At 46.3% G+C, this 72,089-nt stretch overlaps 1 long non-coding RNA gene and 1 pseudogene across 1 annotated transcript; one reads left to right on the top strand and one right to left on the bottom strand.

Annotated features, from left to right (window-relative positions):
- Positions 1-42,978: 42,978 nt before the first annotated feature.
- On the bottom strand, positions 42,979-56,371 carry LOC123102605 (2-alkenal reductase (NADP(+)-dependent)-like; annotated as a pseudogene).
- Positions 56,372-56,855: 484 nt separating this feature from the next.
- On the top strand, positions 56,856-57,278 carry LOC123106699 (uncharacterized). The gene is made up of 2 exons (XR_006451440.1): positions 56,856-56,987; positions 57,072-57,278. It is a non-coding gene; the product is annotated as an uncharacterized lncRNA (long non-coding RNA).
- The last annotated feature ends 14,811 nt before the right edge of the window (positions 57,279-72,089 follow it).

Genomic DNA, 72,089 nt, shown 5'->3' with positions numbered 1-72,089 from the left:
TTCTACTCGTTCCCATGAGGAGTAGGCGAAGCAGCAGGGTCGTCGTTGAGGTCTGGTGGTGCAGAAGAACTTGGTGTAGTGTCGACATGCGTTGAAGGTGAAGGTGGTGAAGTGGCATCATCTTGATCATCGATGACTCTGGCATTCACCGTTGTAGCTGAGGAAGAATAGTCAGAGTCTTCAAGTGAGGGAGTCCGACGGAAGTGAGCATTCCTTGGAGGAGTGGAGTCAAACTTGAATCTTTCTGTGAAGCCATCATCTTGAAGATCTGCTTCAGCAGTGAGCAATGTCAAACTCTTCCAGGACCTCCGACAGGTTTCATGTGTAACAAAGGCATTCTTGGTGGCAAGATTGCGAATGCGATTGACGTCCACCAAGAGGCTTTGCATCTGACGCTTAAGCCAGTCATGATGCTTATCCTGTTTCTGATGTAGAGCGACGAGAAGCTCTCGGTCATTGAGAACACGAGATCGCTTCCGAGGCCTTTGGGCAATGGTGCTTCCAGTGGCTTCAGTTTGGGCGCGAGGGGCACGTGTGTTTCCAGCCAAGGGATAAACATGAGAGACGGCCTGAACTCCTTCAATAGGCTGGGTGAAGCTTTGACGATCAACATTGTGAAGATAAATTGGATCCTTTGCAGGCTATGGGTAAATGGCTTTAACAGACAGATCAACCTCTGGCAAGAATACGAGATGATTGCGCGCAAACGGCTGATAGTTGAAGGCAGAGTGAAGCTTGATAAGGCGCATTACCCGTGGAGCATAGAACTTCAGACCAAAGATGTCGGAACCAGATGCAGCCAACTGCCCGATGAAGAAGTCTTGAGCATTGAAGCTGATGCCATTGAAGATATAGAAAACCAAAGTCTTCATTGCTCCTTCAAGCTTCGCTGTAGATGAATGTCCTTTGACAGGCCATAGAGTTTTTCTGATGATATGGTAAATGGTGCGGGGCAGATACTCTAGGTCTTCGACAAAGAATTCCGTTGGGTATTCAGCGTCGCGTGGCAGAGGCTTCATCATGCTCAACATTTGGCTCATGTTAGGCTCTGGCTTCTGGAAAATGATCTCCAAAGCATTCTGGTGTTGTTGACAACCTGGTTCATAATATTCGCCAGGAGTGGGCAGGGTTGTAAGCTCAATGATGTCTTGGGCTTTAGCTTCATGATGGACATTGCCCGTCATCCACTCAAGGATCCAAGTCTTCAGATCCCTGTTGTATCCACGAATGTGGAGGGTAGCATAGAATTGAAGCAGAAGTTCTTCATTCCAGTGTTTTCATCCCAGTGTTCCTTGGCAGTCACAAAGTTGAGCAGACCCGCATCACGGAAGCAGTCAAGGGCTTCTTCAAGGCATGGCAGTCCAGCAATGGCTTCACAATCAAGACGCATATGTGGGAAGATGCGCCCCTGATTGTACAGGATGCAAGAATAGTAGCTTCGCTGCTGATAACTCCAGAATCGATCTGAGGAGATTCTTGGCCTTGTGTAGAGGTTCTTGTCACTGTCAAAGAATGTGTTATGTGCCTTGAATCCATTCAGATTAAACAATCCTGGTGACATTGCAGTACCTGGAAATCGTGGTAGCCTTGGCTTTGGCTTCTGGACCTGAGGCCTGTGCTCCACATGATAGGCAAATTGAGGTCCGGGAGCAGGCGGAGGAACCAGAATTGGCCAGCGGACTGTAACAAGCTGACCATGATCATATGCTTGCTCGATGGTGTGTGGCCTGGGAGGTGGTACAGGAACAGAGGCATTGGCTTCAAGCTATTTGCATCAAGTGCAGCATTAGCTTCAGGTGCAGCGACATCTGGCACCACATTAGCTTCAGGCGCCACATTAGCTTCAGCCATGACAACGTCATTGGCTTCAGTGTTGGTGGCAGCCTCAGTACTGGTAACCTCCACTTCAGGAGCTGGAGGGTCAGACACGTTCTCCTCGAGAACAACTTCAGGATTGGACGGGGGTGCAGCAACTATTTCTTCATCTCTTGGTTCTTCTTCTTGGTCATCGGCTGATGCAGCCGAAATATCTTCAGCCGTTTTGGCTTCAGATGCAGGGATGTTCGCAATAGGAGAGGCTTTAGGAAAGACTTCGCGTGAAACGGATTGACGCTCTTCTTCTTCTGAAACACTTGACAATGTGACCTGTGGCCTTGGTCCTTTGCGAAGCCTGCGAAACGCTGGCGACGCCTATGGAGATGGAGTTGGTTGGGCCTCAAGGTCTTCATTGTCAATCACCGGAGTGGTGACCTGTGGTGGGGGAGTAACTGGTGTTTCTTCATCATGAGGGGATTCTTGAGGGTGATCAGCCCATGAGTCATCCTGAGCAATTGGCGTCAATGGACGACCAATGCTGATGAGTTTGCTGTTCGTGAGAACAGGCGATGATACCAAATTGTGCTCCATCTGAGGAAGGACTTCATCATCTTCAACATTGTCTTGATGACCAATGTCTTCAGCCGCGGTGGGGTCAGCAGTTGGATTTTCTTCAGCTTCAGGAGCCTCCGTGGAAGCAGGCTCATGAACTACCAAACGACGTTCTTGATGTGCAGAGGAAGGACAAGCAACAGAAATTGGCTCGACAACAAGGGGCTCTGTGGAAGCAGCCTGGTCTCTCTTCTTTGTTTTTCTTTTCTTGGTTGGTGGAGCATCATCAGTGGTGGTTTTGGTCTTGCGCTTTCTGGCTTCGGCTTCAGCTGCTCTAGTTTTCTTGAACTCCGAAGCCACTGTGGGGACCTTAGGCTTCGAGCCTGTCTTACTGGCCGGGAAGACAATGCGAGGTTCTTCCTGCCTTGATGCTTCTGATTCGGCCACAGCTGGCTTCTTCTTCTTCTTGGCAGCCATTCTAGGGTCGATGCCTGGTCGCCCCAAAGCCTTGCGCTTTTCAGCTTCATTGTAGCCTTGAACACATTTGGCAGCAAGATTCTTCATGCGCTCACGAGAACATTTTGCTTCTTCTCGTTTCTTGTGGAATGCCTCCTTGAGCTCATGCATCATGACCTTAAAGTTTTGAATGTCTTCAACATTGAGCTTGACCATGTGCTTATTGAACTGAGCCTTTTCATAATCAATCTTGTGCTTCAGCTCAACAATCTTCTGTGCAAGAGCCAGCTCAAGAGCAATGGCTCCATGGAAGGAGATGCTGAGGCCAATTGGGAGCTGAAGATCATCAAAACTGAGGTATGGACTGTCAAACCACTCATCAATAAATTTGTACAAGATTTCCACATCAAAGAGGGGAAGATCATTGAAGATTTCCGCCTCTTGCTTGCTCTTTATCAATTGCTCAAGAGCATCATCGCCAAGATCGTCGTCGCTAGACAAATCAATGGCGTCATTCTCATTTCTCAAAACAACAGCAGGGGTCAATGCTTGACCAGTTGGTTGCATGGGCTTTTTCAACTTGTCAGACTTGGAGATGCGAGAGAGATCTTCAGACTGCACACTGGCTTCAGGAGGTGCAGTGGCCAGAGGCTTCGCCCGTGAGACCTTTGGTGCAGAAGAGGGCTTTGAAGCCTTTGGTTTCTTTTGCTTCACAGGCTTTGGTGGTGCAGGCGCTTCATCAGAATCAGCGTCATCTGCAGGTTGATCCATGTCTGCCCCTTGAACCATTATATGAGTGATGAGACCTTCTAAGTTGTAGAAGGGCCCAACAAGATTGGGTTCAGCTTCGCGTGTGCCGTCAGCATGTGGCGCAGAGGGGCCTGGGTTGAAGTCTAATCTCAAAGACTTCTTGTTTTCCTTGGCCGAGTTCTTTGCAAACTGATAGTTGCGCTTGAAGAGATTATCTTCACGACACCATAATAGAGAGGATGGGTCGGCATTAGCAAGCCGAGGTCCACGAATCATGCAGGGGTAGAAGCCTTGAGTAATAGCTTTGGACTTCGACTTGGGCTGAAGACCTTTCTATATAATATCTCCCCAGGGGCCCTTGATGGCATTCTTTTCAGCATATTGATACGTCTCCAACATATCTATAATTTTTGATTGCTCCATGCTATATTATCTACTGTTTTGGACTATATTGGGCTTTATTTTCCACTTTTATATTATTTTGGGACTAACCTATTAGCCGAGGGCCCAACCCAGAATTGCTGTTTTTTGCCTATTTCAGTGTTTCGGATAAACGGAATATCAAATGGAGTCCAAATGAAATAAAATCTTCGGGAACGTGATTTTTGTTGGGGAACGTAGCAGAATTTTAAAATTTTCTACGCATCACCAAGATCAATCTATGGAGTCATCTAGCAACGAGGGAGAGGGGAGTGCATCTACATACCCTTGTAGATCGCGTGCGGAAGCATTCAAGAGAACAGGGTTGATGGAGTCGTACTCGTCGTGATCCAAATCATCGATGACCTAGCGCCGAACGGACGTCACCTCCGCGTTCAACACACGTACGGTTGGGAAGACGTCTCCTCCAACTTGATCCAGCAAGGGGGAAGGAGAGGTTGATGAAGATCCAGCAGCACGACGGCGTGGTGGTGGAAGCAACGGTTATCTCGGCAGGGCTTCGCCAAGCACAGGGAGAGGGAGGAGTGTCACGGGAGGGAGAGGGAGAGGCCAGGGGCTAGGGTGCGGCTGCCCTCCCTCCCCCCACTATATATAGGGTCCCTAGGGGGGGGGGGCGGCCCTAGGAGATCCAATCTCCAAGGGGGGCAGCGGCCAAGGGGGTGGCTTGCCCCCCAAGCCAAATGGGGCGCCCCCACCCCTAGGGTTTCCAACCCTAGGCGCAGGGGGAGGCCTAAAGGGGGCACACCAGCCCACTAGGGGCTGGTTCCCCTCCCACTTCAGCCCATGGGGCCCTCCGGGATAGGTGGCCCCACCCGGTGGACCCCCGGGACCCTTCCGGTGGCCCCGGTACAATACCGATTACCCTCGAAACTTTCCCGATGGCCGAAACTTGACTTCATATATATAAATCTTCACCTCCGGACCATTCCGGAACTCCTCGTGACGTCCGGGATCTCACCCGGGACTCCGAACAACTTTCGGGTTACCGTATACTGATATCTCAACAACCCTAGCATCACCGAACCTTAAGTGTGTAGACCCTACGGGTTCGGGAGACACGCATACATGACCGAGACGACTCTCCGGTCAATAACCAACATCGGGATCTGGATACCCATGTTGGCTCCCACATGCTCCTCGATGATCTCATCAGATGAACCACGATGTCGAGGATTCAATCAATCCGTATACAATTCCCTTTGTCAATCGATACGTTACTTGCCCGAGACTCGATCGTCGGTATCCCAATACCTCATTCAATCTCGTTACCGGCAAGTCACTTTACTCGTACCGTAATGCATGATCCCGTGATCAACCACTTGGTCACATTGAGCTCATTATGATGATGGATTACCGAGTGGGCCCAGAGATACCTCTCCGTCATACGGAGTGACAAATCCCAGTCTTGATTCATGCCAACCCAACAGACACTTTCGGAGATAACTGTAGTGTACCTTTATAGTCACCCAGTTACGTTGTGACGTTTGGCACACCCAAAGCACTCCTACGGTATCCGGGAGTTGCACAATCTCATGGTCTAAGGAAATGATACTTGCCATTCGGAAAAGCTATAGCAAACGAACTACACGATCTTTGAGCTATGCTTAGGATTGGGTCTTGTCCATCACATCATTCTCCTAATGATGTGATCCCGTTATCAATGACATCCAATGTCCATAGTCAGGAAACCATGACTATCTTTTGATCAACGAGCTAGTCAACTAGAGGCTCACTAGGGACGTGTTGTGGTCTATGTATTCACACATGTATTACGATTTCCGGATAACACAATTATAGCATGAACAATAGACAATTATCATGAACAAAGAAATATAATAATAACCATTTTATTATTGCCTCTAGGGCATATTTTCAACAGTCTCCCACTTGAACTAGAGTCAATAGTCTAGTTACATTGTGATGAATCGAACACCCATGCAGTTCTGGTGTTGATCATGTTTTGCTCTAGGGAGAGGTTTAGTCAACGGATCTGCCACATTCAGGTCCGTATGCACTTTACAAATATCTATGTCTCCATTTTGAACACTTTCACGAATGGAGTTGAAGCGACGCTTGATATGCCTGGTCTTCCTGTGAAACTTGGGCTCCTTGGAAAGGGCAATAACTCTAGTGTTGTCACAGAAGAGAGTCATCAGGCCTGACGCATTGGGTATGACTCCTAGGTCGGTAATGAACTCCTTCACCCAGATTGCCTCTTGTGCTGCCTCCGAGGCTGCCATGTACTCCGCTTCACATGTAGATCCCACCACAATGCTTTGCTTGCAACTGCACCAGCTTACTGCCCCACCATTCAAAATATACACGTATCCGGTTTGTGACTTAGAGTCATCCAGATCTGTGTCGAAGCTAGCATCGACGTAACCCTTTACGACGAGCTCTTCGTCACCTCCATAAACGAGAAACATATCCTTAGTCCTTTTCAGGTACTTCAGGATATTCTTGACCGCTGTCCAGTGTTCCATGCCGGGATTACTTTGGTACCTTCCTACCAAACTTACGGCAAGGTTTACATCAGGTCTGGTACACAGCATAGCATACATGATAGACCCTATGGCCGAGGCATAGGGGACGACACTCATCTTTTCTCTATCTTCTGCCGTGGTCGGGCATTGAGCCGTGCTCAATCTCGTACCTTGCAATACAGGCAAGAACCCCTTCTTTGACTGATCCATATTGAACTTCTTCAATATCTTGTCAAGGTACGTACTCTGTGAAAGACCAATGAGGCGTCTCGATCTATCTCTATAGATATCGATGCCTAATATGTAAGCAGCTTCTCCAAGATCCTTCATTGAAAAACACTTGTTCAAATAGGACTTTATGCTTTCCAAGAATTCTATATCATTTCCGATCAACAGTATGTCATCCACATACAATATGAGAAATGCTACAGAGCTCCCACTCACTTTCTTGTAAATGCAGGCTTCTCCATAAGTCTGCGTAAATCCAAACACTTTGATCATCTCATCAAAACGAATGTTCCAACTCCGAGATGCTTGCACCAGCCCATAGATCGAGCGTTGGAGCTTGCACACCTTGTCAGCATTCTTAGGATCGACAAAACCTTCCGACTGCATCATATACAATTCTTCCTTAAGGAAACCATTAGGGAATGCCGTTTTGACGTCCATTTGCCATATCTCATAATCATAGAATGCGGCAATTGCTAACATGATTCGGACGGACTTCAGCTTCACTACGGGTGAGAAAGTCTCATTGTAGTCAACCCCTTGAACTTGTCGATAACCCTTAGCGACAAGCCGAGCTTTATAGATGGTCACGTTACCATCCGCGTCTGTCTTCTTCTTAAAGATCCATTTATTTTCTATGGCTCGCCGATCATCGGGCAAGTCAGTCAAAGTCCATACTTCGTTTTCATACATGGATCCTATCTCGGATTTCACGGCTTCCAGCCATTTGTCGGAATCTGGGCCCGCCATCGCTTCTTCATAGTTCGAAGGTTCACCGTGTTGGAAATATGCCCTAGAGGCAATAATAAAAGGATTATTATTATATTTCCTTGTTCATGATAATTGTCTTTTATTCATGCTATAATTGTGTTATCTGGAAATCATAATACATGTGTGAATACACAGGCACCAACATGTCCCTAGTAAGCCTCTAGTTGACTAGCTCGTTGATCAACAGATAGTCATGGTTTCCTGACTATGGACATGGGGATGTCATTGATAACGGGATCACATCATTAGGAGAATGATGTGATGGATAAGACCCAATCCTAAACATAGCACAAGATCGTATAGTTCGTTTGCTAGAGTTTTTCCAATGTCAAGTATCTTTTCCTTGGACCATGAGATCGTGTAACTCCCGGATACTGTAGGAGTGCTCTGGTTATACCAAACGTCACAACGTAACTGGGTGACTATAAAGGTATACTACAGGTATCTCTGAAAGTGTCTGTTGGGTTGACACGGATCAAGATTGGGATTTGTCACTCCGTATGACGGAGAGGTATCTCTGGGCCCACTCGGTAATGCATCATCATAATGAGCTCAAAGTGACCAAGTGTCTGGTCACGGGATCATGCATTACGGTACGAGTAAAGTGACTTGCCGGTAATGAGATTGAACGAGGTATTGGGATACCGACGATCGAATCTCGGGCAAGTAACGTACCGATTGACAAAGGGAATTGTATACGGGGTTGCTTGAATCCTCGACATCGTGGTTCATCCGATGAGATCATCGAGGAGCATGTGGGAGCCAACATGGGTATCCATATCCCTCTGTTGGTTATTCACCGGAGAGCCGTCTCGGTCATGTCTACATGTCTCCCGAACCCGTAGGGTCTACACACTTAAGGTTCGATGACGCTAGGGTTGTAGAGATATGAATATGCAGTAACCCAAAAGTTGTTCGGAGTCTCGGATGAGATCCTGGACGTCACGAGGAGTTCCGGAATGGTCCGGAGGTGAAGAATTATATATAGGAAGTGCAGTTTCGGCCATCGGGAGAGTTTCGGGGTCACCGGTATTGTACCGGGACCACCGGAAGGGTCCCGGGGGTCCACCGGGTGGGGCCACCCATCCCGGAGGGCCCCATGGGCCAAAGTGGGGAGGGGAACCAGCCCATAGTGGGCTGGTGCGTCCCCTAGGCCCACCCCATGCGCCTAGGGTTGGAACCCTAGGGGTGGGGGGGGGGGGCGCCCCACCTTGCCTTGGGGGCTACTCCACCCTTGGCCGCCGCCCCCCTAGGGGAGCCTATATAAAGGGGGGGAGGGAGGGGGCAGAGACACCTTGAGTCTTGGCGCCTCCCTCTCCCCTGCTACACCTCTCTCTCTCGCAGTATACGGCGAAGCCCTGCTACTGTGACGCCCTGCATCCACCACCACGCCGTCCTGCTGCTGGATCTTCATCAACCTCTCCTCCCCCCTTGCTGGATCAAGAAGGAGGAGACGTCACGCTGACCGTACGTGTGTTGAACATGGAGGTGCCGTCTGTTCGGCGCTAGGATCTCCGGTGATTTGGATCACGTCGAGTATGTCTTCGTCATCCCCGTTCTTTGAACGCTTCCGCGCGTGATCTACAAAGGTATGTAGATGCAATCCAATCACTCGTTGCTAGATGAACTCATAGATGGATCTTGGTGAAACCGTAGGAACTTTTTTGTTTTCTGCAACGTTCCCCAACACACCATTGTCTAACAACATGATTTCCAAGACTGGGTTGCCATACCACTCTGGTGCGGAACGTGTCCTTGTGGACCTACGAAGTTCAGTAGCAACTTGATCTGAAGTTTCATGATCATCATCATTAACTTCCTCTCTAGTCGGCGCAGGCACCTCAGGAACATTTTCTTGAGCTGCGCCACTTACCGATTCAAGAGCTAATACTTCATCAAGTTCTACTTTCCTCCCACTTATTTCTTTCGAGAGAAACTCTTTCTCTAGAAAGGACCCATTCTTGGCAACAAAGATCTTGCCTTCGGATATGAGGTAGAAGGTATACCCAATAGTTTCTTTAGGGTATCCTATGAAGACGCATATTCCGATTTGGGTTCGAGCTTTTCAGGTTGAAGTTTCTTGACATAAGAATCGCATCCCCAAACTTTTAGAAATGACAGCTTAGGTTTCTTCCCAAACCATAATTCATACGGTGTCGTCTCAATGGATTTCGACGGAGCCCTATTTAAAGTGAATGCGGCAGTCTCTAAAGCATAGCCCCAAAATGACAGCGGTAGATCGGTAAGAGACATCATAGATCGCACCATATCCAATAGAGTGCGATTACGACGTTCGGACACACCATTACGCTGAGGTGTTCCAGGCGGCGTGAGTTGTGAAACTATTCCACATTTTCTTAAGTGTGTGCCAAATTCATGACTCAAGTATTCTCCCCCACGATCTGATCGCAAGAACTTGATTTTCCTATCACGTTGATTCTCAACCTCACTCTGAAATTCCTTGAACTTTTCAAAGGTCTCAGACTTGTGTTTCATTAAGTAGACATACCCATATCTACTCAAGTCATCAGTGAGGGTGAGAACATAACGATAGCCACCGCGAGCCTCAACACTCATTGGACCGCACACATCATTATGTATGATTTCCAATAAGTTGGTTGCTCACTCCATTGTTCCTGAGAACGGAGTCTTGGTCATTTTACCCATGAGGCATGGTTCGCACGTGTAAAATGATTCGTAATCAAGAGACTCCAAAAATCCATCGGCATGGAGCTTCTTCATGCGTTTGACACCTATGTGACCAAGGCGGCAGTGCCACAAGTATATGGGACTATCATTATCAACCTTACATCTTTTGGTATTCACACTAGGAATATGTCTAACATTACGCTCGAGATTCATTAAGAATAAACCATTCACCAGCGGAGCGTGACCATAAAACATATCTCTCATATAAATAGAACAACCATTATTCTCGGATTTAAATGAGTAGCCATCTCGAATTAAACGAGATCCTGATACAATGTTCATGCTCAAAGCTGGCACTATATAACAATTATTGAGGTTTAAAACTAATCCCGTAGGTAAATGTAGAGGCAGCGTGCCGACAGCGATCACATCGACCTTGGAACCATTCCCGACGCGCATCGTCACCTCGTCCTTCGCTAGTCTCCGCTTATTCAGCAGCTCCTGCTTTGAGTTACAGAAGTGAGCAACCGCACTGGTATCAAATACCCAAGAGCTACTATGAGTACTGGTAAGGTACACATCAATTACATGTATATCACATATACCTTTAGTGTTGCCGGCCTTCTTGTCCGCTAAGAATTTGAGGCAGTTCCGCTTCCAGTGACCACTTCCCTTGCAATAAAAACACTCAGTCTCGGGCTTGGGTCCATTCTTTGGCTTCTTCCCGGCAGCTTGCTTACCGGGCGCGGCAACTCCCTTGCCGTCCTTCTTGAAGTTCTTCTTACCCTTGCCTTTCTTGAACTTAGTGGTTTTATTCACCATCAACACTTGATGTTCCTTTTTGATTTCCACCTCCGCTGATTTCAGCATTGAATATACCTCAGGAATGGTCTTTTCCATCCCCTGCATATTGAAGTTCATCACAAAGCTCTTGTTGCTTGGTGGAAGCGACTGAAGGATTCTGTCAATGACCGTGTCATCCGGGAGATTAACTCCCAGCTGAGTCAAGCGGTTATGCAACCCAGACATTTTGAGTATGTGCTCACTGGCAGAACTATTTTCCTCCATCTTACAGCTGAAGAACTTGTCGGAGACTTCATATCTCTCGACTCGGGCATGAGCTTGGAAAATCATTTTCAGCTCTTCGAACATCTCATATGCTCCGTGTCTCTCAAAACGCTTTTGGAGCCCCGGTTCTAAGCTGTAAAGCATGCCGCACTGAACGAGGGAGTAATCATCAGCACGTGACTGCCAAGCGTTCATAACATCTTGGTTCTCTGGGATGGGTGCGTCACCTAGCGGTTCTTCTAGGACATAATCTTTCTTAGCAGCTATGAGGATAATCCTCAGGTTCCGGACCCAGTCCGTATAGTTGCTGCCATCGTCTTTCAGCTTGGTTTTCTCTAGGAACGCGTTGAAGTTGAGGGCAACATTAGCGTGGGCCATTTGATCTACAAGACATAGTGTAAAGATTTTAGACTAAGTTCATGATAATTAAGTTCATCTAATCAAATTATTCAATGAACTCCCACTCAGATAGACATCCCTCTAGTCATCTAAGTGAAACATGATCTGAGTCAACTAGGCCGTGTCCGATCATCACGTGAGATGGACTAGTCAACATCGGTGAACATCTTCATGTTGATCGTATCTTCTATACGACTCATGCTCGACCTTTCGGTCTTCTGTGTTCCGAGGCCATGTCTGTACATGCTAGGCTCGTCAAGTCAACCTAAGTGTATTGCGTGTATAAATCTGGCTTACACCCGTTGTATTCGAACGTTAGAATCTATCACACCCGATCATCATGTGGTGCTTCGAAACAATGAACCTTCGCAACGGTGCACAGTTAGGGGGAACACTTTCTTGAAATTATTACGAGGGATCATCTTATTTAAGCTACCGTCGTTCTAAGCAAATAAGATGTAAAACATGATAAACATCACATGCAATCAAATAGTGACATGATATGGCCAATATCATTTGCTCCTTTTGATCTCCATCTTCGGGGCTTCATGATCATTGTTGTCACCGGCATGACACCATGATCTCCATCATCGTGTCTTCTTGAAGTTGTCTCGTCATCTATTACTTCTACTACTATGGCTAACGCTTTAGCAATAAAGTAAAGTAATTACATGACGTTTATGTTGACACGCAAGTCATAAATAAATAAAGACAACTCCTATGGCTCCTACCGGTTGTCATACTCATCGAAATGCAAGTCGTGATTCCTATTACAAGAACATGATCAATCTCATACATCACATCCTTTTGGCCATATCACATTACACAGCACATGCTGCAAAAACAAGTTAGACGTCCTCTAATTGTTGTTGCAAGTTTTTACGTGGCTGCTATAGGTTTCTAGCAAGAACGTTTCTTACCTACGCCAAAACCACAACGTGATATGCCAATTTCTATTTACCCTTCATAAGGACCCTTTTCATCGAATCCGATCCGACTAAAGTGGGGGAGACAAACACCTGCCAGCCACCTTATGCAACTAGTGCATGCCAATCGGTGGAACTAGTCTCACGTAAGCGTACGTGTAAGGTTGGTCCGGGCCGCTTCATCCCACGATGCCGCCGAATCAAGATAAGACTAGTAACGGCAAGCAAATTGACAATATCCACACCCACAACTGCTTTGTGTTGTACTCGTGCATAGAAACTATGCATAGACCTAGCTCATGATGCCACTGTTGGGGAACGTAGCAGAATTTTAAAATTTTCTACGCATCACCAAGATCAATCTATGGAGTCATCTAGCAACGAGGGAGAGGGGAGTGCATCTACATACCCTTGTAGATCGTGCGCTGAAGCGTTCCAGAGAACGGGGTTGATGGAGTCGTACTCGTCGTGATCCAATCACCGATGACCTAGCGCCGAACGGACGGCACCTCCGCGTTCAACACACGTACGGTTGGGAAGACGTCTCCTCCAACTTGATCCAGCAATGGGGAAGGAGAGGTTGATGAAGATCCATCAGCACGATGGCGTGGTGGTGGAAGCAACGGTGATCTCGGCAGGGCTTCGCCAAGCATAGGGAGAGGGAGGAGTGTCACGGGAGGGAGAGGGAGAGGCCAGGGGCTAGGGTGCGGCTTCCCTCCCTCCCCCCACTATATATAGGGTCCCTAGGGGGTGGCGCCGGCCCTAGGAGATCCAATCTCTAAGGGGGGGCGGCCAAGGGGGTGGCTTGCCCCCCAAGCCAAGTGGGGCGCCCCCACCCCTAGGGTTTCCAACCCTAGGCACAGGGGGAGGCCCAAAGGGGGCGCACCAGCCCACTAGGGGCTGGTTCCCCTCCCACTTCAGCCCATGGGGCCCTCCGGGATAGGTGACCCCACGCGGTGGACCCCCGGGACCCTTCCGGTGGTCCCTGTATTGATTACCCCCGAAACTTTCCCGATGGCCAAAACTTGACTTCATATATATAAATCTTCACCTCCGGACCATTCCAGAACTCCTCGTGACGTCCGGGATCTCATCCGGGACTCCGAACAACTTTCGGGTTACCGTATACTAATATCTCAACAACCCTAGCGTCATCGAACCTTAAGTGTGTAGACCCTACGGGTTCGGGAGACACGCAGACATGACCGAGACGACTCTCCGGTAAATAACCAACAGCAGGATCTGGATACCCATGTTGTCTCCCACATGCTCCTCGATGATCTCATCGGATGAACAACGATGTCGAGGATTCAATCAATCCGTATATAATTCCCTTTGTCAATCGATACGTTACTTGCCCAAGACTCGATCGTCGGTATCCCAATACCTCGTTCAATCTCGTTACCGGCAAGTCACTTTACTCGTACCGTAATGCATGATCCCGTGATCAACCACTTGGTCACATTGAGCTCATTATGATGATGGATTACCGAGTGGGCCCAGAGATACCTTTCTGTCATACGGAGTGATAAATCCCAGTCTCGATTCGTGCCAACCCAACAGACACTTTTGGAGATACCTGTAGTGTACCTTTATAGTCACCCAGTTACGTTGTGACGTTTGGCACACCCAAAGCACTCATACGGTATCCGGGAGTTGCACAATCTCATGGTCTAAGGAAATGATACTTGACATTCGGAAAAGCTATAGCAAACGAACTACACGATCTTTGAGCTATGCTTAGGATTGGGTCTTGTCCATCACATCATTCTCTTAAGGATGTGATCCCGTTATCAATGACATCCAATGTCCATAGTCAGGAAACCATGACTATCTTTTGATCAACGAGCTAGTCAACTAGAGGCTCACTAGGGACGTGTTGTGGTCTATGTATTCACACATGTATTACGATTTCCGGATAACACAATTATAGCATGAACAATAGACAATTATCATGAACAAAGAAATATAATAATAACCATTTTATTATTGCCTCTAGGGCATATTTCCAACGATTTTCTCACCGAACGTGATCCAGGAGACTTGGACCCTGCTCCAAGGAACAAAAGAGGTGGTCACGAGGGTGGGGGCGCCCCCCATAGGGCGCGCCCCCTGCCTCGTCGGCCCCTCATTGCTCCTCCGGCGTACTTCTTCCTCCTATATATACACACGTACCCCGAAACGATCAGAACAGGAGCCAAAAACCTAATTCCACCGCCGCAACTCTCTGTATCCACGAGATCCCATCTTGAGGCCTGTTCCGGAGCTCCGCCGGAAGAGGGCCGTCATCACGGAGGGCTTCTACATCATCCTAGCCTCTCCGATGAAGTGTGAGTAGTTTACCTCAGACCTTCGGGTCCATAGTTAGTAGCTAGATGGCTTCTTCTCTCTCTTTGAATCTCAATACAAAGTTCTCCCCCTCTCTTGTGGAGATCTATTCGATGTAATCTTCTTTTTGCGGTGTGTTTGTTGAGATCGATGAATTGTGGGTTTATGATCAAGTCTATCTATGAATAATATTTGAATCTTCTCTGAATTCTTTTATGTATGATTGGTTATCTTTGCAAGTCTCTTTGAATTATCCGTTTGGTTTGGCCAACTAGATTGGTAGTTCTTGCCATGGGAGAAGTGCTTAGCTTTGGGTTCGATCTTGCGGTGTCCTTACCCAGTGACAAAAGGGGCAGCAAGGCACGTATTGTATCGTTGCCATCGAGGATAACAAGATGGGGTTTATTTCATATTGCATGAATTTATCTCTCTACATCATGTCATCTTGCTTAAGGCGTTACTCTGTTTTTAACTTAATACTCTAGATGCATGCTGGATAACGGTCAATGAGTGGAGTAATAGTAGTAGATGCAGAATCTTTTCGATCTACTTGTCACGGACGTGATGCCTATATACATGATCATGCCTAGATATTCTCATAACTATGCTCAATTCTGTCAATTGCTCAACAGTAATTTTTTCACCCACCGTAGAATACTTATGCTCTTGAGAGAAGCCACTAGTGAAACCTATGGCCCCTGGGTCTATTCTCATCATATCAATCTCCATTACTTTAATCTTGCTATGCCTTTTACTTTGCCTTTACTTTTTACTTTGCATCATTATACCAAAATACCAAAAATATTATATCTATCAGATCTCACTCTCGTAAGTGATCGTGAAGGGCTTGACAACCCCTAATCGCGTTGGTTGCGAGTAGCTATCGCTTTGTGCAGGTATGAGGGACTTGAGCGTGGGCTCCTACTGGATTGATACCTTGGTTCTCAAAAATTGAGGGAAATACTTACACTACTCTGCTGCATCATCCCGTCCTCTTCGGGGAAAACCAACACAAGCTCAAGACGTAGCACATATTCATCGGTGACAAATCTGTACTTGAACCATTCCTTTGTCCAATGTCTTCGAATCCATTGGATTCGGTTCTTGCATTCTCCATATGTCTCTTCTAGATCTGACTTGTATAACTCATAGAGATCAGGTGGCAGGTCCTTAGCAGTGTTTTCATGGCGCCGTCTGCCGCCCTTCCTGACTGATTTTTCTGTTGCCATGAAGTTTAGACTGAAGGGCTTCAACACCGTCAAAGTCTTCCGTCTACTGGCTAGACAGGAACTGGCTTCAGGAGAATTTATGTGATGCTGTAAGAACTCTGCAAATGAATGCAGACTATGAGAACCAAGGGATTCTTCCACGGACATGTACCCGTGACAGCATTAGAGATGCGAGGGAAGGGGAAGAGGTCATATGCATTCTTAGAAGATTTTGAAGATAAATCACTTTAGAAGACATTGACCTCATAGTGCAAAGACATTCACTTATATGTAGAGAGTTGGTTCCAGATTTGTACGAATCCACGAATAAGTACAAGTGAGGAATCTAACTACTTTGTGAAGCATAAGTGAACATACTAGGCATGCTATGAGATGCAGAACAGGATAGATCCAACTTTGTAGGAACACAAACCACTTGTGGTTGAAAAGGATGAATCTATTGGATCAAAAAGACTGTAAAAAGAGTTTTTATTTACCACTCGAGGAACTGCTAGACAGAGTAGGAGATGAGGCCGAGCAGTTCGATCTTCCGTGCCCTAACTTGGCGACGGAGGACACCTACGGCGACGGCGGAGAAGACGATGTCCGCGGCCGGCGTGAGGACGGCGTCGGTGAGGTCGCGGCAGCTAAGCGCTTCGTCGCCGGCGTCGTCGAGGGCTAGTGGTGGCGCTAGGGTTTGTGTGAGAGAGAGAAGTGGAAGAAGAGATAATGACTGCGGTGAGGCATGTATTTATAGGGACAGGGACGGCACAACGTTATTACGTAGGTGCCCCTGGCGGTTCACATCTGAAGGACACGTGGCGATCATGCAACACATCGGAGGTTGTTCCACGTTCCCACGTACGCATGTATTGTCGGGCGGTCGTTCCCGCTTCTCCGGGTTTCAGGTAAAAAGGATTGAGCATTGAAAACAGATTAATGTTTGTCTCTGTATCTTCTGCTGACAAGGACGCAGAGAAGACATTCGACAGTTTCAATAGAATGCATATGATTTGGATAGATAGATTTGAGACGGGAGCATAGAAAGGTTAGGGTCCGATCACATTCACTTAGTTCAAAAGATTCAACTAGAAGACATAGCTATAAGTGAATGTTGTAGAGGACAGAAACCAAATCAATATATTGAAGATAAACATGAAGCCATGTTAACATTGAAGACAAACCAAATGCGAAGACTTTGCAAATGTAATGCCAACAGAAAGTATTCTAAACAAAAGTTTGGTGGTGGCGTTACCCACCATATAGGAAGTATTAGACCCAGACATGACGAACAATTATCGTGGCGCTCCGAATCAAATTCCGCGTTAATGTATTCACACTTAGAGTGTAAGTCTTCATTAGTTGAAGATATACGTTACTTCGTGTGTTTGCACATCTAAGTCATCAACATGCATAAGTGTTAGGATGTGTGCATGATCACATGACATTTGAGGATTCCAAGATATTTAGCTCACACCGCAACTTGCAAAACCTTTTCTCATCCAAGGGCTTTGTGAAGATATCTGCCAGTTGCTCTTCAGTGTTGACGTGAATGATATCAATGTCTTCCTTCATGACATGATTTCTGAAAAAGTGATGACGGATCTGAATGTGCTTTGTCTTCGAGTGCTGAACTGGGTTGTTGGCGATCTTGATGGCGCTTTCATTGTTGCAGTAGAGTGGCACTTGCTTCAGATGAATGCCATAGTCTTTGAGTGTTTGCTTCATCCATAGAAGCTGAGCGCAGCAAGATCCAGCAGCAATGTATTCAGATTCAGCAGTGGAGAGAGATATACAATTCTGCTTCTTTGAAGACCAACACACAAGTGATCGTCCTAGAAAGTGACATGTGCCTGATGTAGACTTGCGATCCACCTTGTCACCTGCATAATCAACATCCGCGAATCCAACTAGATCAAACTTTGAGCCCTTTGGATACCATAATACTAGTGTTGGGGTGTAAGCTAAATATCGAAGAATTCGCTTCATAGCTAAGTGATGCGATTCCTTTGGTGCCGCTTGGAATCGGGCAGACATGCAAACACTAAGCATGATATCTGGCCTAGATGCACATAAATAAAACAAAGAACCAATCATGGAGCGGTATACCTTTTGATCAAACTCTTTACCATTGGCGTCAGAATCCAGATGACTCTTGGTAGGCATTGGCGTCGTATAACCCTTGTAGTCTTGCATTCCAAACTTCTTCAGGCAATCTTTGAGATATTTCTCTTGAGATATGAAGATGTCGTTGTGTTGCTGCCGTATTTGAAGACCAAGGAAGAACTTTAGCTCACCCATCACGGACATCTGATATTGCTCTTGAATCATGTATCCAAACTCATCACTGTATTTCTGGTTAGTGCAGCCGAAGATAATGTCATCCACATATATTTGACACACAAACAGTTCACCATCATATGTCTTCGTGAAGAGAGTGGGATCTAGGGAACCAGGTTTGAAGCCTTTGCTCTTCAGGAAGTCTTTGAGTGTGTCATACCAAGCACGAGGGGCTTGTTTGATGCCATACAGTGACTTGTTGAGCTTGTAAACCATGTCAGGATGTTTTGGATCTTCAAAGCCAGGCGGTTGTGCAACATACACTTCTTCAATCTTGCCATTGAGAAAAGCACTCTTCACATCCATTTGATACAGAAGGATGTTATGATGATTTGCATAGGCTAGCACTATGTGTATAGCTTCAAGCCTAGCCACAGGAGCAAATGTTTCATCGAAGTCAATTCCTTCAACCTGAGTGTATCCTTGAGCAACGAGACGAGCCTTGTTTCTGATAACTTGACTATGCTCATCTTGCTTGTTGCGATATATCCATTTAGTGCCTATGATATTGTGTTTACGAGGATCAGGACACTTGACCAATTCCCATACATTATTTAGCTCAAACTATTGAAGCTCGTCTTGCCTAGCTTGAATCCATTCAGGTTCCATGAAGGCATCATCAACTTTCTTGGGTTCAGATATTGAGACGAATGCAAAGTGCCCACAGAAATTTGCTAGTTGTGTTGCCCTTGAGCGAGTGACTGGACCAGGTGCATTGATGCTATCGATTATCTTCTCAATCTGTACTTCATTTGCAACACGAGGATGAACTGGACGAAGATTTTGCTCTTGCTGATCATTGTCATCGTTTGAAGGATTGTCTTCAGGCTGAGCATTGTCTCCTGGTTGTCAGGTGCAGAAATGATAAGTTCCTCTTCAGGCTGTACTTCAGACGGTATGATTTCTCCAGTTCCCATAAGCTTGATGGATTCACTGGGTATAATTTCATCTAGCACATTTGGCAGGTGCTCTCTTTGCGAGTCGTTAGTCTCATCGAACCGCACATCCACAGTTTCAACCACTTTATAGTGAAAGAGGTGGAAGACTCTATAGGAGTGCGAATCCTTTCCGTAACCAAGCATAAAACCTTCATATGCTTTCGGTGCAAATTTTGAAGTGTGATGTGGATCCTTGATCCAGCACCTGACACCAAATACTCTGAAGTAACTGACGTTTGGCTTCTTACCAGCGAGGAGTTCATAGGATGTTTTCTTCAGAAGCTTGTGAAGATAAACACGGTTGATGACATGGCATGCAGTATCAATAGCTTCAGGCCAGAACTTCCTTGGAGTCTTGTGTTCATCGAGCATCGTCCGAGCCATCTCAATGAGTGTTCTGTTCTTGCGTTCCACGATGCCATTCTGCTGCGGCGTGTACGGAGCTGAGAACTCATGAGTGATGCCCAATGTATCAAGATAAGTGTCGAGGCCGGTGTTCTTGAATTCAGTGCCATTGTCACTTTGGATGTGCTTGATCTTGACGCCATAGTTGTTCATGGCTCGATTGGCGAAGCGTCTGAAGACATCCTGCACTTCAGTCTTGTAGATGATTATATGCACCCATGCATATCTTGAATAATCATCAACAATGACGAAGTCATAGAGACAAGCAGTAGTAGTAAGGGTTGAGTAGTGAGTAGGGCCGAAGAGGTCCATGTGTAGCAGTTCGAAGGGTTGAGTCGTTATCATGATTGTCTTCGAGGGATGCTTGGCCCTCGTCATCTTTCCAGCTTCGCAGGCACCGCATAAGTGATCCTTGTTGAACTTGACGCCCTCGATGCCTATGACGTGCTTCTTCTTTGCAAGAGTGTGCAAGTTCCTCATGCCAGCATGCCCTAGCCTCTGATGCCAGAGCCAGCATTCTGAAGCTTTTGCAAGAAGACATACGTCAAGTTGTGGTCCTGCTGAGAAATCTACCATGTACAAATCATCTTTCCGATACCCTTGAAAGACTAGAGACTTGTCAGATTCCATTAGAACTAGGCAACGATATTTTCCAAATATCACAATCACGTTCAAATCGCAAAGCATTTGAGACGGACATTAAGTTGAAACCAAGGGATTCAACAAGCATCACTTTATCCATGTGATGATCCTTTGAGATTGCAACTCTACCTAGACCCAATACCTTTGCTTTTACCAGTATCAGCAAATTGAAGGAAATATGCCCTAGAGGCAATAATAAAGTTATTATTTATTTCCTTATATCATGATAAATGTTTATTATTCATGCTAGAATTGTACTAACCGGAAACATAATACTTGTGTGAATACATAGACCAACAAAGTGTCAATAGTATGCCTCTACTTGACTAGCTCGTTAATCGAAGATGGTTATGTTTCCTAACCATAGACATGAGTTGTCATTTGATTAACGGGATCACATCATTAGGAGAATGATGTGATTGACATGACCCATTCCATTAGCTTAGCACCGGATCGTTTAGTATGTTGCTATTGCTTTCTTCATGACTTATACATGTTCCTATGACTATGAGATTATGCAACTCCCGTTTATCGGAGGAACACTTTGTGTGCTACCAAACGTCACAATGTAACTGGGTGATTATAAAGGTGCTCTACAGGTGTCTCCAAAGGTACATGTTGGGTTGGCGTATTTTGAGATTAGGATTTATCACTCCGATTGTCGGAGAGGTATCTCTGGGCCCTCTCGGTAATGCACATCACTTAAGCCTTGCAAGCAATGCAACTAATAAGTTAGTTGCAAGATGATGTATTACAGAACGAGTAAAGAGACTTGTCGATAACGAGATTGAACTAGGTATTGAGATACCGACGATCGAATCTCGGGCAAGTAACATACCGATGACAAAGGGAACAAACGTATGTTGGTATGCGGTCTGACCGATAAAGATCTTCATAGAATATGTAGGAGCCAATATGAGCATCCAGGTTCCGCTATTGGTTATTGACCGGAGACGTGTCTCGGTCATGTCTACATTGTTCGCGAACTCGTAGGGTCCGCATGCTTAACGTTACGATGTCAGTTTCATTATGAGTTTATATATTTTGATGTACCGAAGGTTGTCCGGAGTCCCGGATGTGATCACAGACTTGACGAGGAGTCTCGAAATGGTCGAGAAATAAAGATCGATATATTGGACGACTATATTTGGACACCGGAAAGGTTCCGGGTGAGATTGGGACAATACCGGATCATCGGGAGGTTATCGGGACCCCCGGGAGTTATATGGGCCTTATTGGGCCTTAGTGGAAAGGAGGGGAAAGGAGCAAGGGAGGGGGCGCGCCCCCCAAGCCCAATCCGAATTGGGAAGGGGGCCGGCCCCCCTTTCCTTCCTCCCTCCTTCCTCTTCCTTCCCTCTCCTACTCCTAATAGGAAAAAGGGGAGTCCTACTCCCTGTGGGAGTTGGACTCCCCCCTAGGGCGCGCCACCCTCCTTGGCCGGCCCCCTCCTCCACTCCTTTATATACGGGGGCAGGGGGGCACCCCATAGACACAACAGTTGATCATTGATCTCTTAGCCGTGTGCGGTGCCCCCTCCACCATAGTCCTCGATAATATTGTAGCGGTGCTTAGGCGAAGCCCTGCGACGGTAAAACATCAAGATCGGCACCACGCCGTCGTGCTGACGGAACTCATCCCCGACACTTTGCTGGATCGGAGTACGGGGATCGTCATCGAGATGAACGTGTGCTAGAACTCGGAGGTGCCGTAGTTTCGGTGCTTGATCGGTCGGGCTGTGAAGACGTACGACTACATCAACCGCGTTGTGCTAAGGCTTCCGCTTCCGGTCTACGAGGGTACGTAGACAACACTCTCCCCTCTCGTTGCTATGCATCACCATGTTCTTGCGTGTGCGTAGGAATTTTTTTGAAATTACTACGTTCCCCAACAGTGGCATCCGAGCCTAGGTTTTATGCGTTGATGTTATATGCACGAGTAGAACACAAGTGAGTTGTGGGCGATATAAGTCATACTGCTTACCAGCCTGTCATACTTTGGTTTGGTGGTATTGTTGGATGAAGCGGCCCGGACCGACATTACGTGTACGCTTACGCAAGACTGGTTCTACCGACGTGCTTTGCACACAGGTGGCTGGCGGGTGTCAGTTTCTCCAACTTTCGTTGAACTGAGTGTGGCTACGCCCGGTCCTTGCGAAGGTTAAAACAACACCAACTTGACAAACTATTGTTGTGGTTTTGATGCGTAGGTAAGAACGGTTCTTGCTAAGCCCGTAGCAGCCACGTAAAACTTGCAACAACAAAGTAGAGGACGTCTAACTTGTTTTTGCAGGGCATGTTGTGATGTGATATGGTCAAGACATGATGCTAAATTTTATTGTATGAGATGATCATGTTTTGTAACCGAGTTATCAGCAACTGGCAGGAGCCATATGGTTGTCGCTTTATTGTATGCAATGCAATCGCGCTGTAATGCTTTACTTTATCACTAAGCGGTAGCGATAGTCGTGGAAGCATAAGATTGGCGAGACGGCAACGATGCTACGATGGAGATCAAGGTGTCGCACCGGTGATGATGGTGATCATGACGATGCTTCGGAGATGGAGATCACAAGCACAAGATGATGATGGCCATATCATATCACTTATATTGATTGCATGTGATGTTTATCTTTTATGCATCTTGTCTTGCTTTGATTGACGGTAGCATTATAAGATGATCTCTCACTAAATTTCAAGATAAAAGTGTTCTCCCTGAGTATGCACCATTGCCAAAGTTCGTCGTGCCCAGACACCACGTGATGATCGGGTGTGATAAGCTCTACGTCCATCTACAACGGGTGCAAGCCAGTGTTGCACACGCAGAATACTCAGGTTAAACTTGATGAGCCTAGCATATGCAGATATCGCCTCGGAACACTGAGACCGAAAGGTCGAGCGTGAATCATATAGTGATATGATCAACATAGTGATGTTCACCATTGAAAACTACTCCATTTCACGTGATGATCGGTTATGGTTTAGTTGATTTGGATCATGTGATCACTTAGAAGATTAGAGGGATGTCTTTCTAAGTGGGAGTTCTTAAGTAATATGATTAATTGAACTTAAATTTATCATGAACTTAGTACCTGATAGTATCTTGCTTGTTTATGTTTGATTGTAGATAGATGGCCCGTGCTATTGTTCCGTTGAATTTTAATGCGTTCCTTGAGAAAGCAAAGTTGAAAGATGATGGTAGCAATTATACGGACTGGGTCCGTAACTTGAGGATTATCCTCATTGCTGCACAGAAGAATTACATCCTAGAAGCACCGTTGGGTGCCAGGCTGAAGGAAATATGCCCTAGAGGCAATAATAAAGTTATTATTTATTTCCTTATTTCATGATAAATGTTTATTATTCATGCTAGAATTGTATTAACCGGAAACATAATACATGTGTGAATACATAGACAAACAGAGTGTCACTAGTATGCCTCTACTTGACTAGCTCGTTAATCAAAGATGGTTATGCTTCCTGACCATGAACAATGAGTTGTTATTTGATTAACAAGGTCACATCATTAGTTGAATGATCTGATTGACATGATCCATTCCATTAGCTTAGCACCTGATCGTTTAGTATGTTGCTATTGCTTTCTTCATGACTTATACATGTTCCTATGACTATGAGATTATGCAACTCCCGTTTACCGGAGGAACACTTTGGGTACTACCAAACGTCACAACGTAACTGGGTGATTATAAAGGAGTACTACAGGTGTCTCCAATGGTCGATGTTGGGTTGGCGTATTTCGAGATTAGGATTTGTCACTCCGATTGTCGGAGAGGTATCTCTGGGCCCTCTCGGTAATACACATCACATAAGCCTTGCAAGCATTACAACTAATATGTTAGTTGTGAGATGATGTATTACGGAACGAGTAAAGAGACTTGCCGGTAACGAGATTGAACTAGGTATTGGATACCGACGATCGAATCTCGGGCAAGTAACATACCGATGACAAAGGGAACAACGTATGTTGTTATGCGGTCTGACCGATAAAGATCTTCATAGAATATGTAGGAGCCAATATGGGCATCCAGGTCCCGCTATTGGTTATTGACCAGAGACATGTCTCGGTCATGTCTTCATTGTTCTCGAACCCGTAGGGTCCGCACGCTTAAGGTTACGATGACAGTTATATTATGAGTTTATGCATTTTGATGTACCGAAGGTTGTTCGGAGTCCCGGATGTGATCACGGACATGACGAGGAGTCTCGAAATGGTCGAGACATAAAGATTGATATATTGGAAGCCTATGTTTGGACATCGGAAGTGTTCCGGGTGAAATCGGGATTTTACCGGGTTACCGGGAGGTTACCGGAACCCCCCGGGAACCACATGGGCCTTCATGGGCCTTAGTGGAAAGGAGAAAGGGGCAGCCCAAGGGGGCTGCGCGCCTCCCCCCTTCCCCTAGTCCTATTAGGACTAGGAGAGGTGGCCGGCCACCCCTCTCCCTCTTTTCCCCTTGGGAATCCTAGTTGGAATAGGATTGGAGGGGAGTCCTACTCCCGGTAGGAGTAGGACTCCTTCTGCGCCTCCTCCTCCTGGCCGGCGCACCCTCCCCCCTTGGCTCCTTTATATACTGAGGCAGGGGCACCTCTAAACACACAAGTTGACACAAGTTGATCCACGTGATCGATTCTTTAGCCGTGTGCGGTGCCCCCTGCCACCATATTCCTCGATAATACTGTAGCGGAGTTTAGGCGAAGCCCTGCTGCTGTAGTTCATCAAGATCGTCACCACGCCGTCGTGCTGACGGAACTCTTCCCCGACACTTTGCTGGATCGGAGTCCGGGGATTGTCATCGAGCTGAACGTGTGCTCGAACTCGGAGGTGCCGTAGTTTCGGTGCTTGATCGGTTGGATCGTGAAGACGTACGACTACTTCCTCTACGTCGTGTCATCGCTTCCGCAGTCGGTCTGCGTTGGGTACGTAGACAACACTCTCCTCTCGTTGCTATGCATCACATGATCCTGTGTGCGCGTAGGAAATTTTTTGAAATTACTACGAAACCCAACAGTGGTATCAGAGCCTAGGTTATTTATGTTGATGTTATATGCACGAGTAGAACACAAGTGAGTTGTGGACGATACAAGTCATACTGCCTACCAGCATGTCATACTTTGGTTCGGCGGTATTGTTGGACGAGACGACCCGGACCAACCTTACGCGTACGCTTACGCGAGACCGGTTCCCTCGACGTGCTTTGCACAGAGATGGCTTGCGGGCGACTGCCTCTCCAACTTTAGTTGAACCAAGTATGGCTACGCCCGGTCCTTGCGAAGGTTAAAACGGAGTCTATTTGACAAACTATCGTTGTGGTTTTGATGCGTAGGTGAGATTGGTTCTTACTTAAGCCCGTAGCAGCCACGTAAAACATGCAACAACAAAATAGAGGACGTCTAACTTGTTTTTGCAGGGCATGTTGTGATGTGATATGGTCAAGGCATGATGCTGAATTTTATTGTATGAGATGATCATGTTTTGTAACCGAGTTATCGGCAACTGGCAGGAGCCATATGGTTGTCGCTTTATTGTATGCAATGCAATCGCGATGTAATGCTTTACTTTATTACTAAACGGTAGTGATAGTCATGGAAGCATAAGATTGGCGAGACGACAACGATGCTACGATGGAGATCAAGGTGTCGCGCCGGTGACGATGGTGATCATGACGGTGCTTCGGAGATGGAGATCACAGGCACAAGATGATGATGGCCATATCATATCACTTATATTGATTGCATGTGATGTTTATCTTTTTATGCATCTTATCTTGCTTTGATTGACGGTAGCATTATAAGATGATCTCTCACTAAATTATCAAGAAGTGTTCTCCCTGAGTATGCACCGTTGCCAAAGTTTGTCGTGCCCAGACACCACGTGATGATCGGGTGTGATAAGCTCTACGTCCATCTACAACGGGTGCAAGCCAGTTTTTGCACACGCAGAATACTCAGGTTAAACTTGACGAGCCTAGCATATGCAGATATGGCCTCGGAACACGGAGACCGAAAGGTCGAGCGTGAATCATATAGTAGATATGATCAACATAATGATGTTCACCGATGAAACTACTCCATCTCACGTGATGATCGGACATGGTTTAGTTGATTTGGATCACGTGATCACTTAGAGGATTAGAGGGATGTCTATCTAAGTGGGAGTTCTTAAGTAATATGATTAAATTGAACTTAAATTTATCATGAACTTAGTCCTGGTAGTATTTTTCAAATCATGTTGTAGATCAATAGCTCGCGTTGTTGCTTCCCTGTGTTTATTTTGATATGTTCCTAGAGAAAATTGTGTTGAAAAATGTTAGTAGCAATGTTGCGGATTTGATCCGTGATTTGAGGTTAAATCCTCATTGCTGCACAGAAGAATTATGTCCTTAATGCACCGCTAGGTGACAGACCTATTGCAGGAGCAGATGCAGAAGTTATGAACGTCTGGCTAGCTCAATATGATGACTACTTGATAGTTTAGTGCACCATGCTTAACGGCTTAGAATCGGGACTTCAAAGACGTTTTGAACGTCATGGACCATATGAGATGTTCCAGGAATTGAAGTTAATATTTCAAGCAAATACCCGAGTTGAGAGATATGAAGTCTCCAACAAGTTCTATAGCTAAAAGATGGAGGAGAATCGCTCAACTAGTGAGCATGTGCTCAGATTGTCTGGGTACTTCAATCGCTTGAATCAAGTGGGAGTTAATCTTCCAGATAAGATAGTGATTGACAGAATTCTCTAGTCACCATCACCAAGTTAGTAGAACTTCGTGATGAACTATAGTATGCAAGGGATGATGAAAATGATTCCCGAGCTCTTCGTGATGTTGAAATCAACGAAGGTAGAAATCAGGAAAGAGCATCAAGTGTTGATGGTTGACAAGATCACTAGTTTCAAGAAAAAGGCAAAGGGAAAGAAAGGGGAACTTCAAGTAGATTGACAAGCAAGTTGTCACTCCCACGAAGAAGCCCAAAGCTGAACCAAAGCCTGAAACTGAGTGCTTACACTGCAAAGGAAATGGTCACTGGAAGCGGAACTACCCTAAATATTTGGTGGATAAGAAGGATGGCAAAGTGAAAAAGGGTATATTTGATATACAGGTGTTTGATGTGTGCTTTACTAGTGTTTATAGCAACTCCTCGGTATTTGGTACTGGTTCAGTTGCTAAGAGTAGTAACTCGAAACGGGAGTTGCAGAATAAACAGAAACTAGTTAAGGGTGAAGTGATGATGTGTGTTGAAAGTAGTTTCAAGATTGATATGATCATCATCGCACACTCCCTATTCTTTCGGGATTAGTGTTGAACCTAAATAAATGTTATTTGGTGTTTGCGTTGAGCATGAATATGATTTGATCATGTTTATTGCAATACGGTTATTCATTTAAGTAAGAGAATAAACTGTTGTTCTATTTACATGAATAAAACCTTATATGGTTACACACCCAATGAAAATGGTTCATTGGATCTCGATCGTAGTGATACACATATTCATAATATTGATGCCAAAAGATGCAAAGTTAATAATGATAGTGCAACTTATTTGTGGCACTGCCGTTTGGGTCATATCGGTGTAAAGCGCATGAAGAAACTCCATAAAGATGGATTTTCGGAATCACTTGGTTATGAATCATTTGATGCTTGCGAACCGTGCCTTTTGGGCAAGATGACTAAAACTCCGTTCTTCGGAACAATGGAACGAGTTACTGACTTGTTGGAAATAATACATACCGATGTATGCGATCCAATGAGTGCTGTTGCTCATGGCAAGCATCGTTGTTTTCTGACCTTCACAAGATGATTTGAGCAGATATGGGTATATCTACTTGATGAAACATAAGTCTAAAATAGTTGAAAGGTTCAAAGAATTTCAGAGTGAAGTGGAAAAATCATCGTAACAAGAAAATAAAGTTTCTGCGATCTGATCGCGGAGACAAATATTTGAGTTACGAGTTTGGTCTTCAATTAAAACAATGTGGAATAGTTTCACAGCTCACGCCACCTGGAACACCACATCGTTATGGTGTGTCCGAACGTCGTAACCGCACTTTATTTGATATGGTGCGATCTATGATATCTCTTTACCACTATCGTTTTGGGGTTATGCATTAGAGACAGTTGCATTCACGTTTTAAAATAGGGCACCATCTAAATCCGTTGAGACGACACTGTATGAACTATGGTTTAGCAGTAAACCTAACCTGTTGTTTCTTAAAGTTTGGGGCTGCGATGCTTATGTGAAAAAGGTTTCATCCTGATAAGCTCGAACCCAAATCGGAGAAGTGCGTCTTCATACCCAAAGGAAATTGTTGGGTACACCTTCTATCACAGATCCGAAGGCAAGACATTCGTTGCTAAAATGGATCCTTTCCAGAGAAGGAGTCTCTCTCGAAAGAAGTGAGTGGGAGGAGAGTAGAACTTGATGAGGTAATTATACCTTCTCCCTTATTGGAAAGTAGTTCATCACAGAAATCAGTTCCAGTGATTCCTACACCAATAAGTGAGGAAGTTAATGATGATGATCATCAAACTTCAGATCAAGTTACTACCAAACCTCGTAGGTCTTCCAGAGTAAGATCCGCACCAGAGTGGTACGGTAATCATGTTCTGGAAGTCATGTTACTAGACCATGATGAACCTACGAACTATGAGGAAGCAATGATGAGCCCAGATTCCACGAAATGGCTTGAGGCCATGAAATTTGAGATATGATCCATGTATGAGAACAAAGTGTAGACTTTGATTGACTTGCCCGATGATCGGTGAGTCATTAAGAATAAATGGATCTTCAAGAGGAAGACGGACATTGATAGTAGTGTTACTATCTACAAAGCTAGACTTGTCGAAAAAGGTTTTTGACAAAGTTCAAGGTATTGAATACGATGAGATTTTCTTACTCGTATCGATGCTTAAAAGTCTGTCCGAATCATGTTAGCAATTGCCGCATTTTATGATTATGAAATTTGGCAGATGGATGTCAAAACTGCATTCCTGAATGGATTTCTGGAAGAAGAGTTGTATATGATGCAACCGGAAGGTTTTGTCGATCCAAAGGGAGCTAACAAAGTGTGCAAGCTCCAGCGATCCATTTATGGACTGGTGCAAGAATCTCGGAGTTGGAATATACGCTTTGATAAGTTGATCAAAGCATATAGTTATTGTACAGACTTACAGTGAAGCCTGTATTTACAAGAAAGTGAGTGGGAGCACTACAACATTTCTGATAAGTATATGTGAATGACATATTGTTGATCGGAAATAATGTAGAATTATTCTGCAAAGCATGAAAGGATACTTGAATAAAAGTTTTTCAAAGAAAGACCTTGGTGAAGCTGCTTACACATTGAGCATCAAGATCTATATAGATAGATGAAGATGCTTGATAAGATTTTTTCAATGAATACATACCTTGATAAATTTTTGAAATAGTTCAAAATGGAACAGTCAAAGAAGGAGTTCTTGCCTGTGTTGCAAGGTGTTAAGTTGAGTAAGACTCAAAGCCCGACCACGGCAGAAAATAGAAAGAGAATGAAAGTCATTCCCTATGCCTCAGTCATAGGTTCTATAAAGTATGCCATGCTGTATACCAGATCTATTATATGCCATACCATTGAGTTTGGCAAGGGAGTACAATAGTGATCTAGGAGTAGATCACTGGAGAGCGGTCAAAATTGTCCTTAGTGGAATAAGGATATGTTTCTCGATTATGGAAAAAGGTTCGTCGTAAAAGGTTACGCCGATGCAAGTTTGAAACTAATCTAGATGACTCTAAGTCTTGATCTAGATACATATTGAAAGTGGGAGCAATTAGCTAGAGTAGCTCCGTGCAGAGCATTGTAGACATAGAATTCGCAAAATACTTACGGATCTGTATATGACATACCCGTTGACTAAGATTCTCTCACAAGCAAAACATGATCACACCTTAGTACTCCTTAGGTGTTAATCACATAGCAATGTGAACTAGATTACTGAATCTAGTAAACCCTTTGGGTGTTGGTCACATAGCGATGTGAACTATGGGTGTTAATCACATGGTGATGTGAACTATTGCTGTTAAATCACATGGCGATGTGAACTAGATTATTGACTCTAGTGCAAGTGGGAGACTGAAGGAAATATGCCCTAGAGGCAATAATAAAGTTATTATTTATTTCCTTATTTCATGATAAATGTTTATTATTCATGCTAGAATTGTATTAACCGGAAACATAATACATGTGTGAATACATAGACAAACAAAGTGTCACTAGTATGCCTCTACTTGACTAGCTCGTTAATCAAAGATGGTTATGTTTCCTGACCATGAACAATGAGTTGTTATTTGATTAACGAGGTCACATCATTAGTTGAATGATCTGATTGACATGACCCATTCCATTAGCTTAGCACCTGATCGTTTAGTATGTTGCTATTGCTTTCTTCATGACTTATACATGTTCCTATGACTATGAGATTATGCAACTCCCATTTGCCGGAGGAACACTTTGGGTGCTACCAAACGTCACAACGTAACTGGGTGATTATAAAGGAGCATTACAGGTGTCTCCAAAGGTAGATGTTGGGTTGGCGTATTTCGAGATTAGGATTTGTCACTCCGATTGTCGGAGAGGTATCTCTGGGCCCTCTCGATAATACACATCACATAAGCCTTGCAAGCATTACAACTAATATGTTAGTTGTGAGATGATGTATTACGGAACGAGTAAAGAGACTTGCCGGTAACGAAATTGAACTAGGTATTGGATACCGACGATCAAATCTCGGGCAAGTAACATACCGATGACAAAGGGAACAACGTATGTTGTTATGCGGTCTGACCGATAAAGATCTTCGTAGAATATGTAGGAGCCAATATGGGCATCCAGGTCCCGCTATTGGTTATTGACCAGAGACATGTCTCGGTCATGTCTACATTGTTCTCGAACCCGTAGGGTCCGCACGCTTAAGGTTACGATGACAGTTATATTATGAGTTTATGCATTTTGATGTACCGAAGGTTGTTCGGAGTCCCGGATGTGATCACGGACATGACGAGGAGTCTCGAAATGGTCGAGACATAAAGATTGATATATTGGAAGCCTATGTTTGGACATCGGAAGTGTTCCGGGTGAAATCGGGATTTTACCGGGTTACCGGGAGGTTACCGGAACCCCCCGGGAACCACATGGGCCTTCATGGGCCTTAGTGGAAAGGAGAAAAGGGCAGCCCAAGGGGGCTGCGCGCCTCCCCCCTTCCCCTAGTCCTATTAGGACTAGGAGAGGTGGCCGGCCACCCCTCTCCCTCTTTCCCCCTTGGGAATCCTAATTGGAATAGGATTGGAGGGGAGTCCTACTCCCGGTAGGAGTAGGACTCCTCCTGCGCCTCCTCCTCCTGGCCGGCGCACCCTCCCCCCTTGGCTCCTTTATATACTGAGGCAGGGGCACCTCTAAACACACAAGTTGACACAAGTTGATCCACGTGATCAATTCCTTAGCCGTGTGCGGTGCCCCCTGCCACCATATTCCTCGATAATACTGTAGCGGAGTTTAGGCGAAGCCCTGCTGCTGTAGTTCATCAAGATCGTCACCACGCCGTCGTGCTGACGGAACTCTTCCCCGACACTTTGCTGGATCGGAGTCCGGGGATCATCATCGAGCTGAACGTGTGCTCGAACTCGGAGGTGCCGTAGTTTCGGTGCTTGATCGGTTGGATCGTGAAGACGTACGACTACTTCCTCTACGTCGTGTCATCGCTTCCGCAGTCGGTCTGCGTTGGTACGTAGACAACACTCTCCTCTCGTTGCTATGCATCACATGATCCTATGTGCGCGTAGGAAATTTTTTGAAATTACTACGAAACCCAACACAGGCCTGCTGCTGGAGCAACACCAGATGTTATGAACGTCTGGCAGAGCAAAGCTGATGACTACTCGATAGTTCAGTGTGCCATGCTTTACGGCTTAGAATCGGGACTCCAACGACGTTTTGAACGTCATGGAGCATATGAGATGTTCCAGGAGTTGAAGCTAATATTTCAAGCAAATGCCCGGATTGAGAGATATGAAGTCTCCAATAAGTTCTATAGCTGCAAGATGGATGAGAACAGTTCTGTCAGTGAGCATATATTCAAAATGTCTTGGTATAATAATCACTTAATTCAACTGGGAGTTAATTTTCCGGATGATTGCGTCATTGACAGAGTTCTCCAATCACTTCCACCTAGCTACAAGAGCTTCATGATGAACTATAATATGCAAGGGATGGATAAGACGATTCCCTAGCTCTTCACAATGCTAAAAGCTGCGGAGGTAGAAATCAAGAAAGAGCATCAAGTGTTGATGGTCAACAAGACCACTAGTTTCAAGAAAAAGGGCAAAGGGAAGAAGAAGGGGAACTTCAAGAAGAACAACAAGCAAGCTACTGCTCAGGAGAAGAAACCCAAGTCTGGACCTAAGCCTGAAACTGAGTGCTTCTACTTCAAGCAGACTGGTCACTAGAAGCGGAACTGCCCCAAGTATTTGGCGGATAACAAGATGGCAAGGTGAACAAAGGTATATGTGATATACATGTTATTGATGTGTACCTTACTAGAGCTCGCAGTAGCACCTGGGTATTTGATACTAGTTCTGTTGCTAATATTTGCAACTCGAAACAGGGACTACGGATTAAGCGAACACTGGCGAAGGACGAGGTGACGATGCGCGTGGGAAATGGTTCCAAAGTCGATGTGATCGCGGTCGGCACACTACCTCTACATCTACCATTGGGATTAGTATTAGACCTAAATGATTGTTATTTGGTGCCAGCGTTGAGCATGAGCACTATATCTGGATCTTGTTTGATGCGAGACGGTTATTCATTTAAATCAGAGAATAATGGTTGTTCTATTTATATGAGTAATATCTTTTATGGTCATGTGCCCTTGAAGAGTGGTCTATTTTTGATGAATCTCGATAGTAGTGATACACATATTCATAATGTTGAAGCCAAAAGATGCAGAGTTGATAATGATAGTGCAACTTATTTGTGGCACTGCCGTTTAGGTCATATCGGTGTAAAGCGCTTGATGAAACTCCATACTGATGGACTTTTGGAACCACTTGATTATGAATCACTTGGTACTTCTGAACCGTGCCTCATGGGCAAGATGACTAAAACGCCGTTCTCCGTTACTATGGAGAGAGCAATAGATTTGTTGGAAATCATACATACAGATGTATGTGGTCCAATATATGTTGAAGCTCGTGGCGGATATCGTTATTTTCTCACCTTCACAGATGATTTAAGCAGATATGGGTATATCTACTTAATGAAACATAAGTCTGAAACATTTGAAAAGTTCAAAGAATTTCAGAGTGAAGTTGAAAATCATCGTAACAAGAAAATAAAGTTTCTACGATCTGATCGTGGATGAGAATATTTGAGTTACGAGTTTGGTTTACATTTGAAACAATGCGGAATAGTTTTGCAACTCACGCCACCCAGAACACCACAACGTAATGGTGTGTCCAAACGTCGTAATCGTACTTTACTTGATATGGTGCGATCTATGATGTCTCTTACAGATTTACCGCTATCGTTTTGGGGTTATGCTTTAGAGACGGCCGCATTCACGTTAAATAGGGCACCATCAAAATCCATTGAGACGACGCCTTATGAACTATGGTTTGGCAAGAAACCAAAGTTGTCGTTTCTGAAAGTTTGGGGCTGTGATGCTTATGTGAAAAAGCTTCAACCTGATAAGCTTGAACCCAAATCGGAGAAATGTGTCTTCATAGGATGCCCGAAGGAGACTGTTGGGTACACCTTCTATCACAGATCCGAAGGCAAGACATTTGTTGCTAAGAATGGATCCTTTCTAGAGAAGGAGTTTCTCTCGAAAGAAGTGAGTGGGAGGAAAGTAGAACTTGATGAGGTAACTGTACCTGCTCCCTTATTGGAAAGTAGTACATCACAGAAACCGGTTTCTGGGACACCTACACCAATTAGTGAGGACGCTAATGATGATGATCATGAAACTTCAGAACAAGTTACTACTAAACCTCGTAGATCAACCAGAGTAAGATCCGCACCAGAGTGGTACGGTAATCCTGTTCTGGAAGTCATGCTACTAGATCATGATGAACCTATGAACTATGAAGAAGTGATGGTGAGCCCAGATTCCGCAAAATGGCTTGAAGCCATGAAATCTGAGATGGGATCCATGTATGAGAACAAAGTGTGGACTTTGGTTGACTTGCCCAATGATCGGCAAGCAATTGAGAATAAATGGATCTTCAAGAAGAAGACTGACGCTGACGGTAATGTTACTGTCTACAAAGCTCGACTTGTCGCAAAAGGTTTTCGACAAGTTCAAGGGATTGACTATGATGAGACCTTCTCACCCATAGCAATGCTTAAGTCTGTCCGAATCATGTTAGCAATTGCCGCATTTTATGATTATGAAATTTGGCAGATGGATGTCAAAACTGCATTCCTGAATGGATTTCTGGAAGAAGAGTTGTATATGATGCAGCCGGAAGGTTTTGTCGATCCAAAGGGAGCTAACAAAGTGTGCAAGCTCCAGCGATCCATTTATGGACTGGTGCAAGCATCTCGGAGTTGGAATAAACGCTTTGATAGTGTGATCAAAGTATTTGGTTTTATACAGACTTTTGGAGAAGCCTGTATTTACAAAAAGGTGAGTGGGAGCTCTGTAGCATTTCTGATATTATATGTGGATGACATATTGCTAATCGGAAATGATATAGAATTTCTGGATAGCATAAAGGGATACTTGAATAAGAGTTTTTCAATGAAAGACCTCGGTGAAGCTGCTTACATATTGGGCATTAAGATCTATAGAGATAGATCAAGACGCTTAATTGGACTTTCACAAAGCACATACCTTGACAAAGTTTTGAAGAAGTTCAAAATGGATCAAGCAAAGAAAGGGTTCTTGCCTGTGTTACAAGGTGTGAAGTTGAGTAAGACTCAATGCCCGACCACTGCAGAAGATAGAGAGAAAATGAAAGATGTTCCCTATGCTTCAGCCATAGGCTCTATCATGTATGCAATGCTGTGTACCAGACCTGATGTGTGCCTTGCTATAAGTCTAGCAGGGAGGTACCAAAGTAATCCAGGAGTGGATCACTGGACAGCGGTCAAGAACATCCTGAAATACCTGAAAAGGACTATGGATATGTTTCTCGTATATGGAGGTGACAAAGAGCTCATCATAAATGGTTACGTTGATGCAAGCTTTGACACTGATCCAGACGATTCTAAATCGCAAACCGGATACGTATTTACATTAAACGGTGGAGCTGTCAGTTGGTGCAGTTCTAAACAAAGCGTCATGGCGGGATCTACATGTGAAGCGGAGTACATAGCTGCTTCGGAAGCAGCAAACGAAGGAGTCTGGATGAAGGAGTTCATATCCGATCTAGGTGTCATACCTAGTGCATCGAGTCCAATGAAAATCTTTTGTGACAATACTGGTGGAATTGCCTTGGCAAAGGAATCGAGATTTCACAAAAGAACCAAGCACATCAAGAGACGTTTCAATTCCATCTGGGATCTAGTCCAGGTGGGAGACATAGAGATTTGCAAGATACATACGGATCTGAATGTAGTAGACCCATTGACTAAGCCTCTTCCACAAGCAAAACATGATCAACACCAAGGCTCCATGGGTGTTAGAATCATTACTGTGTAATCTAGATTATTGACTCTAGTGCAAGTGGGAGACTGAAGGAAATATGCCCTAGAGGCAATAATAAAGTTATTATTTATTTCCTTATATCATGATAAATTTTTATTATTCATGCTAGAATTGTATTAACCGAAAACATAATACTTGTGTGAATACATAGACAAACAAAGTGTCACTAGTATGCCTCTACTTGACTAGCTCGTTAATCGAAGATGGTTATGTTTCCTAACCATAGACATGAGTTGTCATTTGATTAACGGGATCACATCATTAGGAGAATGATGTGATTGACATGACCCATTCCATTAGCTTAGCACCCGATCGTTTAGTATGTTGCTATTGCTTTCTTCATGACTTATACATGTTCCTATGACTATGAGATTATGCAACTCCCGTTTATCGGAGGAACACTTTGTGTGCTACCAAACGTCACAACGTAACTGGGTGATTATAAAGGTGCTCTATAGGTGTCTCCAAAGGTACATGTTGGGTTGGCGTATTTCGAGATTAGGATTTGTCACTCCGATTGTCGGAGAGGTATCTCTGGGCCCTCTCGGTAATGCACATCACTTAAGCCTTGCAAGCAATGCAACTAATAAGTTAGTTGCAAGATGATGTATTACAGAACGAGTAAAGAGACTTGCCGGTAACGAGATTGAACTAGGTATTGAGATACCGACGATCGAATCTCGGGCAAGTAACATATCGATGACAAAGGGAACAAACGTATGTTGTTATGCGGTCTGACCAATAAAGATCTTCATAGAATATGTAGGAGCCAATATGAGCATCTAGGTTCCGCTACTGGTTATTGACCGGAGACGTGTCTCGGTCATGTCTACATTGTTCTCGAACCCGTAGGGTCCGCACGCTTAACGTTACAATGACCGTTTCATTATGAGTTTATATACTTTGATGTACCGAAGGTTGTTCGGAGTCCCGGTTGTGATCACGGACTTGACGAGGAGTCTCGAAATGGTCAAGACATAAATATCGATATATTGGGCGACTATATTTGGACACCGGAAAGGTTCCGGATGAGATTGGGACAATACCGGATCACCGGGAGGTTATCGGAACCCCCCGGGAGGTATATGGGCCTTATTGGGCCTTAGTGGAAAGAAGGGGAAAGGAGCAAGGGAGGGGGCGCCCCCCCAAGCCCAATCCGAATTGGGAAGGGGGCCGGCCCCCCCTTTCCTTCCTCCCTCCTTCCTCTTCCTTCCCTCTCCTACTCCTAATAGGAAAAAGGGGAGTCCTACTCCCTGTGGGAGTTGGACTCCCCCCTAGGGCGCGCCACCCTCCTTGGCCGGCCCCTCCTCCACTCCTTTATATACGGGGGTAGGGGGGCACCCCATAGACACAACAGTTGATCATTGATCTCTTAGCCGTGTGCGGTGCCCCCCTCCACCATAGTCCTCGATAATATTGTAGCGGTGCTTAGGCGAATCCCTGCGACGGTAAAACATCAAGATCGTCACCACGCCGTCGTGCTGACGGAACTCATCCCCGACACTTTGCTGGATCAGAGTCCGGGGATCGTCATCGAGCTGAACGTGTGCTAGAACTCGGAGGTGCCTTAGTTTCAGTGATTGATCGGTCGGGTCGTGAAGACGTACGACTACATCAACCGCGTTGTGCTAACGCTTCCGCTTCCGGTCTACGAGGGTATGTAGACAACACTCTCCCCTCTTGTTGCTATGCATCACCATGTTCTTGCGTGTACGTAGGAATTTTTTTGAAATTACTACGTTCCCCAACACAAATGTGATGTGACTTTTGTCAGATGGACGTAAGGTTGAGTCCATGAGAAGACTTCGCTTGCCAGTCATATGATTAGTACATCCACTATCAATAATCCATTCTGAAGTAGCTGGTGTCATACCCTACTGTGCAGTTATGGGGATAGGCTTCACGAAGAGCATTGTGAAGCATAAACATTTGACGAGCAAGAGGATTATTAAAGCTTAGATCGAGGTTAGGACTGATAGGGCAAGTAGCAAGCGACTCAGGAACAAAATACATCATAAGACCATTTGGGCATTTGATCTTGCACCCTACAAGATGTTTAAGGTCCCCAGCAATAGCTTCAGACGCATTTGATTTTCGGCTGGAGACCTTTCCCCGCAAAAGAGAGTTAAGCTTTCTTAGCCACCCACATCTTCAAGGGTGGCTTCGAAGCAATGAGTCTAAGTGCAACATCTGAGAACTTTGGCTTTGGAGCCCTAGAAAATAGTCTTGCAGGTGGAGAATAGTACTCATAAGAATAAACAGAGTAGTTCTGGGTCTTATGAACATGGCAGTTTGATGAAACACGCTCGTATTCATAGGCCTGAGTACGGTTTCCCTGCAAAACATTTTCGTTAGTGCGACTCAGGCGAGTCCTCTGTCTGTATGAAGCCTTTGGACCATATGAAGCCTGTGGTCTGGGGTTTGTCTTCTTCACTTGTGGTGTCATGACGACATTCACACGAAGATTCTCCAGACACTTTTTCGGCACCCAGACTTTGTTCATAGGTGGCCCATTCCTACAGTTAGTACCAATATACCTGGCAAGCACTTCACCATTCTGATTTTTAAACAGTTTATAGTTTGCATCAAAGGATTCATCAATGATGATGGGATTAGGACAAGTGAAGCCAGATAGGGTGGATGGATCCACTGAAGGTTCCTTTGTAGCAACCCATGTGGTTTTGGGGTACTGCTCAGGTTTCCAGTAAGAGCCATCAACATTCATTTTCCTTTCGAACCTAACACCCTCTTTCCTAGGGTTTCGGTTCAGAATCTGCCTTTTGAGGACATCACATAGTGTGTGATGCCCTTTGATACTTTTGTACATCCCTGTTTCAAGCAATGTCTTCAACCTAGCATTTTCATCAGCAATAGCAGTGCCATCCTCAGTAGAGGGGTTAGTTACCACATCAACAGTTGAAGATATTCACACGAAGATTCTCCAGACACTTTTTCGGCACCCAGACTTTCTTCATAGGTGGCCCATTCCTACAGTTAGTACCAATATACCTGGCAAGCACTTCACCATTCTGATTTTTAAACAGTTTATAGTTTGCATCAAAGGATTCATCAATGATGATGGGATTAGGACAAGTGAAGCCAGATAGGGTGGATGGATCCACTGAAGGTTCCTTTGCAGCAACCCATGTGGTTTTGGGGTACTGCTCAGGTTTCCAGTAAGAGCCATCAGCATTCATTTTCCTTTCGAACCTAACACCCTCTTTCCTAGGGTTTCGGTTCAGAATCTGCCTTTTGAGGACATCACATAGTGTGTGATGCCCTTTGAGACTTTTATACATCCCTGTTTCAAGCAATGTCTTTAACCTAGCATTTTCATCAGCAATAGCAGTGCCATCCTCAGCAGAGGGGTTAGTTACCACATCAACAGTTGAAGATATTGCAACAGTAGCAGCAGTAGAACATCCAGCAACAGAAGTAGCGTTATCACGCTCAATGCATTTAAGACATGGTGGTTCAAATCCTTCCTGAGCGGGACTGATCTGTTTGGCGCGAAGTGACTCGTTTTGCTTTTGAAGATCTTCATGAGCCGCTCTCAATTTCTCAAGATCTTGCTTCCTTTGAAGATAATCATAGGAAAGCTTTTCATGAGTTATTGAGAGCGTTTCATGACGACTTTCAACTTCCTCATACTTAACATGAAGATTTTTTATGTCTTCAATTAAGGACTGAGATCGAGTCATTTCAGCATCTAACAAGTCATCGCTTTTGTTTAACAGTTTTTGAATATGTTCCATAGCTTTCTGTAGTTCAGTTGCAATTTTAGCAAGTGTTTTGTAGCTGGGTTTGGAACCACAATCAGAGTCATCTTCACTGGATGTTTGATAGTGAGTAATGCGTGAGTTTACCTTGGCACCGCGTGCCATGAAGCAGTAGGTGGGAGCGGAGTTGTCCTTGTTATTAGCATCGGCGTCAGTGTCGAAGTCATTGTCTTCTGTGTTGAAGATGGACTTGGCAACATAGGCTGTAGCCAGACTTGCAACGCCAGAATCGGACTCCTCCTCAGACTCCACCTCTGCCTCCTCAGAAGCAGACTCCTCCTCTGAATCCATTTCCTTGCCAACAAACGCATGAGTCTTGCCAGATGAGCTCTTCTTGTGTGATGAAGACTTTGAGGAAGACTTGGAAGAAGACTTTGAGTATTTCTTCTTCTTCTTGTCGTCAGAATCATATTCCTTGCTCTTCTTCTTCTTCTTCTTCTTCTTCTTCTTCTTCTTCTTCTTGTTCTCATTGTTCCACTGCGTACACTCAGAAATGTAGTGACCAGGTTTCTTGCACTTGTGGCATGTTCTCTTCTTGTAGTCATGAGCAGAAGCTTCATCATTCCTTGAGCTGGATCGTGAGGACTTTCTGAAGCCTTTCTTCTTGGTGAATTTCTGGAACTTCTTCACAAGCATAGCAAGCTCCTTTCTAATGTCTTTAGGATCATCAGAACTGCAGTCAGATTCTTCTTCAGATGAGGAAACAACTTTTGCCTTCAAGGCACGAGTTCGGCCATAGTTGGGACCGTAGATGTCTCTTTTCTCAGAAAGCTGAAACTCATGTGTGTTGAGCCTTTCAAGTATGTCAGACGGATCGAGTCTCTTGAAGTCAGGGCGTTCTTGTATCATCAGGGCTAGAGTGTCAAACAAGCTGTCAAGTGATCTCAGGAGCGTCTTGACGATTTCATGCTTGGTGATCTCAGTAGCACCGAGAGCTTGAAGCTCATTTGTGATGTCAGTGAGTCAATCGAACATGAGCTGAACATTCTCATTGTCGTTTCTCTTGAAGCGGTTGAAGAGGTTGCGAAGGACACTCATCCTTTGATCTCTCTGGGTTGAGACGCCTTTGTTGACCTTGGAGAGCCAGTCCCAGACTAGCTTAGAGGTTTCTAGAGCACTCACACGGCCATACTGCCCTTTTGTCAGATGACCATAGATGATGTTCTTGGCAGTGGAATCTAGTTGAACAAACTTCTTGACATCAGCAGCGGTGACACCTTCACCAGCCTTGGGAACGCCATTCTTGACGACATACCAGAGGTCGACATCAATGGTTTCAAGATGCATGCGCATCTTATTCTTCCAGTAGGGATATTCAGTTCCATCGAAGACGGGGCACGCAGCGGAGACTTTGATTATCACTGCAGTCGACATAGCTAAAACTCCAGGTGGTTAAACCGAATCACACAGAACAAGGGAGTACCTTGCTCTGATACCAATTGAAAGTGCTAGTGATCGACTAGAGGGGGGTGAATAGGTGATTTTTATGAAAGTCTTCAAAACATGGAAGTTTCGAAGACAAACGATAGAAATAAACCTATTACCATGCAGCAGAAGGTAGACTACACTAGGCAAGCCATAGTCAAGTATTCAATAAAGTGAAAGCACAAAGACTAATAGCAGCTAGGCAGTATGGATCAGGATGGAACATAGTATGAAGCCAATCAGAACAAGCAGTCACACAGTGAAGACAAAAATATAATGCAAACAGGCAATGACTTCACAAGGACCAACTGTAATAAAGAGATGGGAAGGATAGAACTAGTTGCTCGTTAAATACAATGATTTGTTGGACCAGTTCCAGTTGCTGTGACAACTGTACGTCTGGTTAGGGAGGCTGAGATTTAACTCAGAAGACCGTGTCTTCACCTTATTCCCCTTGAGCTAAGGACACCCAGTCCTCGCCCAATCATTCTGGTAAGTCTTCAAGGTAGACTTCCAGACCTTCACAGACTTCGTTCACCGGTGATCCACAATGACTCTTGGATGCTCAGAACGCGACGCCTAACCGGCTGGAGGATTCACAGTCCTCAAGTGTAATAAGTCTTCAGATCACACAGACAGGAAGACTTCAGTGATGCCTAACACTCTTTGGCTCTGGGTGTTTAGGGCTTTGTCCCCGCAAGGATTTCTCTCTCAAAGGCTTTGAGGTGGGTTGCTCTCAAACGACAAAAGTCGTGCACTAACTCTGAGCAGCCAACCAATTTATGGTGTAAGGGGTGGGCTATTTATAGCCACTAGGCAACCTGACCTGATTTGTCCTAAATGACCCTGGGTCAGATTTCAAACACACACAGCAACTTTACTTGGGCTACAAGCAAAGCTGACTTATCCAGCTCTGGATAAGATTTGCTCTCATTGTCTTCGCTCGAAGACATAGGATTTTGGTTAAACATCACTTCAGTCATTCTGACTGGTTCACTTGGACCCCACTTAACAGTACGGTGGTACTATGACTCAACAAAGAAGAAAAGGAAACAACGAAACAACTAAGTCTTCGCGTTCCATAGTCTTCACTCAATGTCTTCTCTTGTCATAGTCTTCAATGTGAATATCTTCACATACCATCTTTGTCTTTGATGTCTTCATACATTTTTAGGGGTCATCTCCGGTAGGAAAACCGAATCAATGAGGGACTATTACCTGTGTTATCCTGCAATTCTCACAAACACATTAGTCCCTCAACCAGGTTTGTTGTCAATACTCCAAAACCAACTAGGGGTGGCACTAGATGCACTTACAGAAAGTTATCATCTCATGGAAAGATCGGAACCCTCTCCTCTAGCACCAAGGGACCAATAAATCAGGACATAAGTAGTTGTCAAGTTAGAAACATCATTAGGTTGGCTCCTAGTGTTGGCTCCGATTGAAATGTAGTCATGAAACCTTTATTCCATATGGTGCTATCTCTGGCATATGATGGCTACCTCTAAGAACACAAAAAACATAGCATAAAAGGTTTATACCTTATGTACATTTTTTCATAACTTATACCTAGTGTACAATGATTTGAGGCCCTCCCATTTTTACCTGGAGCTCTAGCTAAGTTTCTGGAACCCTCGACCCCCGACTATTCCTCAAATGTGGCACATGGGCCATAGTTGACTCACACAAATGGTCCAAAGTATTCAACAAAATCCATATTCAAAATGCTACAATTTAACAATAATATTTGTACTGTATGTATATATAAAAGAGGTAAAAATAGAGATAAAATACCAATATTTTTGACATCCCATCGATATACATAGGTCAATCGTAAACACGAACACTTCCACACGTCCAATATGAATATATTGCATCCCCATGCCCTTTCTGTTAGCCTGTCATGTCACTCATGTGCGATGGTGACAAGCTGCTTCCCAATGTTGTGCCTAGAGAAGAGCCCGATGAGCGCCGTCGACACATTCTCGATCCCCTCAGCAACATCCTCAACAACACTGATCTTCCCTTCCTTGAGGTAACCCGCTATCTCCTCCTCGAACTTGTTGTAGGTCCCGAAGTAGTCCAGGACCATGAATCCCTCCATGCGGATGCGCTTGGCAACCAAGCAAAAGAGGTTAGGGGCACCATTCGGCTGCTCCAGGTTGTACTGCGAGATCATCCCACACACGGTGATCCGGCCATTCATCCTCATGTTGGGCAGCACCGCGGCTAGCATCGCACCGCCCACGTTCTCGAAGTAGATGTCAATGCCCTGCGGGAAGCATCTGAGAGGAAATATCACGGGGGAGGGAACCATGTTTAGCTTTTGTTTCTTTTTTGTGGAAAAGGTTAGTAGCCATTTGTGATTGGAACTTAGAATTTCATAAGGAAAATGGCTTTTAGAACCTCTTTAGTGCGGCGTTGAGGTCCTCTTCCTTCTTGTAGTTGAAAGCATCGTCAAAGCCAAACTTGGTTTTTAGGATGTTGACCTGCAGTTACCATAAAGACAAAGAATTTTCTCATACTTTCACCTTTCAAAGTTGAACGGTGGGACTCCTCCATTATACTTTGGCATTCCTGTACATATTATTAAAAGCATAGAAGAGAAATTGAGAATAACTTGGTTACTTGCAGGCTAGATTTCTGACTTTAGGAGGTAGGATTACAATGATTTACATACTCTCCATCATCTGAGTCCATGATGGAGTGATTACAATGATTTACTTCTTTAGGGCTAGGGTTCTTTGGCAAGGGGACAAGAAAGGTAAATATAACACCTTGCCAATTGGCCAGGGGTTACTATAAAATGGTTATCATTGAAAATGTGCATACATGCTGACTTTCTTCACAATGGAATGGTCGAATATAATTCACTTAGTAGAAATAACTAGTATTATGATCCCAATGGTAAAGCATGCAACCATTATAAAAGCCGTCACATTATTTTCATACCATTACGGAGCTCTCCCTCCGTAAAGAAATATAAGATCGCTTAGATCACTAATATAGTAATTTAAATTATCTTATATTTCTTTAGAGAGGGGGTATATTTTAGGTTAGTGAAAAACTCTTGAAGTTATTCAACCAATTCATCATTCAATTGCGGGAGTGAACTATTAGACAATTTCAGTGATACAGAGCACGTGGAAAAAATGAGTATGCAGAAAAAAGGAAAACCTTCTCATCGGAACCAGCACTGCCAACCACATAGCAGCCAGTGATCTTGGCAAGCTGTCCAACAAGCTGCCCGACGGCGCCCGATGCTGATGAGATGAAAACATAGTCGCCTTGCTTTGGTTTTGATACGTCGAAAAATCCAGCATACGCAGTAAGTCCAGCCATGCCTGCATTAGCGAATTTCTTGGAAATTTAGTAAATAAATAAATAGTGTATTTTATGAGTTTTAAAACTTCGCTAGCGGAAGTAAATTGCATGAATATACGAAAACACCAAGCTTAGATCATACCAATTCCTTTTTTTGAGGGGAGAAGAGCCTAAATCGTAGCACTGATGAGCTTGATGTCTTATTCTTTTTCTACATATAATTTAGCCATCCATTTTGATTTGTGGCTGTGAAATTCCATGGTATGGTTCCTTGAAGGAAGGTGCATCTATGAATCTCTGGACATTATCTTAGAGATCTGACTAGTATATTCCCTTTCCGTCCTATTTCTTTATTCTGATATCTGTCCTCATTAACTAACTAGCATAACTTATACGTGCTTCCAAAACTTGGGAAAGTTCATTCGTAGTTTCTATGTATAAGTTGTTTTATGTAAAACAAGTAGTCAAGCACACCAATTAGACATCACCACAAAGAAAAAAAGAAACAAATAAATGGTGACAAACTAGGGTGCCATATGTGGAAGTTAGGACAAATGAACTCTTGCAATTCTGGATTGTGAATCGAAAGGCCTTGGCCGCTCTTTATTAATTTTCGAGGGTACGCAAAATGCGTACCTTAGCTTTATAGAAGGAGAGAAGTACAGCCATACAACCACATCTACCTCTCGCTGCGAACAACGAGCGTAGCACAACTCCACACCTGACCCAAACAAAGGAAACCACACACGACAACCCATTACGACATACAAGAGCCTACCCAAAACCGATATCCTCGCCGCGTCTCGACCGACGCCGGAGATCATCGAAGAACAGCAACTCCAGCTTCCTTGGTAGAACCAGCGACGATCGTACATAGCGCCAGAGAAGAACGATCCGAGCAGCGGTGCACGCCGGAGGAGCGCAACATAGGGCCTCTTATCTCCAAGCACGAAGCTCCCAACAGAGGAACAACATCAGAAAGACGCTGCCGTCGTGCCGATCCTACGGATCGAGGCTTTCGCCCCGGAGATGGTTGCCGATACAAGGCAACGTGGGCAATGGCGCTACCCTCGGCGACGCCTCCAGGAAGGGGAATGACACCCACGGGTGCCATCGACGCCGGTCCGACCAAGGCCGAACAGAATTTTCATCCGTAGCATTGCACATTTCCACGCCACCAAGCTTCCGGCCAGCCCCGAAAGATGCCTCACACCGCCAACACCGCAGCCACTTGCAGTCGAAGCCACACATCACTGCCGAGGAAGCACGCCTCCAGCCACCACCTTCAGCACACCAGGAACTGCAGCAACCACCAGTCGATGCGGGGATCAGATCCGTCGCGATGGCCTTCACCCGCACCTAGGGACTGCCACACAGATGAACCTGACCCGCACCATCAGCCACACTTCGACGCCAACTTCACCGAGGCATCACCGCCCGCGCCTCACACGTAGGTGGTCGGGCGCCCGCTGCTCGCCAGGCCCTGCCTAGTCGAGCCTCGCAGCGCCGCCGCCTCCATGGCTGCACATGCGCTGCCGCCTCCGACGAAGTCAGCGCACCACCCACAACCACTCACCCGCTGCACCCCTCGTGCAGATCCAGGGGACCGCCGTTGAGCATCCCGCCATGAAACAGACTCCCGCAGCACCCCGACCGGGAGCCATCCAACGCGCCAGATTAGGCCCGAGAGCCACGGATCCGCGCACGGGAGGGCTGCCTGCCAGCCGACCCGACGCCAACCAGGGGCGCCACCACGGCGCCACAGGCCGGACGAGGTCGCGCCGCACCGCCCGGAGCAGGGCACCGCCGACCCCAGACGCCGCCGGCTCGCCCCGCGCCACTCCGCTCAGACGAGAGCCACGGACGCGCCGTGCCTCGCCAGAGCCACCCCCGCCCGCCGCCGGCACGCGAACCACGCCGGCGAGAGGACCTCCGCGCCAGATCTGGCGTCCCTCGCCGCCAAGAGCCTGGAGAGGAGGGGAGAAACCCCGCCGCCGCCGACCCGTCCGGGCTTTGCCCGACGTCGTCCCTTGGCGGCGGCGAGGGGGAGGGGAGGCGGGGCGGGAAGACTGGCGGCGGCACGATTTAGGGTTCCTCCCGGGCCTCTTGCGGGAGCGGCACGGGGGACGGGACGGGGGGGGGGGGGGGGGAGTCCGATCTTTATTAATAAGAAAGAAAAGAGAGTTTATTGGTACAAGCGTGCATGCGGTACAAAAGTTGTGCCGTGCAAGAAGTACATGAAGGAAAAAGAGACCGGCTAGAAACGAGACGCTAAGGGCATCTACACTGTAAGGCGCCTAATTAGACGCTTAGGCCGTAATAAAAAATGTTTTTCTTCCTGGCGTCTGGCCTAGCGCCCTGTTTCCAGTGCTAGATGCCAAGTACGGGCGCTATTGACATGAAAAAAAGAGCGAGCAATTGGGCTAGCGCCCGACGACTGATGCGGCATCGATGCTGGCCTATTTCCTGGAATCGGACGGGATCTGAGAAAAACTACCAGGATTCTAACCCTAGCGCCCGGCCTTGGCATCTGCGTTGGAGAATGCAATTTGGGTCACTTGACTAGTTTAGCCATCTGATGAAGAATGGACGTCCAAATGAGCGTCTTCAACCTCTAGCCATCGTCTTATTTCTTCAAACCGTCAAGCCACCGTCGGCCTTTCCGCCTGCTTCCGTCGCTGGCCGGTTGCGCTCCCACGGCTGCCTCGCTGCCCCACACTCCCCTCAACCTCCCACATCGCCGAGCCTTGCCGCCGCCCAAGGCATTACCTCTAACCCTGGCAGACCTTCAATTCCGACGCTGGCGAACCCACACCCCCCGTTACCCCTAAGATAGACAAGGATGATGATGCTTCCCCTGCATTCACTGCACCCCTAAGATAGACGAGGAGCTACTCCGCCGCGGCTACTGCTGCCTCCGCCGGCGGCCTCGGTACTCCTCCGCGGTTGCTGCCTCCTCTCCACCGAATCAATTGACCCAAATTCAAATTTCGTGCGACTGACGTCTAGCAAAACCGAAGGAAAAAAGGTCCTGGGAAGATCGCAGCTATCTACTCTAGCCTTTTATTTCTTCAAAACTTCTTGCACCGTGGGGTGAGATGCGTATCGCTGAAAATCCTCACGTTCCGCTCCGTCCATATTCTCTGGTGCGCGAAGATCACCGTAGTATGAGATCTCCATAGTATCGAATTCTTTGTCCATATTCTCTAATGCGCGACATTCCTTATCCCCTTATACGATACACGGAACCCTAACAGCTCGAATCTCCTCCGATCTGGCAATGGCCCCACCCCAGTGGCGGCGGAGTGGTTCATCCTGTACGGCATCCCGAGGGTGGTGGCCAAGGAGGGAAACAATCATAGCATCTTCGAGAAATCCACCAACATGTCCTTCACCTTCGAGAAAGCTCCGCTCCCCTCCCACGTAACCGCCACGAGTAACGTCGACATGTCCGCCGGCAGCATGCTGCACTACCCCTCCGTCACAGCGGTCGATAGCTGCGGCGTCATTCTCCTCTGCGGTTGCACCACGACCGGGATCTCCTACTACCTCTGCGACCCGTGGATCCGCAGAACACTGGGCATCCTCCCTCACAACGGTGGCATCACGTGCCCCCACTCCGTCGGACTCATTCGCCATCGCGGCGACAACCATCTCATCGTCGCAGAGCTCAACCCGTGGTGCATCGAAGATCGTGGCCGCATCACGCTCCTCTGCATGGAGGACATGTACGACTGGGATGAGAAGAGGTGCGAGTGCTCCAACATCGTGGACGCGAGAGATTGGCGTGGCGACGATGTCCTCTCCCACGAAGGGCTCCTCTGGTGGTTTGATCTCGCTTACTATATCCTCGCCGTGACCCCTTTGCCGACAAGCCAAGTTTTATCAAATCGTGGGGCTGTTTGGTTTGTGACTAAGTTTGTCAAAGGTTGCCACACCTAAGGTTAGGCAAATTTGACCAACTTAGATAAGTGTTTGGTTCAAACTACAACTTATGCAAGTCACACTAGGCCCCACATGACATACACATAAAAAATATGACAAGATTCCCTTAGACTTGCCAACTTGTGGCTCTCATTTTGTTAAATTAATTTTAGGTAAGCTTGGCAAAAATGTGTGGCACAATGTGGCAATGCAAGGCTAGAACCAAACAGCCCCATGTTTCCCGCATGTCCCCGATGAGCTGCCATTCGCCTGGGCCCCATCGATGGTGACACCGCTGCTTGAAGGTGAGCGGCGGCCGGCTGCGGTACGTTCAGATCCATGGCTCCTATGACAAGCCGGAGGTCAGCATGTGGACGCTGTCCTCCAACGACCCATCTGACGTGACATGGACAAGCAGGCTCAAGCTCCCCTTGGACAAGGTTTGGGACGACCAGATCTATAAGGATGCAAGGCTGCGTGAGAGGGTCATCCCCGTTGTGGTGCTGGTCCACCCCATGCATGAACGCCAATGAGGTCTACTTCTTGGACGGGCACATCCTCGCCATCGACCTGACGAAGAGCAAGGTTGTGTGGACTGCAAAGAGTTGAACATTTCGTGGTCGCCGCACAAAACCTGCTCCTCTCGCCTGGTCCATGCCTGGCAGTTGCCGGTGAAGCTCACCAAAATCAGTCTTGAGTCTGGGCCTAACTGGTCTCAGGTTAAGGAGATTGAATTCGTGAGTCGATGGAACTCGGTGGAAGATTTCCACGACAAAGCTGCCATGATCAGGTGCGCATATTCTTTCACGTCCGTGGTTCGATCCTTCTTGCATGATATGTTTGCTTTACAAAAGTCTGTCCCTTTTCATCATATGTTTCAGTTCTTAATGGATGCAATCTTTGTTTCAATTAATTCAGGTCACTTTTTGAACAACATGTCAACGGTATGTAGAACATGTAAGCTCTCGCTATTGTTTCATTCAGTGTTTTGGGTGTGGCATGTTAATTAATTTATTGGACATGCTAGCTTGTGCCAAAATTCTGGTTTGTCAACCAGATGTAGTCAACGAAAAATGCAAGTACGTGCTTCATTTGATGAAAAACGGAAATATAAGTTAAATATGGCACTTTGTTTCTGACAAAATAAAAATGTACTCACCAAGAACACCTGTGTAGTACGACAGAGGTAGTTCGGGATGGTTGATCTTGAAAAGAGACTCTGGATCAGTGATCAAAGTGTATTCTTCACATCCGCTCATGCCCCAAACAAGATCACCCGACTTGAAATCGGGTGCCCAGATGCTACCACCCTGCCTACTGAAAAGGTAGCCAAAACCTGGAATAATCGTACTCAGTGAGGCATTGGAATTTCAGAGAATTCGACTGTAGTAGTGAACAGAACGCAATAGTCTTCATGGCTTTGTTTTCGAGTAAAAGAAAAGCACTGTAGTTCATACTTGACATGACAATAGAGTAAACTACAAGTTACAGTCGTAAATAACATGGTGTTGAGTGTCAACTGTGAGTAGGATGAACAATAAAATTTAATTGATTACTATCATTTGCATTTGTCTATATATTAGATAAAAGGAACATTTGCACAACTTGCGCATACACAACTAAAGGCCACAAAAGTTTGAGATCATATCTCTATTATAACTCGACCTGACTAAAAAATAGATGGTCAAGAATATTTCTTCTGTGATTAACACATGCATTTTTATGAAAATATAAAAATAGTAGATATATACTCCTTCCAATTCACAATAAACCGTGTTCTGAATATCTTCGGTAAAAAGAAACTCCTTAAAGTATTTTTTTGACGAAATATAACATACAATGTTTCATTAAATTAAGAGAGTTGGAATGTGTAGGGGTTTAGCTGGGCATAGCCCATGGAGAAGTAAGAAACAAACCTAGACTAGCTTGAATTATTAAGAGAGTTGGAATGTACAAGGGTTTAGCTGGGCATAGCTAGCGGAGAAGAAAGAACAACCCTAGTTTATGGTGGTTGCTAGTCTATCCAAGCAAGTACAGGTTTAGGCGATTTGTTTGGGAGGCTCAGTTGGAGTAGCAAAATGTGATGAATGAGGCATGTCACAGCTCCCCCTCCAGGTGAGCACCTCATCGTAAGCTAGCTTGAACGTCGTAGCTAGTGGTTTGACAACGTTATTGAAGATCCTTGCATTCCTTTTAGTTTAGAAGAACCACTAAAGCAGGATGCAACTAGTATTCAAGTGCTTGTGAAGCTTTTACTTGTTGAAGAGCATGTAGAGACACATAGATACAATGGCTACTTTCGGCAAGGTAGCCTCAAGCAGTGCAATACATGTTGCGGCCAATGATCAAGTGCCTAGAAGTATTATCCTAGTGGCTAACAGGTGAATCGTAATCTCAAGATGACAGTGGCGGATGGAGCACACTGGGTTGTGTGGCCATCCCCTCTGTGCTAGCCTGTCGGCGGTCAGTCATTTGCTCTCGATCAGAATCCAAGCATGTGCTTCAGCTTCGGTGGCACATGGGCAGAGAAGTGTGCATCAATCGATGCATAGGCTAGGGTTTATCCTCCTTTTTGAAGAAAGACGAGGCCATTAAGCTCAGAGCATATGGACCCTCAAATTGGATCAAATAGACAAATTTCGTCGAATAAAAGCTGCCTTCAGTCTATTTCTAGGTGATTCGATCTTTAGAATCGTTTAGGTGCACACTGTTCAGATATTTTTAGAGTCGCATATAGTTGGAGGGGACATCAACATCAAGGAAAGGCTTGATTGCGGTAACCTGCTTTCTGTTGGTTAGAGCTTGAGAAACGAGCATTGTCGATAATAGCTATGTAAAAAGAGACACCAAAAATCATCCGTCGACACACAACCATTATGCCAATGATCGTACCAAAAGGAAGCCATTACTGATGCAGGTGGAAGGTCGGAACATGCTCTTGGTGAGAGGATCGGTTGACGGATGTAGGCGAATGGCGGTTTGTTACAGTTCTCCCAATCGAATAATAACCAGTGGACGGAAAGCACTCTATTGTGAATCTCAAAAGCGGGGGTGCCGAGGACTCTGAGTGGCTTGGGCGAGAAAACTTACCTACAACTAACGAGACAATTGGCAATGTTATGTTTGTTCGAGCATGTTTAGTGAAAGTCGTAGTGTTAGCCATCTACTTGGGATGGTATAGAACTAGCACCTGTAATGTGGGGACAGCTGAGAGTACATGCTTGACCAGCGTGGCTCTCGTATCACATAATATGAACTGGGCAGTCCATCCAACGATATTCTTTGTTAGCTTGTCCAAAAAGCGGTTGAAAATCAATGCTCTTAGCTTGGTAAAGGATAGAGGCATACCTAAATAGGTGAAGGGGATGGTGCCAATCAGCCATGACAATGGCTGCCCAACGGTCTCATTGTCGATATTGTCACATAAGATAGGTAGAGGCTACTCTTGGTGACATTGGTAACAAGGCTATCGACATTGCCAAAGAAAGTGAGTATGGTGTTGGTAGCGACAACATCATCTATCTTTTGTTGAATGATACCGCTGCACTGTCAGCATATAAAGAGGTCATGTGTCTAAACAGTTCCTTTTCGGGGAAAAATGTGTCTAAACAGTTGAGGGTTGAGGGGTGAAAGAACACCTTCAACGTGCGCCAAGTTGAACAGGCAGCTATATAGTCCATGACAAGCACAAATAATAATGCGGACAGGGGTTACTCTGTCGAGGACTTTTCTTTTGGAAGATGTAGCCAAAAAGGAATTTGTTCACTGAAATGCACATGCCGACATACGGAAGCAGAGATGCAATCCAACTCCACCTCTGGCCAAAACCTCTGAAGACGAGTAACTGCATTAGGAGCTCCAGGATAGCGAGTCAAAGGCTTTAGAAATATCCAGCTTCAGCATTTTGCTTGGGATATGCTTCTCATGTAAAATTTTGTTCAATCTTTGCACAATGAAAATTACATGAATGGTTTGACGAATGCGCGCCTTGGCTCTGCTAGACTAGCGTTGGCATCGGGGATAGAGCTATAAATCAATGGAGGGGGAGGGGGGCACAAATTGCCAAGCATTTGGGGGCGGGGACACAAATAGTTGGGTGGAATGAAATTTTTGAAGGGTTGTACACAATTTTATCAATCTTGGAGGGGGTTGTGGCTCATCCTTGCCCCCACTAGCTCCATTAGAGATTAGCATTAATGGTTATGCTTGGGCGCTAGAGCTTCAGCAACAAGCTTCCCTGAACAAGTGTACCAGGCTCATCGTTGACAAATCGCTTGACATCGAACCAGTTTCAGACTTTACCAGAAGCATCATTACCACTAAATTAAGATAGCTCATCCCTAAGAGTTCATGGATTAAATTTGTGAATCATTTACATAACATCCTGCTTGATGGTTGTCACGTGCTAGGATTAGTACCGACCACAAGATCAATGAATGTGACACACTTGGGGTACAACTCCGAGGAAAAATGAAGGTTGGCAGGGCTCACGAGCCTTAGGGTTTGTGATGGAGGGTTTCAAGGGCAAGCTCATCTTTTGTTCCCGTCACAAGAAACTCTAATGCAATTGGTAGCCTATGGAGGAGCAATGCATGAAATAGAGGGATTGGCAATGACCCGGGAAGAGGAGCCGTTGCTACTAGGAAGAGCACAAATGGTGTTGTTGCTCGTGAGTCCACCACACCAGCCGAAGAGGACTTCATCACCACCACAGTTGCAAGCATAGCTACTCTTGAGATTTGTCGCATGGCTAACTCTTGAGGGCACCCCATTACTACTAGAGTTTTCACCATCGTGGTTGTAGGTTGTACTCCTACCACTTCTCGTAGGTGCAGGTTTTCCCTCTCACCTAGGTGTGTTCCTCTAGATAAGAGGAAGGACTTCAATGGAGGTTGCGCGTGTCCTACGTGTGCTCCTCCTTGGTGAAGGTCTTAATGGGGATGCCCTTCTTTAGATGTGCAATGGCAACCCGGTCGGTTGATGCTTCCTCCTTGAGTTCTTCAATGTTTGCCACAAATTTCTTGAGGATGGTGCACTGCAGTTCATGCACAAGTTCCTTATGCCCAAAAATATTTTCATCCAGGAGCTTGGCAGTTTCCTCAAGGATTGGTAAGTGTGGTACGAATTTTCACACACTAGGATATTATTGGTAACGGTCGTAAGACCGATGAACGTGACACAATCGGGGGTACAACTCCAAGGAGCGAAGATTGGCCAACCATGGTGCCATGGATGAGAGGAAAGAAGGTTGGGATCATGTGTTAGATCTTTGCTAACCATGGTGCCATAGGGAAGATACGACTTGAAGTCTAAGCAAGACATAACCTGAACTTTCTGAACATCAAATCCCTATCTTCCTAAATTTCTTTCCTTCCTATTTTTTTAGAAATCCCTTTTAATTAGAAGCTTTTGCTTTCCCTCCTTATTTTTCTGCCGCAAGGAGTAAAATTTCTTTCCTTATTTTTGGCTATCACGTCGAGGTTTATATAGAAGCCGTGGACAGAGGAGCGCTCCACACCTTCTAGCTTCCTTGTATTCCTGTCACAATGATTAATTTTTATCTTCGTTATTTCTCTATACACGTCGGTTGAAATCCCCTCTCTTATTTCCGTCCTTGTTTTTCCAACAGAGACTCAATATCCTATCGTTCCTTATTTCTGTGCAAGTCTGACCCACAAGCAGCCAGCCATGCACCAGTCCACCTTCCCACAAGTCAACCAACAATTCCATCCGATTAGAGCTGTTTCACTATCACTTATTTTCCTCTTTTATTGAGGGAGTTAATTCCTTTATTCCATAATCCGCACATCACCTTCTATTAAAGCCGCCTGTTGGTGCCTTAGACAACTCCTGAAGGTATATAAGTTAATGGATTTTTTTTTTGTAAAAAGGCGAGGTGGGACTTTTAAATAGTTAGCAAACAAGCTATCTAAACAAAAGCATTGTCAGTGCGCTTGGTTAGACCCTCCTTCATCGAAAGGGAGGTGTCGAGTTCGACCCCCACCTTGAGCAACTATATTTTTTCCTCAACGACCCTACACACACCAAGAAATTATGTTTTCTATTCGCATCGGCCCAACGTGGCCTAGACGGCGCACGAGCTGGGGACAAACGCGAGTGATCGCTGGTGAAGGTATACCTACAATATGTATATTTATGGAGTGCGGTTTGAATACCAAAAAATATATTTTTTCCTCAACGACCCTACACACACCACGAAATTATGTTTTCTATTCGCATCGGCCCAACGTGGCCTAGACGGCGCACGAGCTGGGGACAAACGCGAGTGATTGCTGGTGAAGGTATACCTACAATATGTATATTTATGGAGTGCGGTTTGAATACCAAAAAATATAGGGACTTCTGTGCAAAATTATTGATGACGGACGGGCAGAAGCGCTAATGACTATTTGTAAGTAATAGATTAAGATCACCATTTCGGTGACATGAGCCATCCAAAACACTAGAAATGGTTTCGTTTTCCAAGGTCTACAGCCAAATCTATACGGACACGAGAGGAGATTTAAGAAAGAATGAAATTGCTCGTTTCAGAGCTAAAAGGAAAACATACGAGGCTGCAACCTTTTATTGATACTTTCATCTGACTTGTTGTAGAGGGCTTGAGGCCTTGTATTAGTTTTTTTTTCTGTTCTCATTAGGGCATGTACAATGGTTGATAAGATAGTTTTATCTTAAGTCCTGCATGTAAATTAGAGATGATAAAAAAATATGTCTACAATGGATCATTTCTTAGCCTTATCTTTAATAATTAGCTGTTCCTAAAAATATGGTGAGACAAATTGTGCTAAGAGATCATCTCTTGTCTTCTCTTATTTAAGAGAAGACAAGCCTTATCTTACGATTTCTCTCTCCTCCACTTCACTATTTATCCTACGTGGCACTCTTAAGATAGAACCATTGTACATGTCCTTATGTTTTCCTGTACAACTTTTTAACACAGTACTCCCCGTCTTAAAATATAAGATGTTTTTGCCGTCCGAACTGCAAAAATCTTATATTTTCGTACAGAGGAAGTAATATATTGAGATATATATAAGTAGGGGAATCTACCGTACTACCATTAAAAATGTGCTACGATCTCATAGATATTAAAAAATATGCCACGATCTCATAGATATATTAAAAAACTTGATCTGAACACTCAAGCTCACAGGCCAGCTTGCCAGATTCGACCAAATGAAGTGCCGTGTGATTCCAAACCTTGTTTTTAAAATTCACCGTAAAAGGGAAGTTGCTAAAAGAGGGCGGCGACAGAAAGAGAATTCTGCTCAAAACGGAAAAGAAACATTCGGCCGTGCGGGCCAGTTTCATTACTACTACTAGTTGTAATAGCCGAGAGACACATAAAACAGTTCATTTCCTGCAGAAATCAGGAGATAACCTAAACAGTAAATAACAAGTCGGGATTAATGGGCGCGTCTGGTAACAACGTACCTCCCCTGGCACGAACTGCTCGATGTAGCTGGCCTCGTTGTGCTCGCTCATCCGGTTGCGCATGTAGGGGTCGCAGGAGACGTAGAGGTTCTTGACCATCACGGACGCCGACCCAGGCGGCACGGCCAGCCGAACGACGCCGGTGACGAGCTCCAGGTCGTCCTCGGTGGGGCACCCCGTCACGAACTGCTTCAGGATCACCCCCTTGTTGCTCACCTCTGCCGCCGCCATTGCTCTTCCTTGCTGCTTCGATGGCGTGTACGGCCGCCGATGAGGCCTCGAGTGGTTTGATCGACGCGTGAGACGGCGCGGACGCGGGTGTTGACAGTGGCCTTTCTAACCGTCGTGCGCTGCGAGGGGCGTACGTAGGTTTTGTATATGCGGAGGATGGAGCCGGCGGTGCGACCATGTGCGTATAGAGCTGGTGATCAGTCAGCTGTCAGCCGGATCTCGATTGATCCGGAACCAGTTGGCAGCAGCACCGGACAGGGAGGCCACGGCCATGGCCTCGCATCCCGCGATGCTGGTACCTAGTGGGGAACGCCCGCGATCAATGTCGGTTGACCTCGTGTGAACGATGAGAGTCGTGTTAGGCGACGATCAGAGTATCTTTTCAGTTGGTGACGGCGATTGTGAAAGCGAGATAATATGTACAGCGCACTTTGCATTTTTTATTGGGAAACACTTTCCCTCGCACGTCTGATTTATTTCCTTCGTCAGACCAATCCTCTACCATTGATTCGTTTTCCATCTAATGGCCGAAAATGTCTCCCTCTCTCTCCACTCCATGCACCCATTAATCAAGGATAAAAGCAGCCCTACCAACCCGTTAATCATGCACCCACGGTTAGGAAAATCAAAACCGATCCATAACTAATGGCTCCACCGCTTTCTCTCACCTTTCTCGGCGATCCCTCCGCCAGCTCCGACGCCCTCTCCTAAAGGCGAGCATGGTGGCCTTCTTTGTCTGGACCTGATCATGGTGAGCACCTCTCCGATCTGGACATGATTTCACCCTTCCGTTCCTATCTTGCTGTAGCGCATTCGCTAACTTACCCGTGTGTAGGCCTTCAACATCGGCGCACCAAGGAGCCTCACTAACGCTGCAGAGGAGGGCGTCCCTTCACAACGGCAACAGGACGATGCATCGCTCGTCCATATGACATGCTACATACGTGCCGTGCTTTTTCATTTTGAGTTTCACATGCTTCGTACGTGTATGTACTACGTAGTCATCCTGTTTTTTTTCAACAACCAATTCTTGCTTCCCTAATTTCACATATATCATGGACAATATGCGCATCAACTCCCTTGATGATCTGAGTTTTAATGACTACCTAGAAATATTTTGTTATTCCCACTTTTAAAAATTTATGCTTCCACTATGATATTATGTTGGATTGCATGATACAGTATGATACTTCCAAAATTTCATGCTTATACACTTAGTTTGTTTCATAATATGCACCGTACTTGTGTTTCTTCAACAATTTGCTTCATATCTTTCACGCTTGTGCTTCTACACTGTGTTTAATTTGCTTCATAAGCACCATAGATGTGTTTCTTCAACAATTTGCTTAAACAGTTACACGCTTGTGCTTCCACACTGTATTCTATTTGCTTCATTTCCATGTTTCATATTGTTATTAGGCGTTCTACTCATAGTCAAATCAAACAATTCGTGCTTCATAAATTTCTGCAATTGCTGCGGGAGCGGAAGAAATGCGTTTCCTATGGTGAGCATGGAGCGGTAGTCGATGGTGGGCATGACCCGTGGAATGAAATTGAGCATCTCAGTGGCTACTGTGCTAGTCATTGTCTTGGAAGCATTGTAGCAAAGATGCACACTCGCCTGTTGCGGGTTAAGAGTGTTGCCCCCTCCATGGTGGCATCTTCGTTGTTCATCACTGGACTCCCCTGCGGCTCAATGACACCGACATCCAGTGACTTGCGGGTGAAACCGACTTTGTTGAGGCTAGGTCGGACATGATTGATGTAGCGAAGCGAGGAAAGATGTGGATGGTGTTGCAACTGCTATGGAATTGCTAGTAAACCAATTGCAAGCATAATTATGAAATCATATATGAAAAATAATGAAAGCACATCACGTGACAGTGCTTGGAGATTTTTTTCCCTATGGATTATAAAGCATGCACTAGAGTGTTGGAAGCATCACCTCCACTTGATTGAGATAACTACAAAATAAAAGGGAACCATTGTTTGTGGGTAACACACGTTTTCGCCACCTAGAAATAAGGTTTCTCCCGACAGAAGCAAATATTGCCTTGCAGATGGAAAATAATTCTTCTTTTGATGCAAATCCAGTTGCATTAGAAGCAAAATCTGTAATCAATGGTAACAATTTTTTGTTGCTTAAGAAACATAATAAATTTGTTACTATGTTGGATTTAGTTTTTTTTATTAGACAGAAGCACTAGCATTGGAAGGAAATTTTAGTAGCAGCGGAAACAAATTTTTGTTCAGCGGAGGTTCCAGGAAAATAAGTAGGACGATATTAAAACATAAAAGTGGGAGATTAAATGGAATTGTAATATCATAATAGCGTGATTGTAGGAAGCAATTATTTGTAGGAAGCAATGATTCCCTTTGTACTCGCTCCGTTTTTATTTAGTTCGCATATTAGCTTTGGTCAAAGTCAATCTTTACAAACTTTGATCAAGTTTATATACAAAAATATTAAGATATACAATAACAAATCAACAACATTAGATTTATTATTAAATGTACTTTCACATCGTATAGATTTATTATGATAAATGTCTATATTGTTTTTTATAAACTTGGTCAAACTTTACGAAGTTTGACTTCAGTCAACTCTAATATGCAGAGTAAATAAAAACGAAGGAAGTATATATGAAAGCAAAGATACGTGCTTGAGATACCTTTGAAGCATTAACTTCCTTCCTGGATAATACCACTAGCATTCAATGGTGCAATCACACGAATCAACATTAATTGGTTCTCGTTTTAGAAAATCCCAACAGAACGTGCCTTATCCAATGGCTATGCGATCCTGTCCAGTGGCATGCTACTGGTCTGAGACCTTTTCTAATGCAAAGGTCCTTAGATGATGTGCTGAGTGCATTAAATATCTTAGCAACTCAAGTCCTTAATGCATAGGTGCTTAACTTGCTTTTGTTAAGGCTGGTTGTAGTGGAGAGTATCATATAGTAGTATCATGCATATGATACTAGTGTATGCTACTACCTTCCTAATGCATAGTATTATACTCCCTCCGTTCCTAAATACTTGTCTTTCTAGTCATTTCAACAAGTGACTACATACGGAGCAAAATGAGTGAATCTACACTCTAAAATATGTCTATATACATCCGTATGTAGTAGTCATTTGAAATGTCTAGAAAAACAAATATTTAGGAACGGAGGAAGTATATTAATATCATGTAGTACTCTATTTATTGTCATGCATGACACAAAGTAGCATATCATTTATTATGATACTGTATCATGATATGATACTCCACAATCTCTTTCCTCATTTAAGGCTATGACACCTCATCAAAATAGCCTAGTTGACATGCATGATACTAGCTATGATACTACCATTACAACTAGCCTAAGCTCACTTTATTTAATGAGTTGACACCTAAAGTCTTTTATGCATCGGTCAAATTGTTTCATTTAAGTGCTTTGCCTAGGTTCTCGTGCTTGACGTTGCTTCTTCCTAGGGTCACCAAAGTACTCCCTCCGTCCGGGTTTATTGGGCCCCTCGACCAAAACTCAGAGGGTGCTTGGATCCAAGAGACTATTTTTAGTCAGACTAAAAATAGTCTTTTTAGAGGCTAAAGTTCCAAGCACCCCTGACTAAAGAGAGGCTAGGACTAGTCTTGAGGCTAAATTTTTTTAGTCATAGGAAACCTACTAAAATATGTATTAGCCCTCTCTTTCCTTATTTAATTCCTCTGTTTTAACACATGCAAGTCCTGGATATTATCCTCAATAACTTGATTTTAGTTTTTTTAGTATTTGGATCCAACCATGGATGAGACTAGCAAGTTTTAGTCCCACCATTTTTAGTGATGGGACTAAAACGTATCCAAGCACCCTCTCAGGTACAAGGTTGATTAGTTGTAACCGTGCGAGATTTTCTAGGGGTGGAACTGCCAACAAGCGTCGGCCAGCTTAGCACGCGTGACTCTCGACGAGAACCCACAGTTGTTGTATGCAACGCATCAGATTGGGCCTTTGCCGCAGGATCAATAGGGTATTTAGGGTCCGGCTCTCTTGCTGGGAACCCTGCATGTAGTATTGTGCAGGGCCAACCAATTTGTGACACGTGTACTGATGGCTCCAACATCTTAAAAAATTTCAGTTTGGATACTCAAATTCTTTTATCGCTCCTCATCCTCACGGTCACGAACGATTTGAAAAGCCGTTAGTGCCTTCATGAGATAATTCCTGTGAACTATGTGAGCTACGACCGGTCGTAGCGTACATGCATGCCGCTGTGGCCATGGCGGGCTGCTATTGCATCCATTACGAAGTGCCAGACGTAGCCCGGCCGGGCAGCCGCCGTGTCGCGCTCATTCACTTCACGTTCAGGTAGTGATCAGGACCAGCGCCGCCGGTAAAGACGACCTGCAATCCACTTGCCCACGTCCAACCCGACCTTGTGCGCCCGGCGCCCTCATGCTGGTTCGAGCAAATCTGCAGAGGGAAGGACTCCGCGGGTGAAACAAGTAGATGTGTCACTGGCGCGGGCGCAGGCGCCGCCAAGCTGCCGACCATGAATACTGCCCCACGCGATGTACGTTACGAGCTCACGGAGGCACTAACGGCTGCTCAAAGAGTCCCCGAGGAAGGAGATAGTAAGAAAAAGGAAAATATTTTAAGATGTGGGGCCTGTCAGTACACGTGTCACACATTGGTTGGCCCTGCACAATAATGCGTGCAGGGTTCCCAGCAGGAGAGCCGGACCCGGGTATTTATTACGCAACACTGGTTACTAGACAAAAGTGTGCATGCAGCTTCCTTTTCTCGCATGCAGCAGAGGTTTAGCCAATGGGAATCGATTTCCCTTAATTAGTGGAACGGGAACCAAAGAGAACGGGCCTGCATGTGGTGCTAGGAGGCCCAATAAACCCGAACAAAAGGAGTACTATCTCTCCTCCTTAAATGTTGTACCATGCTTTTTTTGCTTATGTGATATGCTTAGCACCTGTCTACGATGAAGCATTGGGAAGGGCCTGATAGAATACTAGCCATCAGTAGTTTGTAAATATGCTACTTTTTTATTTGAACCTGCCATCGTGGCTACTTTATTTCTCTTACGGAACCACACCCACCGTATCAAACTTGCACACGGTTGAGTTACTGTTCTCACGGAAAAGAGAAGATCATGAGATCATACATCAAGTCAATTTGGGCCATTTATTTCTATGGTTTGAAGGGCCCAGATGAATCAATACTATACCTGTTTTGGGTAGTATATTTACTGATTAAGGGCATTTTGGACACTTCAATGATTATCGACAAAGGAAGCTGACGGGCTTAGATTCGTTCCTCAAGCTGGAATGTGCCCCGACACATCGATGTAGAAAAGCTAACCTCGCTCGTAAACTCGCCTGCCGGTCGGATACACAGTCACCTCAAGCACGTATGCAACAAGAACACACATATGCACACGAGACGTTTGTCGATTGTCACAAGCACATATCATTGCTGTGATTTTCTTTATTGCATCAACTCACAGTGTGATTACAAGCTGGCCAGTGGCGGCTAGCAGAGCTCCGCGAGGGCAGGATCAAAGATGGGCACTCGATGTTTTCCGTCACAATTCTGCCATGCCGTCGAGTGGCATCATGTCACACGGGGAAGGCGAGTTGATGAAGACGACGTCGAGCCGCGACTCCCACCAGTCAAGCGCCAGCGCCGACGTGTAAGTAGTCCACCAGCTCATCGTTCCCACTCATGTGGCTAGTGGCTATAGAGGAACGGCGGTGGGCGTGCGCGTGTGGAGAGACATGGGCTCGACCCATGTCCGAGTCCGAGATAACCCGCGATCCGACGTCTCAGATCGTGGCCCAACTATCAGAAAACTCTCCGTTACTGACTGACAAAAATAAGTGCGTATGTGTGAGCTGAGCTTGGCTCGGCTCATTCCCACAACCCGCGGCACGGCACGTCATGACGAGGCGGGCAGCGAAGGAGGAGTGCGCGAAGGCCTCTTCTATTTTCAAGCTCCAAGAGCATGTAGAAGAGAAACCCTTATAAGGAGGTCCAACTTCTCTCGAACTTCCGGGTTGGGATTAAATTTCCCGCTACACCTAGTATCAAATAAACCCACATGGAACCTTAGAGATTTTCTGAAATTTTTGGATGGGCCTAAAGCCCACACCATATTTCAACAAACCCCCACCAGATCTCGAGGGCCCATTGTGTCCTTTGTTTCAATTGCTGTTTCGATATACCAGTGTTTCAGTGAAGACCTGTTAAGGTTGAACTTCACCTAGAGCAAGTAGCTACACTCCTTCACAACTGAACAATGGACTAAGCCTTGAATTGTCAGTTTGGCGTAAAGAAGCTTCACCACATGCCTTACTACTACTAGGCTGTCAAAGGCTGACCCCTCAGATGGAGCATATAAGTCACACTCCTGGCCTATTCATGAGTGACGGAGTCCTGGACTAAGGGGTCCTCGGGTGTCCAGGCTATTTGATATGGGCCGGACTGATGGGCCATGAAGATACAAGGCAGAAGACATTCCCTCGTGTCCGGATGGGACTCTCCTTTGCGTGAATGGCAAGCCTAGCGTCCGGATGTATAATTTCCTTTCTCTGCAAACCGACTTTGTACAACCGTAGGCCCCTCCGGTGTTTATATAAACCGGAGGGTTTAGTCCGTAGAGGCTATCAAAATTCATACAGGCTAGACATCTAGGGTTTAGCCACTACGATCTCGAGGTAGATCAACTCTTGTAATCCCTATACTCATCAAATACAATCAAGCAGGACATATGATTTTACCTCCATTAAGGGGGCCTGAACCTGGGTAAACATTGTGTCCCCCTTGTCTCCTGTTACCCTCGATCCTCAGACACACAGTTCAGGACCCCCTACCCGAGATCGACCGGTTTTGACACCGACATTGGTGCTTTCATTGAGAGTTCCAGTGTTCCGTCGACAGAAGGTTCGATGGCTCGTTTAATCACCAACAATGATGCCATTTCCAGGAAAGCTTTCCTCCCCAACCAGATTTTTGTGTTCGGCGGCTTCGTTCTACGTGCCAACTCAATTGGCCACCTCGAATATATCGACATATACGCCCCTAGTGATCAAATCAGTTTTGGGAACCTAAATTATGTCGCTGATATCCGAGGAGATTTGATCTTCGAAGGTTTCGTGGCCCCGACTACCGCTTTGGCCTTAGATCCGGGGTAGATCGTCGGGTCCGAAGATGGGAGTTTGGAGCCCGCCGGACTCTCTACTGCGGAGCTCACTACCGGAGATCCGGAGGCAATTGTGTCCTCGGCAAATTCGGAATCATACTGGGTTCCCCCCATCATCGAAAGGCCGGACTCGCCCCCAGACTCTAGCTCCGAACTCTCGAAATCCGCGCCAAGCGAGCGTGGCCAGGAGGCCTTTCCCCTGGCTAGCCTCGCGGACTCTCGTTTCCCCGTCCAATCCTCGCTCTTAAACGAGGCTCTAGACTTGATGCGGTCCCTCGCCATTACAGAGGAATCACTTCCGAACTATGCCCAGCCCGGACTAGGGGCCGAGAGCAGGGAATTTTATGTCCCACCCACCACCCACTTAATAGCCACCGTCGAGGACTTAACCGACATGCTGGACTACACCTTCGAAGATATCGACGACATGGACGACGATGTCGAAGACGAACAAGGCCAAGACCCGTCGTTTACCAGAGTTGGATGGCCACCTCCACATATGACGTGTATATGGTGGACACACCCAAAGAGGATGACGACGAAGGCAGGAAAGATCCGATTGAGGACAAACCTGCTGAGGCACCACCGAAGCGTCGATGCCAGAGACGCCGCTCAAAATCGCGTCGTGATAAAGACAGTAATACCGACACCGGAGACAATAACACTCTAGAGAACGCCAAAGACCCCGATGCCCCCGCCGAGCCCACATCCGAACATGATGATATGGAGGAGGGGCAAGTTAACCCCGATGATCCGATCGAGAATGAGGATTCGGAAGATAGTAACTATCTACCGCTCTCCGAGGATGATGTCAGCCTCGGCAACGAAGATTTCATCATGCCAGAAGAACCCCTCAAGCAGGAGCGCTTTAAGCGCCAACTAATCGCCACTGCAAGAAGCCTTAAAAAGCAACAGTAACGGCTCCAAGCCGAATAGGATACACTCAACGACAGATGGACCCAGGTCCTAGCTGCCGACGAATATGGCCTACAATGCCCAACAAAGAGTTATCCAAAGCATCGGCTACTGCCACAATTCGATGACGAGGCCTTCGAGCCAATCCCGTCGAAACATGACCGCGCTGATGAACCAGACCGGCCACCACGTGGGCAAGATAAAGCGGCCACCTACACCGAACACTGAAGGAAATATGCCCTAGAGGCAATAATAAAGTTGTTATTTATATTTCCTTATATCATGATAAATTTTTATTATTCATGCTAGAATTGTATTAACCGGATACTTACTACATGTGTGAATACATAGACAAATATAATGTCACTAGTATGCCTCTGCTTGACTACTGATGAAGACATGTACCTAGGGTAGGGACACGGACCTGACCAAAGAGTCCTACCCTAGGACACCCCTAGAAGAAGTCACCTTTCAATCGACTTGAAGGTATCCCACTTGATGGGTTCAAGACACTCGACCAAGAAGCTATCACTCGACCATGAAGCCAACCACTCGACTGCCAGGAGACCTAAAGTCACTCCACAGGCAAACGGTCGGCTGTTAAGTAGTCTTTATGATCATTATAGCACTTTATTAGGGGCGTTACCAGTAACGCCCAACCTTAAATGTACCTTAAACCCTGCATTACTGAGGGCGGGAGGGGTCCGGCGAACTCTATATAAGCCACCCCCCTCCTCAGTGTGAAGGGTTCGGACCCCTGTATCCATACACGCATAATCCAGTCGACCGCCTCCGGGCTCCGAGACGTAGGGCTATTACTTCCTCTGAGAAGGGCCTGAACTCGTAAACCTCGCGTGTAACAACTTCCCAATAGCCAAGATCTAGCCTCTCCATATTCACCCCCCTACATCACTGTCAGAGTTAGAACCACGAAAGTTGGCGCCCACCGTGGGGCGGGAATCTTAGCGCCTGATTGGAGAAGTTGCGATTCTTCCGATCCCTTTGATCATGTTTTCTTGCGGAGTTTTGGTGGAGGACCGCAAGATCCGTCTCGGCGCGCTCACCTTCATCGTCGATGACTCCGCCTGGCTTCAGGAGGCACCACTCGACGTCGATGCGCTCCCCGTCCGCGGTGCGACGCATTTCCGCGCATTCGTTCGTGGCGTCCTCCTGCGGCAGCCGTCGACCCAGTATCGGTCGGCCCCCATATCGTCTCCCCGCTCTGCCTCCCACCGGCGCAAGCGCTCCGGTCGGTCGAGACTTCAAAGGTGGGTGAGACATGCCGTGGCTCGCCAGTCGGCCACCCCGCAAGTTGCGGCGATCGAGCCCGATGAATCCCTCTGCGGCCTGTTCGACCTGTCGACTGGCTCCGCGGAGACCGCATCCGAGTGCGACAGCAGCGACCCAGCGGCTGAGATTCTGGCGGTCGACGGAACACACAGTCCTCCCGGTTTCCCTCGCGCTGGTGGAGGCGCGGGTGGAGGCGATCCGTCGCATCCCCACGATGAGTATCTCCCCGAACCTCTCACGTCATTACAGCGAGAGGAGCTTCGCCGCCGGAACATGGACGCGCTCCGCACTCCTATCGTCGGAGAGACCCCCGAGGCCCGGGCCTTGGAGGACGCGCGTTTGGCCAACTTGGCCGAGCGCACTCGACTGGAGAATCTCCAGCGAGCACTCGACGAGCGAGCGCGTCAGCGGGCTCCTGAGTCTAGTCGACGCCAGCTCTTCCCGCCGACGCAGGTATATCGAACCCCAGTTCAGAATTTGGCCGCTGCGGCCCGTATAGCAGAATCAATTCAGCCCTCCCAGTCAGAGGCTGGCAGGGGCTTATTACAGATCAGAGCATTGCTCCGGGCGGCGGGAAACCAGAATTCCGCTGTCTCTCAGTCGCGGGATAGGATCCACAGTCGATCTGTCGCAACAGATACAGTCGAGTCGGCTCACAGCCCGAGATCGCCCCCGAGGCGTGAGGGACGTGGTGACCGGCGTGACCAGTACAGGAGAAATGAGCAGTATGATCACCGATTTTACCGTGATGATCGACGTCGAGTGCCAACCCCTCCCCCGAGGAGTGGGTCATATGCGCCTCGACGGCAAGATGACAGACGCCCTCATAGTGTTGGGCAGAGGATTCCAGTCGACCCCAGAGACCCAGGCTTTGATGCGAGATCCATCCTCGTTCAAGGTTTCGTTGATAGGAACAGAGCTCATCGAGAAGGCCACAACAGAGATGCGCCTGCCAGCAGCGGAGTACGTGCTTCAGGGCCAGAGTGTTTCAGTCGAGCCATCAGAGCCGCAGTGATTCCTCCCAATTTCAGGTTGGCGACTGGAATCAGCAAGTTCACCGGTGAATCTAAGCCTGACACCTGGCTCGAAGATTACCAAGTGGCTGTACAGATTGGCGGTGGCAATGATGAGGTGGCCATGAAGCATTTGCCTCTCATGTTAGAGGGCTCGGCCAGAGCGTGGCTAAATCAGTTATCACCCAGCAGCATTTACACCTGGGAGGACCTCTCCCGAGTGTTTATCACGACCTTTGAAGGAACATGCAAGCGACCTGCAGGCCTTACAGAGTTGCGGTCTTGCGTGCAGAAGCCGAATGAAACTCTGAGGGAATACATCCAGAGGTGGATCACACTGCATCACTCGGTTGAGAATGTGCCAGACCATCAAGCAGTTTGTGCCTTCAAGGAAGGTGTTAAATACAGAGAGTTGAATCTGAAGTTTGGTCGAACTGGAGAGATGTCTCTGAATTGGATGATGGAGATTGCCACCAAGTACGCTAACGGAGAAGATGAAGATCGACTCCGGAGTGGCAAGCAGAAAGCAGTCGCCCAGGAAACCGGAGGCAATTCCAGTCGGAAGCAGAAGCGGAAGGCCGAGCCAGCCGCCCCTGGGGAGGCCCTGGCCGCAACCCAGGGAAATTTCAAGGGAAAACCCAAAGGCCCCTGGAAGCCCAAGAAAGTCAAGGATCAAGACGGAAATGATGTTTTGGATCTGCCATGTCACATCCACACCAAGAAGGATGAAGAGGGTAATTTTATTTACCCAAAGCATACCACTCGACAGTGCCGGCTCCTGATCCAGCAGTTCCAAGGAAAGCAGTCCAAGGATAAGGAAAAAGAGTCGGACAGAGTCGAGGACAAGGAAGACAGTGACGATGGATACCCCCAAGTCAATTCCACCCTGATGATTTTTGCCGATGTCGAAAGCAAAAGTCGACTGAAAGTCATTAACCGAGAGGTGAACATGGTTGCCCCGGCAACACCCAGTTACCTGAAGTGGTCTCAGACTGCCATCACATTCGACCAGTCTGATCACCCAACGCACATTGCCACCCCTGGGAGGCAAGCTTTGGTGGTCGACCCAATTGTTGAAGGCACTCGACTGACTAAAGTCCTGATGGATGGTGGCAGTGGCCTGAACATACTGTATGCTGAAACATTGAAAGGAATGGGCATTCAGATGTCCAGGCTCAGCACCAGTAACATGAGTTTCCACGGAGTCATTCCTGGGAAGAAAGCCCAATCACTCGGCCAGATCGCTCTTGATGTGGTTTTCGGTGATTCAAAGAATTACCGCAAGGAAAAGTTGACATTCGAGGTTGTGGACTTCCAAAGTGCTTATCACGCCATTTTGGGCAGGCCAGCTTACGCACGCTTCATGGCCCGGCCATGTTACGTGTATCTCAAACTGAAGATGCCCGGCCCCAAAGGTGTGATCACTGTTACAGGTAATCGGAAGAAGGCAGAAGAGTGCTTTCAGAAGGGCTCAAAGATTGCAGATGCTCAGATGGCAGTGGTCGAGCTGCAAGAGTACCAAAAGACTACCGATCCAAGCGAGTTGCTACGAGCCAAGAAGCCTGCTTCAGAATCAGCTTTTCAGTCGTTCGGTGAAACAACGACAGTCCACATTCACCCGACCGACCCCGATGCTGCCCCGACTCACATCTCAACGACACTTGACTCCAAATAGGAAGAAGCGCTCATCCAGCTCCTCCGTGAGAACTGGGACATCTTCGCATGGAAACCCTCTGACATGCCTGAAGTTCCCAGAGGGCTGACTGAGCACCGTCTACGAATCGACCCGAAGTTCAAGCCTATGAAAGAACATCTTCGACGGTCCGCCGTCCAGAAGAGGAAAGCCATTGGCGAGGAGGTGGCTCAGCTCTTAGCAGCAGAGTTTATCCAAGAGATTTACCACTCCGAGTGGCTCGCCAATGTCGTCATGGTCCCCAAGAAGGACAAGTCACTTCGCATGTGCATTGATTTCAAACATATCAATCGGGCCTGCCCGAAAGATCATTTTCCTCTCCCTCGCATCGACCAAATAGTCGACTCGACTGCGGGGTGCAAGAGATTGTCTTTTCTAGATGCTTATTCCGGGTACCATCAGATCCGTCTGTATGGACCCGACGAAATCAAAACAGCTTTCATCACCCCATTCGGATGCTTCTGTTATGTCACCATGTCGTTCGGCCTCAAGAACGCCGGAGCCACGTTCATGAGAATGATTCAGAAGTGTTTGCTCACTCAAATCAGTCGGAACATGGAGGCATACATGGATGATATTGTGGTCAAGTCACGCAAAGGTTCCGACCTGCGAGCCGACCTTGCCGAAACCTTTGCCAACCTCATGAGGTATGATATCAAGCTCAATCCGTCAAAGTGCACATTCGGAGTTCCAGGTGGAAAGTTACTCGGTTTTCTCGTTTCCGAATGGGGGATCGATGCCAATCCTGAAAAAGTTGGCACCATACTCCGGATGAAGCGTCCCGTTCGCGTGCACGACGTCCAAAAGCTTACAGGCTGCTTGGCCGCCCTAAGTCGATTCATTTCTCGTCTCGGTGAAAAGGCATTGCCCCTTTACCGACTGATGAAGAAGTCTGACAAGTTCGAGTGGACTCCGAAGCTGATGCAACATTTGCAGAGCTCAAAGCTCTGCTCTTCACCCAGCCGGTGCTTGCCGCCCCAATCAGCAAAGAGCCTCTGCTGCTTTACATTGCAGCCATAGGGCAAGTTGTCAGCACAGTACTTACGGTCGAGCGGGAAGAAGAAGGAAAGGCCTTCAGAGTTCAGCGCCCAGTCTATTATGTGTCTGAAGTTTTGACACCTTCAAAACAAAGATACCCTAACTACCAGAAGCTTGTATATGGGATTTATATGACCACCAAGAAGGTTGCACATTACTTCTCTGACCACTCCATTACAGTCGTCAGTGACGCCCCACTGTCAGAGATTCTGCATAACAGAGATGCAACTGGTCGAGTGGCCAAGTGGGCGATTGAACTCCTTCCCTTAGATATCAAGTTTGAAGCAAAGAAGGCTATCAAGTCCCAAGCAATCGCAGATTTCATAGCCGAGTGGATTGAACAGCAACTTCTGACTCAAGTTCACTCGGAGCATTGGACCATGTTCTTCGATGGATCTAAGATGCTGAATGGTTCCGGTGCTGGGGTAGTTCTAGTCTCCCCCCGAGGAGATAAGCTCAGATATGTTCTCCAGATTCACTTCGATTCCTCCAACAATGAAGCAGAGTATGAAGCACTTTTGTATGGGTTGCGCATGGCCATTTCACTCGGCGTCCGTCGCCTCATGGTCTATGGCGACTCAGATTTGGTGGTTAATCAGGTGATGAAGGAGTGGGACGTCAGAAGTCCAGCTATGACTGGTTATTGCAATGCAGTGAGAAAGCTAGAAAAGAAATTCGAGGGGTTAGAGCTTCATCACATCCCCCGACTGAAAAACCAAGCAGCTGATGACCTGGCAAAAATAGGCTCCAAGAGAGAAGCCATTCCCAGCAATGTGTTTCTGCAGCACATCCGCTCGCCGTCAGTCCAGGAGGATCCTTTCACAGAAGAAGCCCCACAACCGAAAAGTGCCACAGATCCGACTGAAGTCGAAGTTCCTGCGGTGGTCGACCTAATCATGGAAGTCTTGGCAATCACTCCCGACTGGACGATACCGTACATCACGTATATCCTAAGGAAAGAGCTCCCAGAAGACGAGGAAGAGGCTCGACAGATCGTCCGCCGATCCAAGGCCTTCACAGTCATAAAGGGGCAGTTGTATAGAGAAAGCGCGACTGGAATCGGTCAGAAGTGCATAACACCAGAAGAAGGTCGGATAATCCTTGATGATATCCACTCGGGGACCTGTGGCCACCATGCGTCCTCTCGGACCATTGTGGCTAAAGCATACCGAGCGGGATTTTACTGGCCTAGAGCAAATGAGATGGCAAAAGAGATAGTCGACAAATGTGGAGGCTGCCAGTTCTACTCCAACATGTCACACAAGCCTGCATCAGCCCTGAAGACCATTCCAGTCGTCTGGCCCTTTGCTGTCTGGGGACTGGACATGGTTGGTCCACTGAGAACAGGCAGGAGTGGATTCACGCATGTGCTTGTGGCAGTCGACAAGTTCACCAAATGGATTGAAGCCAAGCCTATCAAGAACCTCGATGCTGGCACTGCTATCAGTTTCGTCAGAGGACTAACATTCAGATATGGAGTCCCTCATAGCATCATCACTGACAATGGGTCAAACTTCGATTCGGACCAGTTCAGAGCTTTTTGCGCCTCTCAAGGCACACGAGTCGACTACGCGTCGGTCGCACATCCTCAGTCGAATGGACAAGCTGAAAGAGCAAATGGTTTGATTCTCAAAGGACTGAAGCCTCGGCTGATGCATGATCTCAAGCACGCGGCAGGTGCTTGGGTCGACGAGCTTCCGTCAGTTCTGTGGGGATTGAGGACCACCCCTAACCGGTCGACTGGAAGAACTCCATTCTTTCTGGTTTATGGAGCCGAAGCGGTTCTGCCAAGTGATCTTCTTCACAACGCGCCCTGAGTCAAGCTTTACACCGAAGATGAAGCAGAACAGGCCCGGCAAGAAGCAGTCGACCTCCTAGAAGAAGAGAGGGAGATGGCCATGATCATATCGACCATTTATCAGCAAGACTTGCGTCGATTCCACGCCCGGAATGTGAAGAGTCGAGCCTTCCAAGAAGGAGATTTGGTCCTCCGAGTGGATCAACAGAAATCACACAAGCTTACTCCTACTTGGGAAGGCCCCTTCATCATCACCAGAGTCCTCCACAATGGAGCGTATCACCTCTACAATGTTGATCGCCAGATCGACGAGCCTCGAGCTTGGAATGCGGAACTACTCCGCCCCTTTTACACTTGAGCTCTCCCTTGGACGAGATGTAATAAGAAAAATTCCTGCAGTTCGTTTTTATCAAAGGCAAGAGTGTTCCATCAATTGTTGTCACTTTTGTTTACATACGGAATCCCCTAGTGGGTGACTTAGCCGCGAATCCGTTTCGCCTAAGTTTGAAAAAATCCTACCGAGTGAAGAGCAAACCTCCCACTCGGGGGCTTAGCTGCAGCCCAGTGCTCGCCTAAGTGTTTAAAAATCCTACCAAGTGGAGAGCAAACCTCCCACTCGGGGGCCTAGCTGCAGCCCAGTGCTCGCCTAAGTGTTTAAAAATCCTACCGAGTGAAGAGCAAACCTCCCACTCGGGGGCTTAGCTGCAGCCCAGTGCTCGCCTAAGTGTTTAAAAATCCTACCGAGTGGAGAGCGATCCTCCCACTCAGGGGCTTAGCTGCAGTCCAGCACTCGCCTAAGTTCTCTCACCTAGAGACTTAGCTGCAGTCTGGCACTCGCCTAAGTTTGAAAAAATCCTACCGAGTGGAGAGCAAACCTCCCACTCGGGGGCTTAGCTGCAGCCCAGTGCT

This window comes from Triticum aestivum, chromosome 5A, assembly GCF_018294505.1.
Source record: "Triticum aestivum cultivar Chinese Spring chromosome 5A, IWGSC CS RefSeq v2.1, whole genome shotgun sequence".
NCBI classification, from domain to species: Eukaryota; Viridiplantae; Streptophyta; class Magnoliopsida; order Poales; family Poaceae; genus Triticum; species Triticum aestivum.
Note: the sequence above shows the minus strand (reverse complement) of the source record. Positions and strands in the feature narration are given on the sequence as shown.